General features: G+C 33.0%; 4 protein-coding genes, 1 long non-coding RNA gene and 1 pseudogene across 12 annotated transcripts; 3 read left to right on the forward strand and 3 right to left on the reverse strand.

Annotated features, from left to right (window-relative positions):
* Positions 1 to 13,346: 13,346 nt before the first annotated feature.
* LOC122583938 (dehydration-responsive element-binding protein 2B-like) lies at positions 13,347 to 14,545 on the forward strand. The gene has a single exon (XM_043756311.1). The coding sequence runs from the start codon at positions 13,380 to 13,382 to the stop codon at positions 14,361 to 14,363; it is 984 nt and encodes a 327-aa protein (XP_043612246.1). The 5' UTR covers positions 13,347 to 13,379; the 3' UTR covers positions 14,364 to 14,545.
* A 315-nt stretch (positions 14,546 to 14,860) lies between these two features.
* LOC122582605 (probable boron transporter 6) lies at positions 14,861 to 19,943 on the reverse strand. Its single transcript, XM_043755019.1, has 13 exons — positions 19,840 to 19,943; positions 19,579 to 19,661; positions 19,206 to 19,398; positions 18,930 to 19,068; positions 18,659 to 18,824; positions 18,343 to 18,509; positions 17,903 to 18,076; positions 17,685 to 17,780; positions 17,485 to 17,601; positions 17,050 to 17,366; positions 16,684 to 16,963; positions 15,816 to 15,959; positions 14,861 to 15,033 (listed from the first exon to the last, which is right to left on the reverse strand). The coding sequence occupies exons 1-13, from the start codon at positions 19,941 to 19,943 to the stop codon at positions 15,001 to 15,003; spliced, it is 2,013 nt and encodes a 670-aa protein (XP_043610954.1). The 3' UTR covers positions 14,861 to 15,000.
* Positions 19,944 to 24,528: 4,585 nt separating this feature from the next.
* Positions 24,529 to 26,078, forward strand: LOC122583782 (annotated as a pseudogene).
* Positions 26,079 to 30,524: 4,446 nt separating this feature from the next.
* Positions 30,525 to 44,383, forward strand: LOC122584003 (endoribonuclease Dicer homolog 1). The gene is made up of 20 exons (XM_043756371.1): positions 30,525 to 31,427; positions 31,530 to 31,643; positions 36,486 to 36,696; positions 36,817 to 37,211; positions 37,437 to 37,659; positions 37,833 to 38,005; positions 38,088 to 38,210; positions 38,617 to 38,777; positions 38,858 to 39,091; positions 39,184 to 39,334; positions 39,704 to 39,886; positions 40,591 to 40,752; positions 40,834 to 40,929; positions 41,005 to 41,636; positions 41,893 to 41,993; positions 42,068 to 42,267; positions 42,364 to 43,269; positions 43,367 to 43,531; positions 43,628 to 44,004; positions 44,095 to 44,383. Exons 1-20 carry the CDS (start codon positions 30,573 to 30,575, stop codon positions 44,270 to 44,272), a joined length of 5,640 nt encoding a protein of 1,879 aa, XP_043612306.1. The 5' UTR covers positions 30,525 to 30,572; the 3' UTR covers positions 44,273 to 44,383.
* Positions 44,384 to 61,514: 17,131 nt separating this feature from the next.
* LOC122581411 lies at positions 61,515 to 64,439 on the reverse strand. 7 transcript variants are annotated; one of them, XR_006321014.1, is made up of 8 exons: positions 64,328 to 64,432; positions 64,024 to 64,175; positions 63,859 to 63,911; positions 63,741 to 63,783; positions 62,953 to 63,038; positions 62,493 to 62,589; positions 62,159 to 62,315; positions 61,515 to 61,789 (listed from the first exon to the last, which is right to left on the reverse strand). It is a non-coding gene; the product is annotated as an uncharacterized LOC122581411 (long non-coding RNA). The 7 variants fall into 7 exon arrangements; XR_006321012.1 differs by having other exon boundaries at positions 63,859 to 64,175; positions 64,328 to 64,439; XR_006321013.1 differs by lacking the exon at positions 63,741 to 63,783 and having other exon boundaries at positions 61,607 to 61,789; positions 64,328 to 64,430.
* Positions 64,440 to 66,868: 2,429 nt separating this feature from the next.
* Positions 66,869 to 71,798, reverse strand: LOC122581117 (carbon catabolite repressor protein 4 homolog 6). Of its 2 annotated transcripts, none has more exons than XM_043753268.1 (15): positions 71,677 to 71,795; positions 71,318 to 71,588; positions 71,059 to 71,225; positions 70,903 to 70,968; positions 70,727 to 70,779; positions 70,190 to 70,271; positions 70,046 to 70,089; positions 69,567 to 69,648; positions 68,935 to 69,027; positions 68,765 to 68,797; positions 68,587 to 68,675; positions 67,980 to 68,448; positions 67,797 to 67,882; positions 67,629 to 67,713; positions 66,869 to 67,241 (listed from the first exon to the last, which is right to left on the reverse strand). In XM_043753268.1, the coding sequence occupies exons 1-15, from the start codon at positions 71,737 to 71,739 to the stop codon at positions 67,158 to 67,160; spliced, it is 1,767 nt and encodes a 588-aa protein (XP_043609203.1). In that variant the 5' UTR covers positions 71,740 to 71,795; the 3' UTR covers positions 66,869 to 67,157. The 2 variants fall into 2 exon arrangements, with proteins under 2 accessions (XP_043609203.1, XP_043609204.1); XM_043753269.1 differs by having other exon boundaries at positions 67,151 to 67,241; positions 67,608 to 67,713; positions 71,677 to 71,798.
* Positions 71,799 to 72,089: the final 291 nt, after the last annotated feature.

Below are 72,089 nucleotides of genomic sequence, written 5' to 3' on the forward strand. Positions count from 1 at the left end.
TAGAGACCATAACATGTCAGGTATGAGTTGTGATCACATATCCAGACTTGATAAAAATCCTCACCATTCACCACGAGACATGATAAAAAGGTTACTTATATGCAGTCCTAGGACAGATCTTCGCCACCAAAAGAGTATATGAACTCCATGATTTGGGGGGTACTTTTTATGCGTAGGATCTCTCGTTTTTCCAAATTAAATCTATTGTGAAAACGAAAATATAAAAGGACTATATTTTTTTATTTTTTATTTTTTTGGGGGGGGGGGGGGGGGGTTACTCTCTCACAAAGAATAAATAGATAGGTTATGAGTCATGCTTTTGGTGACTTTAACGAAGTTAAACATAAAAGTGAAAGGCAGAATACTGAGTTTTGTGCGCCAATTAAGTTTTAATGAGTTTAATTAATTCATAGTTAATAATGGAGGAGATATGGATCGAAGAAAGAAAGTTTAATTGCATCACACACCTGGTGGGAGAAAGAGAAACAGAATTGATAGTATCTGATGTGTAAAATTGAGTTTAAAAATGTATAAACAAGAAATACCCTAGAACTGACTACTACACACTCTTGTACAGTAGACCCGTTCGTATGCAATAAAGTTTAAAGGTAAGTCCATGTCGAACCACAAAGACTGATTAAGAGCAAGCGAGTTTAATGTAGTTTAGAAAAGAGCATACGAATTCAATTGAAAAAAATATTGTTGTAATTAAAATTAATTAAAAGGTCATCTATCTAGAATCCGTTCCACAACTAGTTTCGGTTGCACATAAATTAAGCTCAAATTAATATATGTTGAAAACAATAATCGGGACTCAAATAAATTACTAGACTTGGTCACGTGAGTACCACCCTATCCGCTAACAAATATGTATTCTTTACTTAAATCCCCTAATTAACTAGTTCCGTTGCAAGTGTTAATATCACCCTATCCACTTTACAATTTTCCTAGTCAACTAGTTTGTTTGATTATTTAAGTAACAATTATGTCTACCAAATTACCAATTCGTTAACACGTTTAATCCTATTACTATTGAATTATTCTTTACCAGTCCATGACATAAAGCCAACTATCTAAACCTTAGACAATCAAAATTATGTAGACATATAAATAATACCATTAAAAGCATGCATACATAACCAACAATTCAATAAAAATAGCAAGGATTAAATAAATCACTAGACTTGGTCACGTGAGACAAAAGAGGCGGTTGCCTTTTTTATTATTATTTTCCATCAAGCCCATAATAATTAATTAAATTTGAAACTCACTTGCATACTAAAATTTATTTGGGCGGTTGTCCATTCTTTTGGGCTTAATCCACGAGAACACCTCGACAAGTCCATGTGATTCAAGCTCATTTAAATATATTCTTCTAGCCGAGCACGGTAAAAAGTCTATCAAATATTCATGTCGCATAGGCTAGTATATGGCACCTTTTATGTCTTTTCAACTCCCATCTTTATATCTTCATAAAAACATCATTATTTAGCTCACTTTCAACATAATCCATCTCATAGACCTTCAAATAAATAAAAACACACATTAAGTGTAAAAGTCTATAAAATTGACAATAACACAAACATAAAATAAAAAAAAGAAATGATATTGCGTAAAATAAATATATATATATAAAATATGCGATATCAAAAACTCCACACTTGAGCTTTGCTTGTCCTCAAGCAAATTCAGATTTCAAAAACAATCAATCCTTTGGTTTATGATCGCAAGAACATGACAATTATCAAATAGAAGCCAAACCATGAAAGTTAGAAAACAAATGAGAATGGTTAAGCAGTTTTAATCTTAAAGAAAATTAAAATATTTGACAATATACGAATGATCTATAAGCCTCGAAAACACGACTAAGCACTTTAATCAAATGAGTATTAATATCTCAACTAACCTACTCCAACTAACAAACTATTGGGGTTGAAATATTGTATCAATCACTCAAAGCTTAGTCGTTATGCATATTATTTTACCATAGGCTTGTTCTAAAATCAAATCTCCACCGTCAATGCGTAAGCACCAAGCACAACTATCAAAAGAGGCCTTTTATTCGGTTGTAATGTACAATTCTGAAGGCTTACAAGGGTAATTAACAATTGTGTATGGAATTTTGGAATATAATTGGTGTTAAAAAAAATAACACAACAATTAACAAAGTTTTACATTATAGTCTAGTCCAACACAACCCATATCATTAGTTGCCATCTATCCAAAACTCAAAAGACGTTATCCCGACAATGAAGATTATAAACAATCAAAGAACCTTTTAGTTGGTTTTAACAAACATACCAACTTAGGCATAAGAGAATCATTTAACAATTAAGCTTTTGTTGGCTTAAACTAACTACCAACTTACTTTGGTTTGACAAAAATATGAGAAATACCAACTGACAGTCCAAGCTCGTTTTTTTTCATTTTTTTTTTACTTTTTTTTTGTATTTTTCTGTTTATATATATATATTATATATATATATATATTTGTGAGCTACTTTTACTCTGACTAATTGACATTCTCTTAATGACATCAAAACAGTGACAAATCATGTAATAAAAAGGCTAAGATGAATAATCCAGAATCGACCCAAAATCATGACAAAATCAAACTACCCTCATTAAATGAGAATATCCCAACCCGACATAACAAGATAAAACCCCAAACCATCCAACTAGCATAGGTAGCTAATGACTAACCATGGATTTCGACTATCGGTATGGTGACGAAAGGTTACATATTTGGGTGGATTTTACAAAAACGAAACAAGGCGAGGCGCAACAAGTTGTCTAAAAGTATCGTGCACTAAAAATAAGTGCAACAAAGGTTAAACAAAGGATATTCACTAACCAATGTGATTAGCTACTAAACACATGCACACAAACATAGTTAACAATAATGAACATGAACAAAGGGTGAAATAAACAAAAACAAAAAAAAAAAACGGTTATAACCTAAGTTTGCCTCTTTATCATCTAGTTACACCTATATCATCGAAGTGATCTCACTACGATCTCGAAATGATCAACTAGGACAAGTTCTAGAATCAATGTTATCACCGGCACACTCATATCAAAGAAGAAATGTGGAAATGAAATAAATTAATCTCAAACTGGCACATCATAGTTCAAAGTTCAAAATAGAACCTTTACTCTTGAATAAACCCAAAAGCTTATGAGATGGGCAAATTTACAAGGCCAACCAAACCAAACCGTAAACAACTAGCATATCTATAAATGAATCAAGAATCTCACAAATTTGGTGTTTTGGGATATAAGTGTATTAGTCATGTTATCAATCCAAAAGACATTTGCCTAATCAATCATTCAAAACACATTTCACAGATTAAAATTTTAGACCAAAGGATTTATAGTTCAATTACTTACTAAGTATGATCAAATCTTAAGTGGCAAAATAATTAAATAATAAGGACAAACAAGCAAAAGTTTTAAATTTACCCAAATTCACCAGGCTTTTTCCTAGTGACCTCTCCCCCTACACTTGAGTTGTACAATGTCCCCATTGTACAATGAACTAATTAAAACTCTGGAAAATAGAAAAAGGTAAATAAAAGAATAAAGAACATGAAACTTCCTAGGTTTAATACGCGTGCTCCAAATACTCGGTTGATCCAAAAATAGTATAAACTAGTTGTATCTCAACCGCATTTAACACCTCTTTTCTTTTCAAGCTAACACAAACTCATCAAACACATCAAAAATACCAAAATAAAAAGAAAAGTTAATAATAAAATAAAATAAAAATAAGACTAAAATCCTAAATACGAAAAACAAACAAACTAAAAATCAAAATCTTTTTGTACTTTATTTGTTTTTCAGTTTTTTAGATTTTTTTGAATTTTTGAATTTTTTTTGGATTTTTCAATTTTTATTTTTTTTTTTGTGAATTTTTCGGTTTTAAAGCTAAGAAAAAAAATGACAATTATACTAGACAAAATGAAAAATAAAAACCTCGGGTTGCCTCCTGGAAGCGCTAATATTTGTTCGAATCGTTAGCTTGACTCCAACGTTATTTAATTATGGTGTCTCCCCCCACACTTAAGTTTAAGTGGGGGTAATAGTAGTAGTACTTACCTCCAAACATAAAAATTCCTAACCAAGGATGAGAAATGATATCAGTTTGAACAGCTGGAGGCACGTCTTGATGGATCACACCTATAGGCTTCAGATAATGATGAAAATCCATAGAATCATCATCTTTTGATTTTTGAATCAACTTTCATCATATACAATGAAAATAATTCAGCCTCTTGAGCCTTTTGCGCTATTATCTTACTCAAAATATCACCCGGCTCCTTAAATTCTTTCAAAAATTCTTCCATGGTCATGTCACCAAAATCTGACTGTGAATGAGACAAAGGCGGTTCTTCCAGCTTCCTCTTCTTGCTCCATAAACCATCTTGTACTTATGTCGGGTGATACTTTCTTTATAGTAGACATAAGCTTGGTTCCCATAGTTGAAGTGGTTACTACCTCTTCATCCCATACGATTTCAAGTGTGTCCTCGAATCCATCTTCATCGCATATGGTTTCCATAGGTAATACTAAGCCCGTAAAACAAACACTAGTTATACCTATAAAAAGCAAGGATGGTAAACAAAATTAACTAAATAAAAATAAAAACAAAAACAAAAATAAAACTAATCTAAGAAAGTAATTAACTCTCTTGTATGTGAATACAAGACAGGATCAAACTACAAAATCTCAAACTAAACTCTTAAAAACAGTCCCGATAGCGGCGCCAAAAACTTGATGTGTAAAATCGAGTTTAAAAATTAATAAACTAGAAATACCTAATTATCGACTACTACACACTTATGGGCAGTGGACTCAACTGTATATAGTATAGAATAAAGGTAAGACCAGGTCGAACACAAGGACCGATTAAGAGCAAGCGAGCTTAATGTAATTTAAGAAAAGCTTTGGATTTTAAGGACTCCCGTCACCTTGGATTTTGAAAAGAAGTTAGCAAAGATTAAAGTTAGCAATTCGGAAGAATCCAATTGAAAAGAAGATTTTGTTGTAATCAAAATTGATTAAATGATCATCTACCTAGAATCCGTTCCACAACTAGTTCCGGTTGCACATAAACTAAGCTCAAATTCATATATATTGAAAACAATAATCGGGAATCAAATAAATCACTAGACTTGGTCACGTGAGACAAAAGAGGCGGTTGCCTCTTTTTTTTTTTCCACCAAGCCCATAATAATTAATTAGATTTGAAACTCACTTGCATACTAAATTTTATTTGGGTGGTTGTCCATTCTTTTGGGCTTAATCCACGAGAACACCTCCACAAGTCCATTATTCTTCTAGCCGAGCACAGTAAAAAATCTATCAAATATTCATGTCGCATAGGCTAGTATTTGGCACCTTTTCTGTCTTTTCAACTCCCGTCTTTATATCTTCATAAATACATCATTATTTAGCTCACTTTCAACATAATCCATCTCATAGACCTTCAAATAAATAAAAACACACATTAAGTATAAAAGTCTATAAAATTGACAATAATACAAACATAAAATAAATAAAAGAAATGATATCGCGTAAAATAAATATATATAAAATTGACGATATGAGTATCTTAACATTTGACAACTTTATCACACCTCGGTCTCAAGCTAAGGTTTTCATTTTGCCTCCATATATTTGAGATCACTACCTGATGGCCAGTGGCGGAACTTGAACCTTTTAATTGGGAGGGCCAAAATTGTAGTAGTAGCAGGACTATACTAGTAATTTTGTCAAACGACTTTAAAATTAAACTATTAATGGGTATATATAAAGTAAATGGATTCAATACTAGAATTATAATAATAATTATATAGTAGTTATATGGAGGCTATATTATATTTAACCATTTTTTTCTAATCGTTTCGGTTGCATACTTGCATACCCTCAACATAGGGTGCATTATCCCTGTTGAGCAAGGTTTCAAAACATTCATGCAGTTATATACAAAAGAAAATTACTATATAAATGTTAAAATATATATAACTCTGGACTTAATAAATATGAACTACAAACCTACGCTAAAAAGATACAAACATTGTATAATTATGAGACTAATAACTATTTAAATTTAAATTTTTAATAAGAAAGAAATTAAAAAAAAAAACTAGATTATTATATTGAGAATATCTATATATTTAATAATATGAAATTATAGGTGAGTACATTAAAATTCTTACTATAAACTTCACATAAATCCTTTCGAATTGTGGATGGAATCAGATAATTAATGGAAGTGCATGCTAGAATTTTAAAAAGGTGTTAAAATCATGGCATGGAATGGTTGCTTGTTTTTTTTGGAGGGGTCAATATATAAGTTACTAACAAATATTTCATTTCAGTCGTCATACTACAAAATTATATGCTAGTTATACCTTCAACTTTTGGAGGGGCCAGGACCCCATGTCCCTCTTAAGTTCCGCCTTTGCCGATGGCTATGGTATGTGCAAAAGTTGACTATGGTCTTATCCATTTAAGTTGTTCAATTTGTGCCTTAATTTCAAAGGCTTCAATGATGCCATTAAAAACGTGGATGATGAAGTCACATTATAAAATATTCACCAAGATCGACGACTTATGGAATGGCTAAGAAATGTGAAAAATGAACTCAAGAATTGGAGAAAGGTGAACAACGTGAGTGATGGAGAAACCAAATTGATAATTGAAGACATGTTGGGTCACTTCGATGTTATCGGGGATATGAGGGACCTAAATGTCGATGAAAGACAACCCGTGTTTGATTTAAAGATAGAGTTGGCAGTAATTAAGGAAATAATGGGGAAAAAAAGTGCAATAAAATGCTAGAATCAAGTAAGCGGTGGAAGGGGATGAAAACATGGTGTTTTTCCATCGTATTGCGAAGCATCATGTTACCATCAATAGTATAACAGTATAACCGTATGAATAGTATAACCGTATGAATGAGCGTAGAATTGATGGGGCATATGTTATAGATCCCGGTAGTGTAAAAGGAACACTCTTTGATTATTTTTCGAAGAAATATTCATAAGGGGTGGTTCGTGATATGTGGGAAAAGTTTTGTAAGTCCCCTTGAATCGGATCGTTAATAGTTTGCTCCAGTTATCCAGAGGTGCGGAATTCCTCTCTATAACTTGGTGATTCACAACGAAGCCCCTAGATCATCTGCTGCCTCGCAGATCTTCTTCAGGCTAGCGGAACAATCCTTTGACCTATTAACCTGCTATATTAACTTGATAACTCGAAAAATGTTCAACCTTAATCTCTGTTAGGGTTTGATATATATAGGGAACATCACGACTGGGCTTCAGCGCAGCAGCCTCGCAAATCCATGCCCATCTCGACATACTTACGAGGTCGTAATCTTGTCCTAGCCTCGTATTTGACCCTGCAATTACGAGGTCATATATCTTACTTAGCAGAATAATTACACATTTAATACTTAAACTTAATCTAGTATTCTTTGCATAATCCAAAGTTCATTAATGACAATCACATTACAAAGACATATTACAAATAAGCCCAAACAATTTAGAATGCTATTGACATAGATGTGCACTTACAAGTTTTAATAGTTTTCAAGCAAGTTTTTAATTTATAAGGAAAACTTTAATATTATATTCACTTATGGGTAGTGAAGTTTGTTTGTTCATAGTAATGTAAATCGGTAAGACAAAGATCGTTTGTTGGGACTATGTTTAAGAATAAAGTTAAGTGTAATTCTAATATTGATTTGGGGGTATGTCAATATCTAAAATAGCTAAAATTAGATTAAGAAAACAATGTAGAAGGTGTCTCAATCGTTGGTCTTTGAGGGAGGCACAAAAAGATTTAGAAGAAAAGATTTAGAAGAGAGACAAAAACGATAATATTAAAAGATGCTTGTTTTGAATTGAGGTCACATGCATAACAAACAACTCATTTGCTACTATTCTTATATCAAATAAAGATTTGCTGGATGACTTCTTTCACAGTTAGATCCTGGTTACATTCACTAGACCAATATTAGTACATATTCTAGTAATAGTCACTCTACCCTTTAATAAGATCCTCGTTAAATTCTCCAATTAAGCATTACCTGCGACCAAGCCTGTGTTTATGATTTATCTGGACGTATACGCAGATTTTAAGCCAATCGTTTTGTGTTAATTATCCTAGCAGATCTAGATTCGGTTTATGTTCACTAGACCCGCTAAAACAATACTGAATATCATTTTCATCTAGTTTTAATTATATTAATTATGGTTTTGCTTGTTAGAAGAGAATCATTTTTTACTATTAAATCATAGACTAACTAATTGTTTTCTATCAACAGGTTACTAAATCCTACTCATGACAAATTATAAAAAGATCAATCACAAATAAACCAACAATTGATATTTAACTAATGATAATATGAAAAACTAAATAATCATGGATTCACAGTAAACATAAATACTACTCCGAATCTAACAGATATGATATAAAAAAGCTAACAAATAGTATTACATGATCACATCATTCAAACAAGCATAAGTGTTTATCTACTTATGTACTTCAAATCCTAACAAGAAATATAAAAGTAATTCATGTCCAATGTATGTAAATGAATCACAAGGATGATTGGCTAACGTTAGAAGCTCTAATATCGATTTAGAAGTGATAATATGCGGTTGGCATGAGCTATAGACCAAGTATTTATGGTTTATACAAAGGCCCGTGTTGATCGACCTTTACGAGCGGCGCTCGTGGGAGGATACAAGCGTCGCTCGTTCGCTCCTAAAGCTTCTGTTCCAAAGGAATGGTGCTCGTGAAAAATTTGAGCGGCATTCGTCTTCGGCTTTAACACGAAAGTTGTAGATATTTCTCTCGCGTTCCTATCTCTAGCTCACTCGTCATAAACAAAATCCGGATGAAGAAGTTATTCTCAAAATAAAAAGATAACATCATATGCTTCACATTGGCCTTTAATTCTACATGTCTCACTTTCTAGTCTTCGTCCTTGATCTTTTTAATTCTCGTGGCTTCATGTTAATTTGATTTAAGGCATTTACCCCCGCTTGCATGCTTTGTGAACCTACAAGAATATTTCATTTTATTATGCATCAAAAGATCACTAATCCAACTCATATTTACATTAAAATTGACCAAAAGACATGTGGGGAAAACCTTAAATAATTCACTCATCGGTTCGACACATGTATTTAAAACGATGGTTGAATGTGACGGTACCTTCTCATTGCATAGATATACGACCAAACTCATGAGTTGTATATATCTATATAGCCATCAGAATACATTTTTATTAATCCATATGATATGATATTTACTTTGCATTAAGTCAAAGTTGAAATGTATTTTTGGACCTATTAATATAACTTTGTACGTGACTTAAAATTGGGTAACTAAAATTGAATAGTCAAACTGTATGGTTGATTGGTTATTAAACATAGCTAGCAATATACTCTTATTGAAACTTAATAAACATAGCTTGCAAGATATTTTTGTTGAAACTTAATTTCAACCATAACTATGTACCTTAAACTAAAAATAGGGTAGCTTTCGTTAAAGCTTATACAAAATGTAACTTAAACAAAGCTCCTGATGCACAATTTTCACCAAGCAAGTCACTTATTATTATATAATACGTAGTAGAAATAGATATAGATGAACCTTAAAAGTGTGGTTTAAACTAATTAAATATAGAAAAAATACTTAATTAAAAAGGAAATTTGGGACAGGTGACAACAACATATGGTTTAGTGTTGGTTATTTACACATCATTGTCAATCATAATCATGACATCATATATCATCTTTAATTTTATTGGTTATTGTCAATTTGTAATACTTCTTTTTTGTATGCAATAAGAATTAGATATATTTGAGAACTATTTAAATTGTCAAAAATATGATACTTTCAAGTTATAACTTGATGGCATGAATGTATATGTGAACATATTCGTCACATATGAACAAATCAAGTTTATACAGAATATTACATGTGTTCATATATGAACAATCTTCACATGAACCTTATTGACAAATGCCTATAGATATACTATTACAACTAACTTTTTCAATTCAAATTGTTGTCACATGAATCTTTTCCTATATATGAATATAAAGCTCATTTTATGATCATATATATGCTAATGTGCACTAAGGCTTAGGGTGCATCAAAGGCAGGTAAAACAAAACGTTTGGTAATATGATAATGTCGACGTTGTTAAAAATATATATACTCAACATATTTATATCTATATTAAACATCAGTCTTTTCCCTTTTCTCAAGTTACATGCCCGATATACCTAAAATGTCTTTCACCATTCAATACAGACCACCTAACATAGATGGTCCAGTAAAATTCTCTCAATGAAATAAGTTACAACATGTATCTCTAGACTGCTAAACTAAACTACTCTCTTTTACATCAATTACCTTTACATAAAAATCCTACAATATTAATCGCCACCACAAACAACACCAGTAGTCGTACTCGTCATTAATCGTCGTTATCATCATTGTCATTGTATCACGCCTACAATAACCTAGTATATATATAAGCATGATATGATTATATTATATGTTAAAAAAACTTTGCAGTTGCAAAACATAAACATTTATAACTGTCTTGCTTTTCATTAGGTTCTGGATTTTGGCTTTCAAAGGACCTACAATATATTTTCTTGTCTTTAAAACAGATAATTGTTATAATATGTTTAATGATGGACATAATAACAAGTTTTTTATATTGTTTTTTTTTTTTAAAAAGAATTACTCCTGAGAATACTACTTGTAATTTTAAAAATAGAAGATTAACTATTGAAAATGACACATTGTATGTTTCCTTTTTCTACCCAATCACTCTTGTTTTTGGTATAAATCCAAACAAACTCAGCCAAGGTGGATTACTCATCAACATCCATATATTTAACCTTTTGTTTTCTGCAAGAATTTTCAATAAATGTTTCATTTTATCTATCATAATATATATCGACTCTCTAAGCTGTTTTTTTTTATAAATAATGAACCATTTGATCAGTTTTTATCTTACATTCTTCTATTGAACTTTTCTTATAACTTATGTTTAATTAATCATTTGACGTGACAATTTGTATACATTGTTACTTTAGTTTTAAATCTTAATTTTTAATATTATATTAGTGTAAATTAAAATGACAATTGAATTAAGCTAATTAACCAATAAAAGCTCTAAGTTCCTCCAAATTAAAGTATTAACACATATGACTAAATATTGAGTATAAATAAATTATAAGATATATGTCCACAAAAAACTTTAAAAATAAATTATTATGTTAATATTACTAATTATACAAAATTTCATTTAATTAAAACTTTTTTTTTGTTTTCATCAATAGTTGATATTATTAGTTATCATAATAGATCTTGGTATATATATCTCTCGATATAACTAAGAGTGAATAGTTTTTGATTAGTTGGCAATTATAAAAAAATGCCATGTAGGATTTTTCATTATGTGTCATACTTACATTAATTTCTCAATTTTAAGCATTCTTTTAAAAATTATTCTTTATCCTACTCATCATTGATTAATAATAAAAAAATTTAAAAAGTATAAAAAAAGAACACGATAACAAGTCGGCTCTCTTAAATCTCTTAATGATCGGATGCAATATATGGTGGATATGTACTATTATTTTGATTTTAATTATTTTAATTAAGTGTTTCATGTATCTCTCTTTAGATTTAATAAATGGATTTCTTTTCCACCAAGTTACAAAGTTACGTTTATTATTATTATTGTTAGTATATAAATTGAGTGATTATACATTATTCTTATTATTATAAATTCTTTTCATCCTTTGACTTTTTGAATATATTGTTTTACCTTTTAGGTATTAAATTAAAATCATTTTCTTACTCAAATTTAATAATTATTCAATGTGTCAATTATATTTAATTATCAAATATATATTTCGTCGAAATTCTGTCAGAATGTTTAAAGTTTCGATGGAAGGTTTAAAAATAATGAAATTTATATATCGACATACTTCTGAGAGACTTTTCTGTCGGTAAAATGTTCCAACAGAAGTTATTCTGTCGGTAAAAAAGTTTCCCACGTAAATATTCCGACGTCAAGATTCTGTCGAAATTCCGTTGGTAAACGCACTTACTGACAGATTTCCGACAGAAAATGGACGTCGGAATTGCCATTTTTGTAGTAGTGTTAAATGGTTGTATGATTTAGACATTATCAAAAATATAAATCCATTGATTAGTATTGAAATATATTCATTTAAAATGTAATTGTCTTTAATAAGTAAGTTTACATTTGAATACATTGTTCCTATAAGGCCCATGCCAACGGGGTGTTCGTGGCTCTTCCTCAGCCCCTTCGTTGAGGACACCATTGGCAGGAGATAGTTCGTGAGGTCCGTCGATGGCTCCTCTTCGATGGAACGAACTTGGACGACGGAGGGGAAAAGGAAAAGAGTGGGGCCATGTCTTTTTTTTGTTTTGTTTTTTTATTCTATTTTGTTTTGTATTTTATTTGAGGAAGAGGTGTGGTTGGTAGTGAGTGAAGAAGAGGTATTTTAGGAGAGTGAAAAGCTGATGTGGCAGTGAGGAAGAGCACGAACTAGTTCAACGGTTGACAGAGGCCTAATATTGTAATTTTATACTTTAACTTCGGAAGATATTATTTATTTTTAACATATTTTTACGACAATAATATCACCATGCAACTTATGGGTATAATCTAGTAATTTAAATATAATCAACACTTTTAGATTTTAATTATTATTAATAACTAAATTATTAAAACAAATTATATGTACAAAGAACTATTACAAAATATGAAATAAAATATACATCGTTCTAGAATTTCATTATTTTATCTTGATTTAGTTGCATTTCTTATTTTTGAATTATGTTTTTGTTTTTGTTTTTGTTTTATATATCTATTTTAAATAGTTTGAATTTATAAGGGTTTTTCATTCGCAATTATTTAATAATTTATTTATTTTTAAAAATGTAATCAACCTTTCGTGTATTCTAACACGAGTTTTTGGTCCATGGAAACGAAAAGGGAAAGTATAATTTATCAAAAGTTACAATATCTAAGTAAAAATGCAAAAATTTTAGAAGACATCACCCTTGTGTGCTATGTTTCTTTTCTTATGTCATTTATGATTGTCTAAAATATATGTTTCGGTATAATCAACAACTATGGCCTGCATCTATATCTATTAATAATTTATTTAACACCAAAAACACACCATGTTTTTGACTTGTTCTAATTTGTCCACTTCTGAAAATCCTAGATTCATGAGGCTCCATTATGCACTATAAATAATCCAACTTCCATGATCATCATAAACTAGCTAGACGAGATCATGGCAAACTTGATGCAGCCGGTAGCAGGAGGCAGCAGTGTTAAGGGAAGAAGAAAGATGCCCAACTCTAGAGGACACCCAAAGTATGTCGGTGTACGGCAAAGGCCATCAGGGCGATGGGTAGCCGAGATCAAAGACTCCTTGCAAAAGGTTCGGTTATGGCTCGGGACTTTTGACACTGCAGAGGATGCTGCCAGGGCATATGACCAAGCTGCCAGAACATTACGTGGGGCTAACGCCCGTACCAACTTTGAACTGCCCAACAGTGAGACCTCTGTTCGGTGTTTGCCAGAGAACGCAGAGCCGTTTTCATTTGAGGAAGCATGTGGTTCAGAGAGTGGTGAGAAAGGGCTTATCGGCGCGCTCAAGGCTAAGTTATATGTAAGGAGTACCGTCTCCAACCATGCCAAAACGACTAACATGACACTGAAGCAATCCATGTGTTTTGCAAATCCAAGAAAGAGAAAAGCACAAGCATTTATCGTGGCAACCTCGCCCCCTCCTGATCATCAGCCAGCGGTCGATCATGTGGACCCCGACCGCCAGATGGTTGATCAGGATCAAGATACTCGTCACCATGAGGCCACTGAACCGGCGGGTCCCAATCAGTGTGATGGGTTGCAGTGGTGCTATGAGCCTCTACCACCTGCAGCAGCAACTACTGCGCCATGGTCTACTGAAATTCCATGGCTAACAGCAACTTCTGCAGACACAAGCAACCAAGTCTCAAATATTTCAAACAGCTTGTTTGACACAGGTCTCTTGGATTCCATGTGGCCCGTTTCCAGTGAGGCTAACCAAGACACGGCAAACCAATTAACTGGAATCACGGGTTGGCCATTGGGTCATCAGCAGGTCGTGCAGTGTGACTACAGTATGGATGGTGGCAGCGGTGGTGGTGCTTCGTCTCAATTTTCTAATAATTTTGCAGCCAATGCTTCCAATTGGGATCCTTTTGTTTATGTAAATTCAGTTCTAGGTTGACATAATATATACCGTAACTTTTTAGGATTTAGAATTCTTTGTACGTTCCTAAGTATGTTATCATTTGTTAACTTTGATTTATGTAACCTCCTTAATTAGTAATATAAATGCAAAAAAAAAAAAGAAACAAGAAACCACGCTACGGTCTGCAAAAACGAGTTTCTATGGTCCAATCGTGTAAATATAGATGTGAAACACTAAAGTGCCTTCTATATATGCAGATCACCAATGCATCACTAAATGGCAGACTACGAGAAGTTTGATATAAACAAAGATTCCAAAATATAATACTGTATTACAAAATGGATGTCATTATTATTCTTGTAAAGATGGTTGTATTCCCTTTCTGTAATGATAAAATATTGGGTGATATATACAAGGTTTATTGAAAGAAATCTTTTGCTGTACGAATTTCATAGCTCCCATACAGAAATCAGTCATCTCAAAAGAAATATAAGGTTGATTTTCACGGAGCCAGACATAACATCCTACTATCTTGTTTTTTCTCAATCTGCTTCATGGATGATGTTCGTTTCATTTCCATAGTCGTCAATTCTATAAGGCTAACTTATCTTTACAAATATTTTGGTTCAAGATTCGCAAATAGTCTTCTAAATGCATAGATGATCATACCACTCTAGACAAGTGCATCACCGTTTTGAGGTTGGACCTGAAACATTTACATAGTCGCATCAATTATTGTTGCAAAAGATTTTGGTTGGCTTATGTTTACAGAGACACAATTTGGTCACATCACTTATGAGTGTGTCGATTTTTAGGTTATATTTCATCTTTAACAGGCCCATCAGAGAAAAAGGTTACCTAACACTAAAACCCTAAAGCCAGAACAAGTCCGAATGGGTCAAATTCCCCCAAAATGTAAGCTAAATGCAAAATGCATAAAATTTATTAAATTATTGAAACTTAAAATTTGCATAATTATTAATATAGCATACAACAATGCCCAATCCAGTCAAAGGCCGGGTATGGAAATTATTAAAATAATATAACTTGTATAATTATTTTTACCACAGTAACTATGGCAACCTGATAGAGTCACCAACACATACCGTGATCACCCATCTAAAACGTTACCCAAATCCAAACCCACTAAATATTCCAATTGTAATTTAACTCTGCTACACCAGTTCAGTAATCATTTATAGAATAAGAAAGAACTTTGGACAATTAAGTCTTTTTCAACAAACTGACCAAATCTATCCGGTACCAGAACCATCCATTCTACAAGACCCGCGAACCGTGTTAGCCAATTTCAAACCACTAACTTTAGTACACTGTTTATTTATAAAACGAAGTAAATTTTTTTACCATAAAGTGTTTTTGGTCATCTTGGCCGGACTGACCTGTATAAGACCACCCATGTAACCCAACCCGGCCTGCCCATTTGCCAAGTTTAGTTGAGATTAAAAAAAAAAGGAAATATATACTAACATTAAACTGCATGTCCTTGACACTTGATCTTCGCTTCAACTCACCCCTGTGAGTGATCATCTCATCTAATATCTCCGTAGAAGACACATCAAAGTAATTATCCATGTCATCTTCATCAGATCCTTCTGCACTATGCTCAAACACCTTCAAACAAATATTTGATACGAACTTTAAAAATGTGGTTATGTACAACTATGATTTGCTTAGATAATTCAGATAATGGCTGTGGTAAGCTTTTTTCTATATATTGTGTGCACACATCTTACACATTTTAAACTGTGTTTGGAATTGACCTGTTTATTTAGAGTTTATTTGAATTTTAAGTGCAAATTACTTTACGCAAATTACATTTGGACTGGACTTGCCAAATGGGTTGAAAGTTGCCTAAGCTGTGTTCAAATGCTTATAATATTCCATATCACTTTCTTCAGATGATTTGATTATTACAAGTACTTTTATAGCATAATTTTTTGTAACTGTTTAGAAAACGTTAAGTTCTTACGGAGTTAGAAGTTGGACAGATAGCTTTTGGCGAATCAAACCATCCTAATTTGGCTTTTAACCCTTAAACAAAAAGTATCTGTTTGAACTGCACTTGATTTACCATTTACCAACCCTGTCTGACCTTCTAATGTATAACTAGAGACACGTTATGCTTAAACTTATTTCCTCGGGATAATTTAAGAATCATATGTCCAGCTTTCCTGAGACGCTAGCCTCAGCTTGCGTCTCACACCTAGGCCCCAAAACAATATTTGTGCCTCATACCTGAGATAACAGATACTAGATACTGTATACCATCAAAAATTGGCTAATAGAACAGGAACTTATTTAGACTTCAATGTGATGTTAAAAGTTGATAGCATACCCGTCGTGAAAGACTCATATTGTGAGCACGGTGCCCGATAAATTCTTCATAAGCAGACGCATCAAGCTCTTGAAGATGTTGAGTGGGGAACACTTTGGGAAGAAGATGCTCTCTTATGGGTATTAGCAAGAAGAATGGTAGGGGAAACAATATACCACCTACTGGTATCCATGTGATTCCATAACAAAGCAAGAAATACGCGAGCTGAAATAATGTGAACAATGCTATGTATCTAAACGGCACTGACTCCAAATATGAAGCATGAGGCCCTTCGAAGACTCTGTAAAAAAATTTATCACAACAATGTTGGCTGAAAGAACATACTAATTAAAAATGACAAACCCATAAGATTGTAGTATTTCTTACTTGAAACGCCGGCCAGAAGGGATGAAAAGGAGCAGAAATCTTTCCCAGAATTGGTTACCAGGAAGACTGTCTATGGACATGTAGGCAAAATATCCCCATAATACAGCGGTAGGGATCTTCCTGATAGCGGGCATAGCAAAGACTGCACAACCCAAGAGGAGAGACTGCAGTAAATTTGTTACCCGTTGCTCATTGACCCGGACTGGTATGTGAGCCTCAATATGCTTATCAGGATCAAATTTTGCCTTGGCGTCTCCCCCATCATCACGATTCATGATAACATGCTTCAAGTCTTCCAGCTCCTTGTCTGCAGAACTCTTTGGATAGATAAAATTTGTTAAGTTATATGAGAAATTTTTTTTAAAATCAATTTATCTTCTTTAAGTTGCCCCTTATGGGATACAAATATACAATCACATACAATACAACACATACTTTTTTATGAGGATCCATATCAACGAAGGCAGCATGCATCCTTCCATAGATTTCTGATTTGCTTGCCTCCAACTTGATGCCTTCCTTTGCACACTTAGCCATCTTCTTCCGCATCAACTGAAAACCATGAAGCATAACATTCAATGAATGACACATAACAAACAATTGCCAAGAAAGATCTTTTAAATTGCACTCCTAACCCGTCTCTCGAGAGTTGCAAGACTCCTAGTGTGCATAGGCGATTGTGGGAGGACACCATTCGATGGCGGGACTCCAACCAGACCGCAAATCATGGTCTAATGTCATACACACAAAGCCCGATATTAATAAGGGAGGCACGATCAGAGAGTCACATGTTCATGAAAAAGGTTACGATGTAAATGAATATATACAAAACACAATATACAGAACGGAATACCATGAATCCAAGCAACAATATATCATAATGGTAAGCAGATGGGTTTTTGAGATTGAATTCTTTCTGTTGTGCCATTTGTGAAGCTACACTATGGTCGAAAAAGTACAGGGCCGCTATCATCAAAGCTGGTATTATGGCAGTGAAAATGTGAATCACTGGCAGCTTCCCCATATCCTGCAAATAGCATTTATATTTAGTATTTTTCTAGTTGTTGCAACTTTACGGGTCCTTTGGTTCAAAGATTCGATGAGAATTTGATGGAAATTAAGGAATTCAAATTTCCTTCCTTGTCATGTTAGGTTAGCATAGGATATTTCAAATTCCTTCCCATCAAATTAAAATTCCTTCCCATTAAAATCTTTGACCCAAACGGCCCCTTAGTGATCACATCTATTTGTTTATTGCAATGACTAATTAATTCTGATGTTTCTCTTTTATACCTTGACGGTTGTCCAATGGGATATCGTTACAGCTTCCCAAGGAAGAGGACAGAAGAGTCGCCTAGGAACATCACGAGGAACTCCCCTGTGCTTTGCAAAAGATAATGCGGTCCATGCCAACACCATAATAGGAACCCCATAGTCGGCTACAAGACTTCGTACCCACCCTGTTCTTGCCAATATCATAGTTTACATATATTAAAACAAAATACGAGTAAAAAAGACACAGACATCAGTAAAATTTAGATACTAGGATGTATATAATTGTCTAAATAGATATGCGACCCATGCATCTTCAATTCATTAACATACATACCAACACCATAAGGCCAGGTTCTGGCACCTCTGGTCTTCATGGAAGTCATGAGGGTACCAAATGCCAGTATAATTGCGAATAAACCATTTGTATATAGCCAATGAAACTGGTACTCCTCTTTCGTATCACTTTCTCCTTTTGGTACGTGGAACTCACTTACTAATCCCTGAAATTAATCAAACCTGAACCGAGTTAATTAAATGGTTGTCGTCACTACTGATATATATGTATGGCTTAATTCATTAATCTAAGAATAAGAGAAATTAGTAACCTTGATAGCCTCTTGCATAAAAAGTACAGATATCAACATGCCAAAAAGCTCTCCAGCAATCCTTGTGAATCTTGTGATGAGCGTGCAAGCATTGAGGATAGCAAGAACACATAGGATTAAGGACGTCCATACGCATACCCTTATAATTATAACAAAATTAAAAAGAATGTAGGTAAGGACATATATGTATAACTCAAGATATATGCTCAATTAATTATATATACTGATGATCCATAATTAAAAACAAGCTAGCTATATAGGGGTGGTTGTACATACCATCCAGCCCAAGCTATAAATCGTTCCTTGCCCAACTCGGGTCGATCTTTGGCAAAATGATACAAAGAATTGTACATGATAACCGTAGGTTCAGCCACACCTAATATCAAAAGAGGCTGTCCACCCAATACTGCGTGGATAATTCCACATATAGCCGTAGAAGTGAGAGTTTCCACTGCACTCAAGATATCATCTGCGCGCACACCAATTCGATCATTATAACACATCACAAACCTAGCTACTACTCTACTAGTTTAAACCAATTAATAAAACAAGTTTACGTATGTACAGCTGTTCAATTATATTAATCACGGAATAGTACTAGCTATTACACACAATCGATATATAGTAGTAGTCATCTAATTAAGAGTACCTGTCTCCTTATTCAGCTGCTCACCAAACGCTATGACTGGAAGGGCAGAGGCAAAAAATATGTATGCTGTTGGAGCCAATATTCTGGAAAATCGATCATGCATCAAACTCATAATAATGACAATATATATACATACATATATATATGTAATAATATTAATTAAGCCGGCCTGTGGTTCTTGAGTAACTACTTGTCAATGCATGTGGATTATAAGTAACGACCCAAAATTAGTAGTACTATACTAGTACTGTACGTACGTACCTTGCACCTGAACCTAAGGCCCCAACCCAATCTTGCTTGTAGCACTGCAATCTTCCTCGAACATCTTTCTTGATACCACTAAAGGGAGTTTTAGGGGTATCCATTTCCTATGATCGTTCAAACAACTCCTCCTCAATCTACTACGTACGTACGTACAATCTGAGAATTAATGAAGAAAATTGCCGAATACTTAGTTAATTAAGCATTAAGTAAAGTAAAAAACAGGAGAGATAGACGGTATTAATCCCTAGCTAGATTTACAAAATCTTGAAAAAGATTACTACTTTCTATCAAGCTATATATATAGGTTAGAAAGCATATATATATATATATACAATATACAATGAGTGTTCCATTTTAGGAAAGAAAATCAGTACTTACTTACGTACGTGGTTTCTATATATATGTACGTACGTACATTAGGATCGATCGATCAGCTGTAACTGGGACTAGCTAACTATATATATATATATATATACATAGGAGTAGTATTTGATTGCTAATCATCATAAGCTAGATCGAATGTGAATTATTGCATGCACTTCAATCATATCTATAAAGACAACGTTAATTTAATAAGAAATCATCATTATCACCCACATATCATCATTATATTATTATTATTATTGTATGGATTAAATACCTGCATGTAGATAGTCTATGTGAAATCTTTACGAATTAATTTACAACGTATGCTTTAATAATTTCCTATCAAAATGAAATAAATAATAATTCGGTAATAATATAATGTTCACCAAAACAAAAAAACGAAATGACACGCCTTCAATTATTAGCGATGACGTTAATTGAAAAGAAAGTTGCTTTAGATTAACGATAAATAAATAAATAAATAAAAATATATAAAAGCTAGCTAGGGATTACACGTACATACATATATACATACGTATATATGTATAACAAGTTGGAGAGGATGATTACATACCGGCCAGAAATAACGACAGGCGTGCATTCAAAATACATAAATCTATTTTTATTTCATTTGTTTTTGCTATTTCACCGGCCACCGATCGAATGAATGAATAAATGAATGATTCTAGCTAGAGAATTATATATTATTATTATTATTATTAAAAGAAATGCTGCCGGAGATATGAAACCGTCGTGTGGGCATCACGTGTCATACAAGCTCAATGGATCATCATCTTTGTAACGTCTAGTCGATCTGCACTTAATTTAGAAATGTATATATATATTTAATGGACTTAAAGTTGAAGTGATACAACATACATACCCCGAGATTACAGAGAATCCCTGGTTTTATCCAAGATCTTGAGTTCGATCTTTAAGGATCACAAGTTTTGAGAGTTTTTCCTCCGAATATTTTTAGCGGCCCATTGTCAACATCTCGTTGTCTAGGGTACGTGCAAGGCTTCACCATTATACGGTGGGGTTTCCCTGATATTGTATACGGACTGAATGTTCGAAAAAATTTCTTATGGGCCCAATTTGGCTGTAAGAAGCCCGGTCCAAGAGATCTTACAAAAAATATTTGTTACTCATTTCATCGCTTTGTTTTCAGTTTTTCATGTATTATAAAAAATCCGGTTTAAACCGACTGAGTTGGTTGAACAGTTCAAGTAGATCAATATTTAAATACGAGAGAAAGTGCCCGTGCATTGCGACGGTGAGATGTTAGGGGTGATAAGTCATAGGAGGTGAAGTCATAGAGTGTGATAGTCAAATGCTTTATCCTTACGAGCTCCGCCCTCGCATTTAAAAATTTGTCGAAAGTATATCGAATGACATCTCTAATGAAATAGCATGAAATTTTAAGAACACTCATACAGTTTTTATAATTTATCGATATACGGTTTTTGAGATAAAAGATTTTGAATGAATTGGATGAATAAAATGATTTATGAAGGAGAGAGAAAAAAAAAAGTGGTTGAGATTTGAGGTAAGAGAAAAAAATGAGTGGTTGAGATTTAAGAGTATTATATGTATATTAGATAATGATATTTAAATTAGTGAATAAAGAAGAGGGGTATTTTAAGTAATTCAAATCATGAATTTAGATTTTTAAAAAGGGCAAATATTTTATAAGATAGTATAGATATAGATATAGATATATAAAAGAGAAATTTTAATTTAAAAATGGAAAAAGTTGGACCTTTAAATAAAATTCAATTTTTAATTATAGTCATTAAATCGATATATCTCTTTTTAACTTTTTAAAATTTAATTTAATTTAAAAGGTAAATGATAATTATTTTCTTATTATTTAAATTGGAATACATTAATAGTTAATATCATTTAATGATATAATTATGAAAACTAATATTTTTAAAATTTTACATCATTTTTCATCTTTAAAATCAATTTTTAACTTTTTTTTAAAATAAATTTTCATTTTAATGTAATACGTTTTTATTAAATTATGATTTTGTATATGATTTTTATCATATAACATAATAAATATTGGTTGTATACATTTAGTTTTACATCGTTATTATCTAATTATAATTAAAATTTCTGATATTATAAAAATTTCATATGTCATTAATTATATATATTTCTCGCATATTATATGGGGTAATTAATAATCTAGTTTTCTAGTTGAACCAACTGAAAGTTAAACTTAATGTTTTTTCTTTACAGCGCAAATCTATCTTGTAAACAAGGTGGTCATTTGACCCACCTTGAAAGTCAAAAAAATTTATATGCTTTACATAAATCTATTTGCAACCCCGTAAAACTTATGATGGAATACCCTTAATAGTTGTATATCTCATGTGTTTTACATAATATGTGAAAGTTATGTTTAACTTATTGTAAATTCCCATGTAGTCGACTCAAATCCATCACCGATTTTTTAGAAAAAACTATACCTTGTTCTTTTTAGGACAGGTTGTATAATCTTAAAGTATATTATGATCTTGTGGATTCTAAAACATATATATTGTATTCATTGTATCTATTTTTAGTTTGGATTTACAAGTATATGTAGTTTTTTGAATTATAACAAATTAGTACAATGTTTATGAAACTATAGGTTGGCTAGTCAAGCAAGTTTAACCGGTCAGGTGAACCGTTGTTGGTACCGACAAATTCGACTAAAATACAAATGTAAAAAAACATCATTATATATTGGAATGAAGTATGTCACTGGTTGTAAATTACTTTTATTGACTTTGGTACATCTATGTATGTCTTTTATTAACTTTAAAACATCATCGTATATTAGATTGATGTATGGTCACTCGATTGTAAAATTACGTTTATTGACTTAGGTTCATCTATGTTTGTCTTTTATTGACTTTGATAGCTCACCTATATATATAATGCGCGTCACAATGGGTTTGTAAGACGCCACGAATGATTGGTGCGCGCCATACAGTAATTTTATCACCAAATAGTTAAATACTGCATACGTACATTAATTTGGTAACTATCAACTTCGATTCTCCTATATGTCGCATGTTATTGACTTTACTAGGTATCCTATATATGGTGTATCATGATGGGTTTCTATAGCGCCACGAATAATTATAGATGCCATAGGATGTCCTTGTTAACATTAGTTTAATGCATTAATTGAGTTGAAATAGACATCAGAAATCATCATCATGAAATTTGATAATAAAAAATAATAAAATATTAAAGTATAATCCACATGTCATTCAATTAGATATTAACCAAACTAATATTTCATATTTATGTGATAAAAATATAAATAATTGTACTATTTCATGAAAAACGAAAACAAGAAAGAAAAGTAATATTCATAACTACATAAGAGCCTTTTTTGATTGGCTGGCTTTCTTATTTTTATGTAAAAAATGTTCATCTCACAATAAGTTTTATAAGAGTTTTATTAAAAAGTAGTATTTTCTGGATATGACATTAAGAATATAGATGATCAACTCTGCATAAATTATTAATTTATATTTCATAAATTCATCACCGAGTGGTACAAGTAAACTAATCAAAACTTGTGATGGGTTTATCATATCGTTAGAGACAGTTTCATCTCCAAATTAAAAATATTACTAACATGGAAAGATCTTTAAAAAATTTTTTATTGAAAGAAAGGTTCAAAAATACCTCAATCCAAATTACTTTACTGTTGTCAAAAATACCAAGAATTTTTGTCTCGCATTTTGTTACCTAAATCCATTAGGACAGACGTCAAGAAATTTATGTACCACCCAATATGACCGAAGTATTGTTAAGAAGCCCAAGATGACATGTATCAATTCTCACTTTGGGTACAAATTAGCGTGCGACACATATGCCCACGGAATAAAACTGAAAGATCACATATCCAAACCTTCATAAAAAACAACTAGAAGAAATATATCTTGTGCTCCATGTGTGAAGGATGGTGTTTTATCGGACATGAGTTTTATATGTTGTGCGCTCTGGGTACCAAGTTGGTACATGATACGGGTTTTCACCTATTAATCATTTTTCCTTTTAATTCTCATTTTAGGTCTTTATTTGCCGAATTAATTAATTTTGCTGATTCAAAAAGAACACACATCATAATCGTCTAGACATACTCCAAAATTCCAATTGGGACATTTCATCACTCATATATATAAATCAAACACAATCTCATACCTTAAAGCATAACACAGCTCAGCATCATATATACCAAATTACCTAATTGCTTGTTTCAATTTAATGGGTAGATACAATACTGTTGAACAAACCAAAATTAGCTTGATGAAGTATCCTCTAGATCCTGAGGAGTTCAGGAAACAAGACCATATGGTGGTTGAGTTTTTGGCCGATTACTACTCGAATATTGGAAAATATCCCGTTTGTAGTCAAGTTAAACCCAGCTTCTTAACCGAAATTATGCCCAAGTCAGCACCATTACACCCTAAACCTATCGAATCCATATTGCAAGATGTCCAGAAGCAGATAATTCCAGGCATAACTCATTGGCATAATTCCAGGCATAACTCATTCGCAAAGTCCTGGCTTTTTGGGTTATTTTCAGTCCAATGGAAGCACCGGAAATTTTCTAGGCGAAATGCTTCTAACAGGGTTTAACTGGCTCGTTTCTCCCACGGCCATCGAGCTTGAGATGGTTGTCATGGAATGGCTTTTGAAGCTTCTTCAACTCCCTAAATCGTACTCGCTTTCTGTTGACAGTGGTGGCGGTGGTGTGATACATGGCAGTACTTGTGAGAGCTTGTTTTGCACATTAATTACTGCCGGACAAAAAAAGTAGTTAGCATAAGTCCTGACAAGGTTCGCGTGATCCAAACGAAAAGGTCGATGAATCTTGAGTTATCCCCAGATGCATTATTGAAAGAGATCGAATATGATGTTAGAGCAGGCTTGATACCTATACGTATGCTTCACAATATGTAGAAACAACACCAACAACATCAGTGGATCCATTGGGGAGGTTGTGTGAGGTGGCTATCCAGTTTGATATATGGGTTCATGTGGATGCTGCTTACGCAGGAAGTGCATGCATATGCCCAGAGTTTCGGCTTGATACCTATACGTATGCTTCACAATATGTAGAAACAACACCAACAACATCAGTGGATCCATTGGGGAGGTTGTGTGAGGTGGCTATCCAGTTCGATATATGGGTTCATGTGGATGTTGCTTACGCAGGAAGTGCATGCATATGCCCAGAGTTTCGTCACTTTCTTGATGGTCTTGAAGGTTCATACTCATTTAGTTTTAACCCACATAAATGGTTCTTGACCTCTTTGGATTGTTGCTGCCTTTGGGTCAAAAATCGTAATGACCTTACATATATAGGCTCTCTCTACCGATCCTGAGCTTTTGAAGAATAAAGCAAGCGAGTCCAAACAAGTAGTAGAGTATAAACAATCGTAGATTGCTCTAAGTTGACGTTTTTGAGCTTTTATGGATGGTGTTCAGAAGCTATGGTGTAACTGACATAAGAGAGTTCATAAGGAAACACATGAATATGGTTATACAATTTGAAACACTTTTGTCTATCGATACCAAATTTGAGATTGTGGTTCCAAGAAACTTTGCTATGGTATGTTTTAGGATTTCACCATCGACCTGATTAGCATATCACATGGCTAATGAAAGTACGGACAAAGATTTCCGTGAACAAACAGTTATTGGAATCGTTAAACGGGACAGGGCGTGTTTAAATGACCCACACGATGATCGAAAGGGTTTACGCGATCCCGGCTGCTATAGGTGCAACTCATACCGATGAGAAACATGTTAGTATGCTATGGGATTTGGTGCAAGAGCATACATTTGTCTAAGTACTTCCATCCCAAAAGCTTTACACCATTGGCTAAATAAGCTTTACACAAATATGGTATATTCATTAATAATAAAATAAAAGTTGTAACCCAACCACTAGTTTGTCTTCACTTATAACCAGATCGAACTGTGCCAAATGTATTTTAAGTTGTTTAGCAAGGACATACTGCTAAATGATTGGAGATGACGATGGCTGGACTCTAATACTTGTTTAAGAGATTGAATTTCTGGTAATATATGGAGTTTATGTTCTAGTCGGTTTAAATTTGTTTTGACTAATTGATTTTGCATTATATGTTAATAAAGTATTTGATGTTGGGATTTCACTAACCGAATAACATAAAATGGGTTGGGTGACAAACCAAGTTTGAGTGACAAATCAAAAATTATAAAAACGGAGTAAGCAGCGGAAGTGTGTTAATGAACCGTTAGCAACTATTAAAAACATATGGTATCATTTTAGGAAACAATTAACAGTTTTAATGTCCGGACTGAATCTCCATGCAATGCAATATAAGTGACTTAAAATAAATACAAGAAAACTAACCATGTTGCGGTAGACGAGTTCCTCCATGATGTAAAAGATTCCGGAAACGAGATTCCAAAGTAGAAACCCTCTGTAAGTGCGTACACGAACAATGTCTTAACCAAGGATCTGCTAGACACCTTTAAGCTTACCACCGCACCGAACGAAACCCTAATTAGTACCCTAAGGTCGAATTCGACCTTCCTTATGATAAGGAAGTCGAAATTCGAATCCCTTCTTAGGGTTCGTGATTTTCGACCCAAACAAACACAAAAAATGAGAAACCTTTTGTTGAAACTAATTTAGGGTTTAACTAAAACCCTAAATAATTAAAGCTACAACAATTTGGGGTTTTGGTTTATTTGGCTCGATGAATTTCAACCCACATAAAGGAGAAAAAAGATTTTCACCTTTATGTGTGTGTTTAGGGATTTTAGAACGAACATATTAATTAGGGATTTTTTAAGGTATTTATAATTAAGTCTTCAAATCAAATTTGGAAACCAAAAACCCCAAAAATCCCTCCCTAATTTCGTCCTCCCCCACCTAGGATTCATCTCGAACTGCCCTAAGGGGCTAGGTGGGTCGGACGGGCTTTCCTTATTTAATTAATTAACTATTAGTTAATTATGGAGTTTTAACTATTAATTATTCAACCCGTTAATTCATTTAATTAATCAAACTACTTTTAATTAATAAGTTATTTATCAATCAATTAAAACTAACTTTAACCGACTACTATAAATAAATTTGTCGGTTTATCCATTTATCCTTAATTAACTCGCGTTAATTTATAAACGTATAATTAAATACTATTTAATAAAATGCGTAAATGATCAAATATCATTCCGTAGCTTTATGGTTAAACATTATAACTGTTCTATTGTGTATGACCCTACAAACTCAAAAAATCCGAAGACATACGATTAGTCAGGTCTACGAAAGTTCTCACAATTTCAACATTAGACACACAAGTACTGTCTATGGAAAATGTCAAATGAAGCTCTTAAAGCTACACTAAACATGCATAAAAAAGTTGTACATTTCATATCAAAAGCGCACTCCTAGATTTTATAGTTAATGTACAACTATTAAATGCACCTTTTTTTTTGAACAACGAATTAGTAGTTGGTAATTAGCGAAACCCTATTTATATACTTAAAAACTCAAATTTTAAGACACCATTGAAATACATACTTTATAATCTATACAACATGGATTTAATCATATTATGATTACGTGTTATATCGCTATCGCTATCGCTATCGCAATATATTATATATTACACTGTACATATAGAGATAACTTTATTTTGACTTGTTCTGAAATTCAATCATAGTGCATGTAGAACGTAGCATATATCTTAATCGTTATAAAGAAAATAATCTAAATATCCAAAACTCATTATAGATATACAACAATTCCTACTTTTTCGAGTTTTCACAAAATACACATAAACATTGTAAACCATGGCTTGCGATTCTGGAAATCGCATACCGTTACTTGCATTTTTTGCGAATTGGCATACTAAGTAACTGCATTGTTGCAAATTACAAACCATGGCTTACAAATCGCAAGCTATGATTTGAGATTTTGATGAGAACTTTGTAAAACAATAACTTTACACATTAGTTAAAGACAATATTTGTAAAAAATAAAATGAACATTCTTACGCATTTAATTTATGTGTAAAATTTCTTAAAGTTATATAGTTTTGATAAAAGGAAAACATTAGCTATAACTATTTTAGAAACCTATAATTTCTTAAAGTTATATAGTTAAAACCAAAGGTTTGTTAAGATTCACGATATTTTTCTTTTTACTAAAAGATCATCAGGGAGGTTATTTTTTGTTGACTGATGCATACAAAATACATCGGGAATGACATTGCTAGTGATCCTTTTTAAATTAAAGGTTTGTTAAGATTCAAGATATTTTTTTTGCTGAAAGATCATGAAAGAACCTTATACATTTGTTTTTCATTAACTTATGCATACGGATGGTCATTTTGTTTAGTTTTGATCCTTTTATGGTGAGAAATTAAAGTAAAAAAAAGCACAAAAGGAAAGTGCCACATGTCCACTTTCTTTCTATTAAGAGCGTGCAAATTCAATCATCCAAACCTTTGTTAGAGCTAAAACTTATTTTCTTAGATATAAATGTTTTAGGTAAATGGTCATCATGTTTCAATTCTTTTGATAGTAACAACAAAAAGAACAATACATCATAAGTAATGTGGCTGAGTATCATATTAGTTCCAATTATGTGATAGGTCACATAATGGTGATCATGCTAGCTGAGAAGCACTACAAGTGACATACCAACTTGCTTATTTTCATAGTAAATGGGAGGGATTTTGCACCAAACTCCGATCATATACCATAACCTGGTAGCTACCGAGCATAAAATCAAAAGGTGGCCAAGAGATTGAAGGATCATTACAGAATGGACACAAGAAACAAGAAACCCCTACATATCGTTTTACAAGATTATTTCTTATTGGGAAAATCTCACCTTCCAACTAAAGACATCAATTGTAATAACCAATCAATTCATAGATTTTAAACAGAGAAAACACGATCACTACCACATGCAACCTATACCATCCTTCGAGGCCTCCATTACCCGCTCCAAATTGTTTCAACAAGATTAAAAAAAGCTAGTTTTCTCTATACTATATAAAAGAAGATTGTTATGACATCATTATCATTTCATTATTCTATATAAATGACTTATTTGGCACCTTCAAATTCATTCTTAAAAGTTTTTTTCTTTCTTATTTTATTTATTTATGATGTCATAAAAATTTTCCTTTTTAAAATTTATTGCATTTTTATTTTTGTTATTTTATGATGTTATTTTTTTGTAAGAAATTTTTTTTTAAAAAAAGTTCTCTAATAATTTATACATAGTTTTTTAGTCCAATCATCTAAATAATTTTATCATAATAGATTTTTAAATTATCTGAATATTATGCGGGTTAATAAGCTAATTTTAGGGTATACTATTTCGAGGTTATGAGTACTGTTGGACTGCCGCAACTTCAATGACAAAGATACATTTTTAAAAATTTTTTATTAATATGTTTGGGTTGAACCCGGGTTGATTAACTAGTTAAATATATAAACTACGTTGTCTAATTTTAGTTTATTATTATGTCTTTTTTTTATGAACAACAACTTGTCCACAACACACATTAAATTAAAGGAAAATGATTTAATCTTTTAACGATTTGCCCTAAAAATCTATCTAATATTCCATTAATTATTTTACCTAATTTTGTTTACTGATTTTTACTAAGGAATTTTAAGATATTTTTAGGAAGGCTAAATTAAATTTAAATAAAATAACAAAGTGAGTGGAAAGTCAAAAATAAACTTTTGTCGGAAGAAACAGAGATATAGAAAAACCCTAAATCGGAGAAACCACAACACACACATATATATATATATATCGACGGCGATGATGATGATGAGGAGGAGGATACTTAAGCAGAATCGCGTAAGATAGACCAGACCGTATTACTACACTTTTGTGTGTGTATGTGTATGTGTTTGTAACAGCGACATAGAATCTCACACACACGACACACACAATAATTGTGCGTAATTTGTACGGTCTATCCCACGCCACTCTGCTTTTAATTTATATTCCTTTTCTACTTTATCAATAATTAAATTAGATAAATATCTCAATTTTATCAGAATATATATATATATATATATATCTTAAACATAAAAGTAAGTAAGTTAGTAAAGCTTCCTTTTTAATTTTATAGTTTTATCTTTTATATATATATATATTATTGGTATGATGATAATTTAATCAGGTTTGTTGATTTTTTTTTTGTTTATTTGGGGTATATGCAGCAGTTGTGTTCTGATTAGGTTAAAGCTGAACATTTTTTTATTAAAATTATAAATTGTTGAAATTTAAAGTGATTTATTTTTTATCAAAAAAAAAAAAAATGGATGATGAGACTAGAACTAGCAACAAGGAGGAGTTAAAGCCTTCTTATTGGCTGGATGCGTGTGAGGATATAGATGATTTGATCATTCCTGCTGGGGATTTTGGTTCGGTTGAAGGTGGTGGTGGTGGTAGTTCGGATGTGGGTTTGGATCCTAGTTTTTTTGATGGTGTTCTTGATAGTATACCTACGGTTGCAAATGTTGTTGATGCGGGTGATGCTTTCAAGGTTACAATGTCCAAGGTAGGTAAAGATGATAGTTATAATGGTAGTGGAAAGAGACGAGGTAGTGGGAGCGATCGTGATAATCGAGATAACGGTTACGATACTCAAGTTGGGAAAAGGCCTCGTCTTGAGAGTGGTAGTGATTATAAGGAAAGATTTAGTAGGAAGAGGAGCCGTGATTACGATTGGAGGGATAAGGGTTCGGTTAGGAAAAAGGAGCAACATTTTAATGGTGGTGGAATGAGGGGTAGTAGGGATGTAGATTGGAGGGAGGGAAGAGGTTATTGGGAGAGGGATCGGTTGGGGACGAACGATATGGTTTTTCATCCGGGCCCGTGGACTGGTGCTTGTAAAACAGATGTCAAGGCTTCTGTTGAGAAAAATGTTGACGGGGAGTTAAAAAAGGACAATGAGGCCAAGAAAAAAGTGCCGCAGGAGCATGCACGAAAGTATCAGCTCGATGTTCTTGAACAAGCTAAAACCAAAAATACAATAGCTTTTTTAGAAACGGGGGCAGGAAAGACCCTCATTGCTGTTCTTCTTATTAAAAGCGTGTCTCTTGATTTGCATAGACAAGGCAAAAAGATGCTGGCTGTGTTTTTGGTTCCAAAGGTGCCTCTTGTTTATCAGGTAGTTTTTGCTATACAAAATGGTATATGCATCTACTTTTTGCTTTTTAACTTGGAGTAGCCCATATTCTTACGTTTTCTGTTATCCCAATCACGTGTTCAGCAAGCAGATGTTATTCGTGAGCAGACTGGCTTCCAAGTAGGACATTATTGTGGTGAGATGGGTCAAGACTTTTGGGATGCTAGGAGATGGCAACGGGAATTCGAGAAGAAACAGGTGACATATTATATGGAAAATCCTATAGTTATTAACATTTAAAGTTATCATGTTATGAATATGAAATTCTGTTTGCTATGGGTTCATCTTTCTTTTTAACTGTGTCATTAAGAACAGCGCTATACGGTTATAGCGGTCCTTGGGAAAAATAGCGGTTAAAAATAGTGGTCCTACTATTCTCGGCACGATTTTACCGATATCGGTGCTATAGCGGTAAAATTGTTTTGATATAGCGTTTTTTTATATTTTTATTTTTTGCCCGAACTAAAGGAAACACTCATTTTTGCAAGTATTACTAATGTTTTAAATATTGACACTTTTAAGCTTGATTTTAGATATCACTATTGAGTATTTAAGTATTTTAAGTAATATATATGGATATTGCATAACATAAAAATTAGCGCTATCTCATAGCTATCCTACCGCGATAACCAATATCTCAAATATCAGTCCTTGACCAATATTTGATTTTGAACTGCTATAACTACATAGCTTCTTAGTTGACATGTAAAATAATGTTACATATTCACATTATATTGAGGTATAGAGTTTGATGTGATGCTTACAAATTTCAGTGGTAGAATATCCTCGGTGAAAATCTACTTGTAGTCATTAGAATAAAGAATAATAATAAAACTGCCAAACACATTTTCTTATATGCATTTAGGGCGGTATGTAGCAATTTTATGTATGCCAATGATACGGGGAAATTAAATCTGTGCTGATGTGTGATGTGTCATATCGTTGCTTTTCTCCCTTGTACTCGTGCTTAAAAATTAAAATGCCTTGACTCCCTTTCTTCTATTGGAGCTTACCATTTTATCTTAACTACCTTATAAAGCATTTGATCCCACCATTTTCTCAAAAAAGAACTTAATCTACTCAAACTACCCATCTCTTTTATTAAATACTATCGGGGAACCCGCGCGTTGCAGCGGTGACGATTTATAGCACGCGAGATGTCTTAATAATAATACAAGCTGTCTAGATTATTTTCGTGAGATCCGGCAATGAAGCATCTAACCGTATCTATCATTTTAAATACAAGTCTCGGATTAGATGAAAAAAACGGGGTGCAAAAATTAACCATGAAAATTAACCATAATAGTCGTCGATGATCACAATAAACTTGAAATATATGATACAATCAAAACCTTAAATATAGACAATACTAAACAATTTAAAGCTCATGATCACAAGTCACAACACACTTGAAAATATGTGTAGTAAAATTCGTCTTATTGTGAAGTAAAATTCTTCTTATAACTTATGATACAACAATACATTACTCTGGATTGAGGTATACACTTGGTTCATCTATCATCTAAATACGAAACAAAATTGTGTATGCCAAAATTCTAAGGGATGTGGACTTCCTAATTGCCCTTCAAGAGTTACGAAGCCACCTCTTGTAGTGGCATGGCCCGAGTGCATTCTACATCCCTGAAAAATCAAGTACGAAACCATTGAAAAATTTAAAATCAAATGTATATATAGTATGTAGCTTTAATTAAACAGCATAGGTGCTTAAGTCAGAGCAATCACTTTTTAAGTGATAAATAGATTCTACTTATTTTTATTATATGATGATGATGACTATTGATATTTCGAGAATACACATTATCAATATTTCAAAAATACAGTTTTTGAATGTCATTGCTAGATGCTTAAAAGGTAAACTTTTAGGTGACTTTTGACGCATTTGATCCTACAAACATGACATACACAACGTTATCATTAGAAATTGCAATTTCAAGCCATTAACTGATGAATGGGTCGACTTTTGGTTAAAAGCTTATTGCAAATGGGCCAAATGTTGTATTGTAATTAGTTAACACAAATTTAAAACTAACATAAATTTTAGGCCTGAAATCCTAAGTCAATTTAATCAGATTTGACCGAAATCAGTCTGGCTAGTTAACCAATCCACGAGCTTTGCACCTCTTATATTAAGGTTCAAATGTTTAATAATCCTTCAAATAGTTAGGTTTGTATAAAAAAATGTGTTGTTTACATTAAATTGTAGAAAGGAGCCAAACACTCAAGAAAGCTTACATTCATAATTCGCCCATCGAATCCGTTAATTAAGTGTTTGTCAATACTCTTCATCACAGTACAAAATATATTTCACTGAAACTAATCATAATAGATGGTATATACAATCATTGATTCAGCTATTTGATCAATATGTGTGCTGGTGGGTTAATACAGAAGAGGAACTTACCATAAAATCAAAATGTTTAGGGGGCGTTTGGTTATAGAAAACACCCCTTGTTTTCCATTTTTGTTTTCCAATAAAACATGGAAAACAGAAAACGCGTTCTAATCATAGATTTCTAAGAATGTTTTCTAAGAAAACAAAAAACAAGGTTTTCTATTTTTCCATAGAAAACTTGAAAACACCTTTTTCTTGTTTTCTATTTTCCATTTTCATTTTTCAATTCATTCCACCCCCTCCCCTCACAACACTAACATGTTTTCTAGTTTTCTAATTAGAACGCGTTTTCAAAATTTTTATTTGTTTTCTAGAAAACAAAAACCCCATTTATTTTCTTGAAAATTAAAAATGAAAAACTAGAAAACATTTTCTACAACCAAACGTGCCCTTAGCATTGTGGGAATTCTGTATACCCTTAATCTTAAAAATAATTTCACGAAGCTCCTCATATGCTGTAAAATGAATGGCACCAAGAGTAACCTATAGGCTGAATATAAGGATTAGAAAGCTTCATTAATGTAATATAGGAAGCAAGCATTTCATCCATAGGAAATCCATAGTGAAATTAGATTAAATTCCTAAAAAACAACGGTATTGTGATGCTAAACTAAACGATATTGAACTATCACGATATCGTACAAATGAACATAACATATATCCTACCAGTAAAAGTGTGGGTAAAAGCCCTTTGTATAATGCCCTCCATCCTTCCCTCAATATGGTTTTCAAAGCATCTGTGATTGTGCAATAAAATAAATTGTATCAAAGTTAGTTTCTATTTGGGTACATATTGACCATTGAGCTAAAAAGGAGCATACCAAAAAGCACATTATTCCCTGTCTAGCATAAGAGATTTAGCATACCACTAAAACCAGTATATGGCGGAGACCGTATATGGCGGAGACTGTGCTGCTAAAGTTGTAATCTTGTTTTGACGACCCAAATAGGATTGGTAAAAATACATACCTCATAAGTAACAACTTTGAGAGAATAAGAATACCAAATCAATCTTAATAAAAAATCACAACTAATCATATATATGTAAGAAAGGAAGAATAAATTAAAAAAGGCACACCACCAAATGAATGGCGGTGATGAATCGATATATCGTATTTCAGTTTTTGGTACACGATAATTATAACACAACTATCAATATTAATATAGAAACTATTATACATTAACAAAGAAACAACTACCATCTATAACCCCTTAGATATATTTTGGTCTGGATTTTGATAGTTCATATATAGTGCTTACGAATTATCCAACGAAAGGAATTTTATTTGTAGTAATGGCCATAAGACAATCCTCGCACCATGCTAATTACGAAATATAATAATGAAAACATATTTAATTTACCTTTAATTAAATTAAATCCGACGATGTTATGAAGAATCCGGCGGTATGTTATGAAGAATCCGGTGGTGGTGGCTGGAATTCACATATTGAATCAGGCGGCGGTGGGTAGGTGATATGGCACCGGTAGTTGAAGGGATTTGTGAGATTCCGGCGGCGGTGGTTGGTGATTCAGGCGTTTGATGAAACTGACGGTGGTGGTTGGCGGCGATGAATCCGGCGAGACAGAGAGAGGGGTTGTGATTTAAAGAGTGTGTGTTTGTGGATTTGATTAACATATTGGTGGGATTGGTGGCGATAAATCTAGCGGTGGTGGTGGATCGCGGTGGTGATGGGGGAAGTTGGCGGTGGTGCTGGAGTAGAGAAGAGAGAAACGGGGGAGGGGTGTGGAGTTGGTTTAGGTTAGTGTTTGGTTTTTTGTTAACCGAAAAACGTATGAGGGTAGTTTGGTCTAAGGATAGGGGTATAAGGGGTATTATGAGAATACTGAAAAAGATGCTTAATTTCCAAAAATAAAAATTCAATATGTTTTATAGAGGAGTATAGATAGATGTTGACCATTTTCATCTAATATACCTATTATACCTTTAATGAAATTATTTACAATATACATCTCTCAACCCCTAAAATAACTAAACTACATTCTTTTATATCAATTTATTTTACATTAATAACCACCTCCGCGGCCAACACCACCGCCGCTACCATAACCATCACCCGTCGCTGTCACCTCCGCCACCGTTACCACCATCACACCGCCGCATCGCGCGGGCATATGACTAGTAATTTATAATGTACCAAGTCATAATTGCCAATACTTTTTGTTCTATTTCTCTTTTAAAGTCTGCTTAGTTTGTTATGCCTGCATCTAATAATCAAAGTTATAAGCCTATCTCAGAGATATTACCTACTTTTGAGGAATCACTATCGATCAACATAGTATTTAGAAAGTGAGTTGCTAAGCCAGTTGTAGAAACTTATGATTGTCTTGTTGCTACAAAACTAATTACCCATTTACCCCCTCAGTCCAAAGAATAAGAATCCATGTTTCACATTTGGTATCTGGATGTCAATTGAAGTGCTAAATAATGCTAAAGCAATAGGAGATTAAATTCTGTCAATTAGTCATTCAGGCCTATCTGTATGTTATTCAAGCTGGAAGCAGATCAATGCCTTTTATTGGCAGGTTGCAATGAATCAGCTGCAATTGTTTTAAATGACTTGGCTTATCTATCACCCTTTTAAATTTTACATCTTTTTCCGTGTAGGTTCTAGTGATGACTGCTCAAATTCTTTTAAATATTCTTAGACACAGCATAATTAAAATGGAAGCAATTAATCTGCTTATTCTTGATGAGTGCCATCATGCTGTAAAAAAACATCCATACTCTTTGGTGATGTCGGAGTTCTATCACACAACAACGAAGGAGAAAAGGCCATCAGTTTTTGGAATGACCGCCTCTCCTGTTAATTTAAAGGGTAATATGCATGCTTTATGTTATTGTTATCAATTTCTGTTTTTGTCATTTGATGCTAATCTAGTGATGGAGCTGGATTAATACTTATTTGTTCGAGTAAGCCATGTGGTTTTTGGTGTAGGTGTCTCTAGCCAAGTGGATTGTGCCATCAAGATTCGCAATCTTGAAACAAAACTAGACTCTGTTGTTTGTACTATTAAAGATCGCAAGGAGCTGGAAAAACATGTTCCAATGCCAATAGAAACTGTAGTAGAATATGATAAAGCAGCTAGTCTATGGTCACTACATGAGCAGATTAAGCAAATGGAAGTGGAAGTTGAGCAAGCTGCACAATCGAGTTCCAGGAAAAGCAAGTGGCAATTCATGGGAGCCAGAGATGCTGGCGCTAAGGAGGAGCTTCGTCAAGTTTATGGTGTCTCTGAAAGAACAGAAGGGGACGGGGCTGCCAATTTAATTCAAAAACTAAGAGCTATTAACTATGCACTTGGTGAACTAGGGCAATGGTGTGCTTACAAGGTACTGAAGTGCTAACAATTGTTTGTTTTTAGTCAGCCAAGTTCTGTTCTTATTAGTGGTAATTTTTATCTAATTTGTATGTTGGTGATGAATTTTGTACACACATAAAAAAGTTTCCCCAATCCAGTTCGACACCTCTAGTTCTAATATTCTGTCTCGTAGAGGACCCTTGGCTCTTTGATCGGGACCAGTCTTACTGTGATTTGTCAACCTTCTGTTTTGCAGGTCGCACAGTCATTTTTGACAGCCTTGCAAAGTGATGAAAGGGCAAATTTCCAGCTTGATATAAAGTTTCAAGAGTCCTACTTGAGCAAAGTTGTTGCTCTATTACAGTGTCAACTATCTGAGGGAGCAGTTCTACAAAATAGCATGGGTGAAATTGATGAGAAGGGGTGTGAGGCAACCTGCCTTGATGAGATTGAGGAAGGAGAGCTTCCTGACAGCCATGGTGAGTATATCTCAATGAGTCATCCTCATCTGATACATATAGTGTTCTGGATCAAGTTGGTTAAAAATAGAGTGAGAAGTTCTATTAAAAACATGTGATTACAATTTTTTTCGTGAGTCTCCTATTTACCACACCATACATTCGTGCATCTTTTTTGTTTTGTTTTTTCATAGCTGTATCTGGGGGAGAGCATGTGGATGTGGTTATAGGAGCTGCTGTGGCTGACGGAAAAGTGACCCCGAAGGTCCAGTCACTGATTCAGATACTTCTCAAGTATCAGTACATGGAGGATTTTCGTGCCATCATATTTGTTGAGCGAGTTGTGGCTGCCCTTGTTCTTCCCAAGGTTTAGTGTTGGTACTCGAAATTTGTTTTATTGCCTACCTCTTAATATAACAATCAACATGACACGATGGACAAACATGCAGGTTTTTGCAGAGCTTCCTTCTCTAAGGTTTATTAATTCAGCAAGTCTAATAGGGCACAATAATAGTCAAGAAATGCGGACTTCTCAAATGCAGGATGCTATTTCCAAATTCCGAGATGGTCGTGTATGTATTGTAGTAAACCTTGTTAACTATCTCACTTAGGGGTGGCAATATTGACCCAATTTTATAGAGAATGGGCCTCTTATGGATAAATAAGTTAATTCTAAATGGAGATGGTCAAATGGATTGAGTGGGTCAGACAAGTTGAATATCTTTCTAAAATGTGTTCAATTTCATAAAACCTTTCATTTGTTTTTAATTTATATTTTTAGGTTCAGATATATTATTGTAATAATATTGTTATGAAATCATGTTCAAAGCTGAAATTATATATATATTACTTATAAAAAGAACAGAAAGTTGTTTGCAGTTAGGCAAACCTGTTTTGACCTGTTACAATGTTGCCCCCAGAATGTTAGTGTTTGCATTGTGACTATATGATTGGTGATCGTTTGTCTCCAACCTATAGGTGACACTTTTAGTTGCCACTAGTGTTGCTGAGGAAGGTCTTGATATTCGACAATGTAATGTTGTTATCAGATTTGACCTTGCTAAAACTGTATTGGCATATATCCAATCTCGGGGCCGGGCCAGAAAGCCAGGTTCAGATTACATCTTGATGATTGAGAGGTACTGGCCATTATATTATAAATCTTGATTATCGCTCTATACTAGACAAGAAATGATGAATATGTCATCTTTTCCTTCAGAGGAAATTTGTCACATGAGGCATTTCTGAGAAATGCTAGAAATAGTGAAGAAACTTTGCGGAAAGAAGCGATTGAAAGAACTGACCTTAGTTATCTTATGGGGACCTCAAAGTTGATTTCCATAGAGCCAACTCATGGTACGGTCTACCAGGTGGAGTCAACCGGGGCTGTTGTGAGCTTAAATTCTGCTGTTGGGCTTATTCATTTTTACTGCTCTCAACTACCTAGTGACAGGTAGCACTAATAGTTTTGTTATCTTGTTATCGTACTATGTGGCGAGTGAGGGGTGGTATCTTATGTATAGTTTTGTGCATGCATTTTGTTAGATATTCAATACTTCGTCCGGAGTTCATTATGGAGCGTCATGAGAAGCCAGAAGGCCCTACTGAATATTCATGCAGACTTCAACTTCCTTGTAATGCACCATTTGAAAGACTTGAGGGTCCTGTTTGCAGTTCAATGCGCCTCGCACAACAGGCATGCGATATTATCTTTTAGAAGTGGAATGCTGTGTGGGTTGGGTGATGGGTCACTAGAATGGGTATATTTTGGTACCGGATGGGTTAGATTGACCTGAAATACCGCCCATTTTCTCATAAATATAGCGTCGTATATGAAGTTAAAAGTGATACTGTTATTATTTAATATAATCATTGAATGCAATTATTTAGGAGGTTTTATTCCTTAAAGTTTACACATTGGTCTACTTTCAACCTCTTGTTGCTTTGTTATTTTTCCCATAAATGAATAGATGGATCCTAATGGCGATTTCTATCTTCTGTAAGGTTGCCCTTATTGAATAGATCCAAGGTATGTTATAAATTTATATCCGTTGTTATCATGCAGGCAGTTTGTTTAGCTGCTTGTAAGAAGCTTCATGAAATGGGAGCATTTACTGACATGCTCTTGCCCGACAAGGGAAGTGGAGGAGAAGGTGAGAAAGCTGATGAAAATGATGAAGGAGATCCACTTCCAGGAACTGCCAGACATAGGGAGTTCTATCCTGAAGGTGTAGCTAAAATACTTCAGGTGAGTTTTATCTACTGATTTGCTTCATACTTAAAATGACCGGTGGTGGTTTTTTTTATGTGCTTGCTTCTAAGTTTTAACTTATCGGCCATACAAATTTTGTGTACTTTTGTTTGATCAGATGCATATTTTTCAGCTAGTTGGGTTTTTTTGTCTGGTGTAAACTTGTAGGAACTGACAATATATATATATCTAGAGATTTAGGATATTATCTATGTTTATGTTGACTCTGTGGTGTTCTGTTTTGACCAAATGACTTGTTTTGAATCCCTTTTGGTTCAAACACAATTATATTTGTAACATTTGTTAAACACCTTTCTGTGTTAGAGCCTCAATGCAAACCTGCCTTCACCACATGACATGGCCTTCATCGGCCAATGGTTTTATAATCTATCACCCTCTGTCCTAGACCTTGAGATAATCATCAAAGATGACATAGCTTGTCTTATAGTAAGCATATACATCAGTCATCTATACTTTTTCGCTTATCTAGGTTGTATTTGAACCAGTTTCTGGTTTATATAAAATGTGAGCAAATTTTTTGTACAACATACATTTAATAAATAATAGTACATGTGAGCTAATTAAGTGTCAGATGTCACTAGCAATCATGCAAACTCCAATTATTCCGTTTTTGCCTCACTTGATTATGTTTCACATTGAATGTTGTGTGTGATATGTTACACTAAACGTCTTCTTTACAGGGTGATTGGATTGTCTCTGGCAGAGATGATTGTGATAACTCTGAAGTGTTTCATCTGTATATGTATTCTGTGAGATGTGTTAATGTTGGGTCTTCAAAAGATCCATTCTTGACTCAAGTTTCAGAGTTTGCAGTGCTTTTGGGAAATGAACTGGATGCAGAGGTACACTGTTGCACGTTTAACTCTATTTATTTTCTTTGTATAATATAATTAAATGATCATTTCACCAAAAACATTTTAAAGGTGTTATCGATGTCAACGGAGCTTTTTATCGCCCGAGCAATGACAACAAAGGCATCTCTTATCTTCCGAGGGTGTATTGAAGTTAATAAGAGCCAGGTTGATTTCTTATTTAGTTGTTTGTTGCTGTTTATAGGTTTCAGTGGTTTACATCTGACTTTTTTTTTTATGCAGTTAAACTCATTGAAGAGTTTTCATGTAAGATTAATGAGCATCGTACTAGATGTGGATGTCGAGCCATCTACCACTCCCTGGGATCCTGCCAAAGCATATTTGTTTGTGCCTATCGGTGAGAAGCAGACAGATCCTATAAAAGAAATTGATTGGGATATTGTAGATAATATTATAAAAACACCTGCTTGGAATAACCCACTTCAGAGAGCTCGGCCTGATGTTTACCTTGGAACAAATGAACGGAGCCTTGGCGGGGACCGCAGAGAATATGGATACGGGAAGTTACGTCATGGCATGGGGGCATTGGGACAAAAGTCACATCCTACTTATGGTGTTAGAGGAGCTGTAGCACAATTTGATGTTGTTAAAGCATCTGGATTGGTCCCTGATCGAGAGGCTAATGGAATGTCATGTATCATGGACATGAAGATATCTGGCAAACTGATGATGGCTGATTCTTGTACCAGTGCACAGAATCTGGTTGGAAGGATTGTTACTGCAGCTCATTCTGGGAAGAGGTTTTATGTTGATTCTATACGATATGAAATGACAGCTGAGAACTCATTTCCAAGGAAAGAAGGTTACCTTGGTCCACTTGAGTACACTTCATATGCAGATTACTACAAGCAAAAGTTAGCACTCCTTGTCATAATTTGCATATAAATCCTTGATGTTATATTTTTCTCTTTTCAGTTTGATAACCTATGTTCTTTCTCAATGCGAGGACTGGATAGCTGTATGCACCTACTGATGTGCTTAAAGATGAGAAATGAGTAAGGAGGCGCTTCATGATTTTTTTGATAGTTACCGATACCTTTCTCGATTTCTGCTTCTTCATGCACATCAGTGGTGCACGCATTTGGCTATTTAGTCCTTTCGCAGCTACAGGTATGGAGTTGAACTGATGTATAAGCAACAACCCTTGATAAGAGGCCGCGGGGTGTCTTATTGCAAAAATCTGCTGTCACCTCGATTTGAACATTCAGAAGGTAATGTTAGTTGCACATCTGCTATTGTTTGCAACTTTATTTATTAGTGGATTGGCTAAAATTTGAATTTTCAGGTCATGAAGGCGAATCTGAAGAGACTACTGATAAAACATATTATGTATTCCTTCCTCCAGAGCTGTGTTTTGTACATCCTCTTAGTGGATCATTAGTTCGTGGAGCACAGAGATTACCATCCATAATGCGGAGGGTTGAAAGTATGCTGCTTGCTGTTCAGCTTAAAAATGTTATTAGCTATACTGTTCCTGCTCTTAAGGTATTGTTGTCCAAATGTTCAATCGAGCTTCTTTTTTTTTGTTGTTGGCTGTTACTGCTGTTATATATGCTGGTGGTTGCCTTCTCATTGTCACAGATCTTGGAAGCTTTAACTGCGGCTTCATGCCAGGAGACTTTTTGCTATGAAAGAGCAGAGCTGTTAGGAGATGCATACTTGAAATGGGTTGTTAGTCGTTATCTATTTCTTAGATATCCACAAAAGCATGAAGGTCAGCTCACCAGGATGAGGCAGCAGATGGTTAGCAACATGGTATTGTACCAGTATGCACTTACCAAGGGACTTCAGTCATATATCCAAGCGGATCGATTTGCTCCGTGTAGATGGGCTGCTCCTGGAGTACCACCTGTTTTTGATGAGGACATTAAGGATACTGACTTTTTATCTGATCAAGACAATAGAGATCTAAATGGGACTGTAATAGAAGATGGAGATGATGATCTCGAGGATGGTGAGCTTGATGAGGGTGATTCAAGTTCTTACCGAGTCCTCTCCAGTAAGACACTGGCTGATGTTGTTGAAGCATTAATTGGGGTTTATTATGTTGAAGGTGGGAAACAAGCTGCTAATCATTTCATGAAATGGGTCGGGATCGAGGTGGATTTTGATTTCACGGAGATGGAAGGGTGTGCAACATTGCCTAGCAATGTTCCAGATAGCATACTAAGGAGTGTGAACTTTGATTCTATAGAGGGCGCTTTAAATCTCAAATTTCGTGATAAGGGTCTACTGATTGAAGCAATTACTCATGCTTCGAGACCATCTTCTGGAGTTTCTTGTTACCAACGATTAGAGTTTGTTGGGGATGCGGTACTGGATCATCTTATTACAAAGCATTTGTTTTTTATGTACACAGATCTTCCACCGGGGCGATTAACTGATTTGCGAGCTGCTGCTGTAAATAATGAAAATTTCGCACGTGTTGCTGTTAAACATAACCTTCATGTGCACCTCAGGCATGGTTCTAGTGCCCTTGAAAAGCAGGTGTGTACTTTGTGGTAGAGTACATTTCTAACGGTTGTTCACTTACCTATTATTATTAGTATTAACATACAATATTTCATTAACCTGTTATGAGCAGATCCGTGATTTTGTGAAGGAGGTGGAAACTGAACTGTCAAAACCAGGGTTTAATTCATTTGGTCTGGGAGATTGCAAAGCTCCAAAAGTCCTTGGTGACATAATTGAATCTATCGCTGGTGCTATTTTCTTAGATAGCGGAAGGGACACATCAGTTGTATGGAAGGTTGGTTAGTTTCTAACCTAGATATGATTTAATTAGATTAATGGGGAGTTTTACTATTTCATATACCTATTTCACCCTCCCTTGGTGGTCATCCAGGTTTTCCAACCTCTGTTGCATCCAATGGTGACTCCAGAAACACTTCCAATGCATCCAGTGCGGGAGCTACAAGAACGTTGCCAGCAACAGGCTGAAGGACTGGAGTACAAGGCAACACGAGCTGGTAACTTGGCTACAGTAGAAGTGCTCATTGATGGCATCCAGGTTGGTGTTGCTCAAAATCCCCAAAAGAAAATGGCTCAAAAGTTAGCTGCTCGGAATGCCCTTGCTGCTTTAAAAGTGAAAGAAACTGAAGCCAAGGAGAAGGAGGAGAAAGAAAATGAGGAAGGAAAGAAGAAGAATGGCAGCCAAACATTCACCAGGCAGACTTTGAATGACATTTGTTTGCGTAGAAATTGGCCAATGCCATTGTACAGGTATAGAAATCTTCCCTATCTTATACTGCATGGATTTTTCACCATCAAACAAAGTTTCAGTAGACAAGTCAACTCTTGTGGCATTTTCAGGTGTGTCAGTGAAGGTGGTCCCGCACATGCAAAACGGTTTATATTTGCTGTACGGGTAAATACTTCTGATAAAGGATGGACAGACGAATGTGTTGGGGAACCTATGCCAAGTGTAAAGAAAGCAAAGGATTCTGCTGCAGTTCTGCTGTTGGAGCTTCTAAATAGGTGGTATGCATAATTATTTTTGTAAGATTGGTTTTGATCCAGAACTGTTCCATTTGGAACATCTGCTGATTGGCGCTTCAGTAATTTTAACTGTCTATGTATTCGAATATGACTTGTATGTCAACATCTAATCAGCTTAATCCTGGGCAGATTATAGTTCAAGTATAGCTTCTGCTTAAAAACTTAAACCTATCTTTAGTTTATTATGCATCAGTTATTCAAAACGATATCACTGATGGCATAAGTAAACAGTAGATGTAACCATATAATTTCATTTAGAAATTGTATTTGTTATTTAGATTAGAAGTGTTCCAAATTTTGATTTTGGTAATTTTGAAGTCTATAGTATTATTTAAGCTACAGTAATACAAATTTTATTTCAGACCTTGAAATTTAGGTTTACATTGAATGAAGACCAGATCTTGTAACAGTTGTGTATGCAAAGCATAACTAAACAAATTTTAGGCTAACTTGTAATACGATAGTATTATTTTTTAAGTTTTTTTTTATATCAAATTTATCATCACGAGAAATGTATTGCAAATTGAACGTATTTGCAAATTCTTTGTCAACAAGTGTTAGTAGTCGACGGGGATGTAGAGATCATGAAGTTACTTCAAAAGTTCAAATCATGAGATTAAATTGCACTTAAAAGTCAAAATACGATTATCCATGTATATTCGGATTTCACCATATTCTATATATGTATGGAATAATATTTCATTTACGAAAATGACAAATGTTCAAACAAGAAAATAATAAATGTGGCTAATTTGGTATAATAATTCATTAACGAAAAGGACAAATGTTCAAACAAAAAAAATGATAAATGTGGCTAATTTTGTAATTTTATGAACATACTAAAAAATCTAATGCTGATAAATGACAAATCAATATCAAAAGTGTGTATATAAAAAAGAAAAGAATGAGTGGAAGTGATGCATCACCCGTTTTTGGGTATGAATCTTCTGGTACTATAGACCGTCTATTCAGAGTGTAAATTACATAGAACTATATTTGGTAACTCACGATCCTCATACATAGATTACAAAATATAGTTTCTTTATTTGTAAGTTACGAATATATATTATGTACTTTTCAACGGTGGACCCATGTAGTCATATACTCTAGCCTTATGCGTATATCAATTATTACTCATTCAAGTATTTGACTAACATGCATAACGACCCATTAACAATATATTTGTATCTTTGGATTTTCAATTTGGGCATGAATTCTTACAGATATTCCAGATAGAATAGATTGACGTTAAAAATATAATAAATTAAAATGAAGTCAGAAACTTATATTGTAACTTAATATATATATATATATATATTGAAAAGTTAAATTATAGACTTCTTATTTTAGGGACATTTTTCAATCATTCATTTTTCACCATCTTCGACCACCACCATGATCATCCGGTGACCGCGATCACTGCCACCACGACTTACACATGTGTAAGTACAACTTACACATGTGTAAGTTATATATTCAACCACCATCTCCTACCACCACCAATGATCCTCCGGCAACGACGACCACCGCCACTAGGACTTACACATGTGTTAGTTACAACTTACACATGTGTAAGTTACATGTCCCTAATGGTCCCTACTTTAAGGAGTCCTTAATCTAACTCACCCATATATATATATATATATATATATGAGAAAAGTGAGTATGAAGCTGTTATGCACTCATCTTGGGTGAAAAACCCCTCACATACCAATATTTTAATATTTTGAATAAATGTTTGCCCCCCATGCTTTTTATGGTTTAAAAAAAGGTATGACATGGATTTTTCACCCAACTTAGATGCCTAACAGCCTCATATTCCCTTCCTTATATATATGTATATAGGTATTTTACCCCGCGCGATGCGCGACTAGTTAAAAAGGTTATTTTATGCATTAGTAAATAGCTATTCTATAGATTTATCATGTAGAAATTGATTATGTTATAGTTCATGCTTAATTCGTGGATCACTTTGGTCACCTTTTGTTTTTTCCAACATGTTGATATCACAGTCACTTAACCTACTATAGTAATTACACACCCCTTATGAGAACATTTAATCTAAGATATTTTGATATCATCAACACCACTATTTGTGTAGCCATAAATTACGTAAAAATGAATTCACCTGATAGATTAACACTACTATGAATCAAACGTAAATCGATAATGTAGCATGCTGCTAGTTTTTGCTTCTAGTTATGCTTAAAAGATGAAGAAAATACCTTATGTTAGTGATGACAAAAAATAATCCTAAATACAATTAAGAAATAGAGTATTTTATCTCCGTCAATCAAAAAACTCATTTGTAAAACTCGGTAACTATTATCATTATTATATAGTAGATTTTGTTTTGTGGCTAGAATAGTAACAACCAATTTTGGTTACTTTATTTTGTGATTCGGCCAAGAGAACGAAAGAGATGAAGAACAAAATTGTTTTGTCATATATAACTGAATGATATTTTAAAATAGTTTTTAAAATTTCATATAGTATTCAAAGTTGTATATATTGTATTAAATAATATTATTTTTGTCAAATATCCTTACCAAATTAGTGGAGATATTGAACGACTTTTTATTCTTCATAATATGGGTTTTGATTTTTTTTTTATATCTTGTGTATATAAATTTGAATTAATATTTTATATTATCTTTAATAAAATAAATTAGATTGAGAAGAAATAGAAGATACAAAATAAATATTGTAGAAAAAGTATGGAGATGACACGTAGGATAAAAGCTTATGTGGTAATGTTTAAAGGTAACTTTAGATATAGAAGGCTTTAGAAATGGATTATCAATACCATGGTGGTTTTAATTTTTGTTTAATCTAATTGACTAATTCAGAAGAGGTAGAATGTGCCGTTCCAAAAGAGAAAGAAAAAGAAAATTAGGATGTAGAATTTGATTTAAGTGTGGTGTAGGTCTCGGACTCCGGGTGATTTACAATTACTTGAATTTATATGACTCAATTTTTTTTTGGGTTTTGCTAAACGAAACCCTAAGGGTTTTTGTTAAAGTATATTAATTAGTTGTACCTTTTTACAATAAAACTCATCTTATTTGTACTTACCGGCTATTGGCAAAGAAGAAGGTATACACCAAGGTAGTTTTTATACTTAAAAGAGGATATTGTTTATTAAAACAAAAAGTTTAAATTTGGAACATATAATGTTAAGATTTATTAGTTTCGATGTTATCTTTTAACTAATTAAATCTATTTTTTACACTTAATTTGTTTTATTTATTTGTTTTATTTTTGTATATTCATATAGTTTTGAAATTTCCATATAATCATCATAAGAAAAAATGGAAAAGAACTTTATGTAATGTTGAATAAAAAAGATAATGAAATATCATTAGGTATAGACGTGATTTTTTAGTTAAAGAGAATATATCATTTTATCTAATGAGAAGATCTTAGATTTCTACAATATATTTATTTATTTATCAATTAATTAATATTAATATATATATATATATAAGTTCATTTTCTTTCTAAATATATAGTTTATTTTTGAAAAAAATATGGAGTTGACACATAGGATAAAATCCTATGTGGCATTTTTTCAATATAGTTTTAAATTGTAAGAGGGCTTTAAAAAACTTGATTAACTAATTTTTTATAAGAGTTATATATATATATATAGGATAAAGATCCAGAGATTGTATCTTAAGAAGAAAATGTTTGTTTTTGTTTTCGTTTATGGACTTTTTATTTTACTTTTGTCATTCTCTTTTTAATAAACTAATTTCGAAAAAAAATGAAAAGTTAAAAATATGTTTTTTTTTTCAAAATGCGTAACCCGTAATAGGCGAGTTACCTCATCACCGATCACCGCCTATAACCTAAACTCCCACCAGCTACCCCTTATTAATATCCTAAAGGGAGAAACTCTTACCGTACACTTATTTGTATAGCTTAATTACTAACTTAGATTATATTATTTTTTTAATTATATTTTGTAATTTTTTTTTGGAATGAGTTAACTGAAAACAGAATGAAAAATAAAATATCAAGAAAACAACCTAAAAAAAAATAAAAAAATCGAATTTTCTTGCTTATCTGCTTAAAGACCTTGTTTCATAATCTTTACCATATATATATGGAGCATGAAAACTAAAAGAGAAAATGTCACAAATGGTTCCTGTGGTCGGTCATATTCGCATTTCAAGCCCTGTGTTTTTTTTTTCGTTGCAAACAATCCTTGAATTTTTTATTCTCATTGGCAACAGTCCCTGACACTAACATTCGTTAGTTTTAACCGTTTAAACCCCTCACGTGATCTATATCCTCTTCGTATAATAACTTTTAATCACATTCCTATATATATATATATATATATATTAAACACCGGGGGAAAGATAATTTGAGACCAACTAAAAAAAGTCCAAAAAAGGACCATTGATTTTCGTAAGTTACACACCACCATCATGATCTACTATGATATACAAGACTTTTTTGTAAAAACACTAAGACTTTCAAGCGACGGGCTCACAGAAAAATCATGTGTAAGTTAACTTACACACTTACACATGTGTAAGTTACACATGTGTAAGTAACTTACACATGATTTTTCTATGGATCCATCGCCGGAAAGTCTTAGTGTTTTTACAAAAAAGTCTTGTATATCGTAGTAGATCATGATGGTGTACAAAAATCAATGGTCCTAGTTGGTCCTAAAATAAAAGGTGGTCATCAAATTTAGCACCATCTCACAAGTTTCTTTTTTTTAATATTTTTGGTAGGGCCCACATTTACTTTAAGTTTTATTTTTAAACAACTCTGGTGGGGCTCACATTTATTTTAAGGTTTTTTGAGGCCACCTTTCTTTAATTCCTTCGGGTTTTTTTGTTTATTACTTTTGGTGGAGCCCACAATCATTTTAAGTTTTCTTTTATTGAGCATTAGTCCCTACCGTTAAATATATGTGCAAAGATCGTCCTTATCGCAACAATATATTATAAAAACTGTAACGGGAGCTAACTGACGTTAACTTCTTTTGCGCAGAAGTCTAAGTAATGGATGCAAATCAGGTCCTTCGGTCAAACGCTTCTTATATGTCTGACGACAGTTATAAAAGCTATTACAAATCATGTTGATTTCTTTAACGAATAAAAGTATAAGAGTATATAGTCTGTTTTTTTTCTTCAGTTTTGTCACATTTTCTTTTTATAAAATTAATAGAACATAATGTAGTTGTTACATACTTAACATTCGTTTATTATTACTTGAACTATTCAGATAATTGAATATGTAAATGATTGTTATATTTAATGTTTGTAAATGGCTATACATTTTCAAACACACGTTAAATAAGAAATAAACACATGTGTCTCCCGTTTGTATAAAATTTCTAAAAGCAACGCGGTGTCTCCCGAGGCAACGCCCGGGGTAATGTAACTAGTTCATTTTAAACCACAAATCCAACCACACCTGATCCCTTTCACCATCAGCCATCTTGCACCAAAATCAAAGTAAAAAAATTGCCATGGTTGAAATGGAGCTAAATAATAATATTTATAGATTCTTATATGTTTGTATGTATATGGCAACTTGGAAAAGTAACATAAACATGAAACATACGGAGTATTTGATGACATATTCACTTCCTCATCATGTTAAATGTCATATTCATCAGCAACAGTAGCATAAATGAAAGGTTAGTATAAAGATTATCAATGGAGGAAAATTACAGAAATGTCGAACAAGCTCGACGGGTGTGCGAGGCTTTCATTTTAAAAGCCAGTTGGGATGGCTGGAGATGGTGGCGGTGAAGAAACACCACCCTTGAGATCGACTTGAGATGGTGATATTTACTTTATCCTTTTTTTTCCCCAATCCACTACACTTTTTCGAATTTTTCTTTTTCTTTCAAATGAGACATATTTGCCTTGCAAATGATACTTAGTGTGAAAAAATTATAATAGTAGAAATAGAAGAAGAAGAAAGAAAGATAGCTACCTTTGGAAAAGATGAAATAAATAATTACAAAAATGTGAGTGGATATGAGTTTTATTGCAGATTCGTAAGTTTTGAGTTTAAAAAAAACAAAACAAAATTCCCAGTTAACTTTGAATATGGTTTTCCAATAAAGATGGTCTCATCGGTTTTTGTTTTTATGTTGCGTAATAATTACATATATGTATGTATATATGAGAGGTGTGTATCGATTTATTTTAATGATTGATTATTGGGGAAGACAATGGATTGAACTTGTGTACAACTGAAAAATATGACAAAAAACAAAACATGTGTTGGCCGGATTTTGGTGATGGTGGCCGGAAAAAAGAAGAAGAAAAAGGAGAAGGAAGAAGTGTATGTATTGTTGTTGTGACACTTAAATGGACAATTATACCCTTACTAATGGCCTAAACTTACGAATGTTAGTGCTAGGGAATGCTGGCAACAAGAATGAAAAAACCAAGGACAATTTGCAACGAAAAAAAAAGAACAGAGCGCGAAATGCGAATATGACCAATTACAGGGACCATTTGTAACATTTTCTCAAACTTAAATAACTAGAGGTTTAAGTTACTTGGACAGTAGAGCATTTGCATGTTGTTGAACAATATCACACAACATAGCAACATGATTTTCATCGGTAAGAGTTGCGCCTATAGCGGCCCGAATACGTAAACGCCTTGGATCAGCATGTGGGTCATGTAGACACGCCCTGTCCCGTTTACGGATTCGAGTAACTGTTGGTTGAGATCTTGGTGTCATCATCGGCAAACTAATGATGCGGCCGCTGGGGAGATCCTAAACGGCACCATGGCAAAGTTTGTTGGAACCACAACTTCAAAGGTGGTGCTTGTGGATAAAAGTGCTTCAAAATGCTTAGCCATTTTGACATGTTTCCTGATGAACTCCCTTATCCCGGTCACTCCATATGTTTTCATAACCATCCACAGCTTGAGTGTTCGAAAACGCCTGCTGAGAGCTATCTGCCAGTAGTCCTTGTAGTCCACCACCTGTTTAGACTCGCTTGCTTTGTTTTTCAAAAGCTAGCTCAGGATTATTGGTGGAGAGAGCCTCTGTGAGGTCGTTACGGTTTTTGACCCAGAGGCAACAACAATCCAAAGTGGTGAGGAAATAAAGCGTGACAAAATAACTATAGTAGGTTAAGTGACTGTGAGGTGTGACTAAAAAAGTTACCGTGAACAAATGAGGTGTGACAAAATAACTATGAAAATTCACACTTAAGAGTGTGAACTTTTATTTCTACACACTTTTTAGTGTGGAGAAATTTCCATACACTTTTAATTCAATATATTTCTACACACTAAAAAGCGTGACAAAATTTTTAATTTGTTCACGCTCACCTAAAAGTGTGAACAAATGCAATATTATTTGTAGTGGTACTACGAGTACTTTTTATAAATCAATTGGATTAAGCCACAAACTTTTTAGCCACGACTATTTTTCTGTGGCCAAATATCAGAAAACGACAAAAAAAGTTAACAACTTTGACTAGAAAGTAAAAAAAAAATCGGCCACGACTTTATCGTTGCTAAATATTTTTCTAATTTATTTTTGAATTAAATAAATAAGCGAAATTGGAAAATATATAGCCACGACTTTGTCGTTGCCAAATGTATTTTAATTTAAATTTTTGCCATGACTTTTTTCAGAATTGGCCACGACTTTTGCCACGACACTGTCGTGGCCAAATGTATTTTAATTTAAATTTTCAGAATATTTAGCCACGAAAATGTTGTGACAAACGTCGTGACCAAATAATTTCTGAATTTTTCTTTTTCTTAATAAATAAAAATTTTTTAGCCACGACAATGTTTGTGACAAAAGTCGTGGCCAAATATTTTTGAATTTATTTTTTTTGTATAAAAAGGAAAATATTTAGCCACGACAGGGTCGCGACAAAAGTCGTGGCCAAATATTTTTTGATTTGCTTTTCCATTTATTTCTTACGAGCGTGGGGCCATTTTTTGTCGTGGCTAATTTCGTGACCAAAAGAATAGGATTCGCTGATGTGGCGAAGACTTTTTGTCGTGGCTATTTTCGTGACCAAAACTTTTGGCCGCGACAAATGCGGCATTTGGCCACATGCGACAATCGTCGTGGCTAAATCCAATTTTTCTTTGTAGTGAGAGTTAAAAAACGGGGCGGGCAACATTAATTATGACTCTTGATGCATGCGCGTACAATCGAATTCATTTTAATTAATTAGCAGCCTTTCAAAAAACATATGGAAACGAATGGACCAAGGTGGCTCATTCAGTGCCAGTAGTAAGAAACAAATTCATCCAATTAAGTGTTCCAATAATTCCATTCAATGGAAGAGGTTCATTTTGGTTATATTACATGAATTAGCTAGTGTTCCGAAATGTATCTAATGGCCTGGTGTACGAATGTACGTACATGTATATATGGCGCGCGTGTATGCAAGCTTCAATCGTGTTTATACTTAACCGATTGAATTTGGTTATATGATACATATATACATATATACATACATAATCCCAGAAAATAATCAAGGGAATCATTTTTTATATATATGCAAACATAAAGTATGTACTATGTATTATGAATAATAAGTTTGAACAAAACAAAGTATAAGGACAAAATATCTAATGGCATTTGTTTAGTTATTTTTCCTTCTATAATAATTTTGTTCAATATATGTAAAACATGTAAGGATCTTATATTATTTGAACAAAACTAGCATCGTGTTCGTGCAATGCGACAACGGTAACGTCAATGCGGTGACGCGAATGATGGTGGTGATGACGAATAATGTAGGCTATTGTTATAAATGTAGTTAATATAACAATTAGTATAGTTATTTTAAAAGTTGAGGGGACTGATGGTATATTTATTTCATTTAGGGTGAGTGTGTATTGTATTTATGGTGTGTTGTTTAAATGAATGGTATCTCTGACATTTCACCCCCTATAACTTTCTATTCTTTTTAATAAAGACTAGATATAGATCCAATTCAAGTATATATCTCGCAACCCTTCACCATCCAACATCTTCAATTCAACTAATGCTGTCTTGAATTCTATTGTAAGCTCGACGAAGTTGATCTCTAAAAAGTCCTAGATCTTTGAGTAGTCTAGCCATAATGCTCACATGAAGGCTAGTCTATAACATTGTTTTCTCAAGATTAAAGACCAAGTTATAGCCTATTTCACTCAATCTTCATCAGCGTTCCTCGTTTACTTTGATCTTAGAGCTAATACACTCCTTACCAGTAAGTGTTTTTATAAAAACTCACTATACTTTGCTTCATGATTATATGACTATATGTTATGCATTGAAATGTTTGTCAACTTATTTTTATACTTAAAAAATGCTTACTTGTGTATAAATACGTTAAATATTCCTTATACACGGAAAATGAATTGTTGGCATTTTTGTAGAAGTACATAGTTTATGTATTTATAATAAACATTTTTATTGGCGGATTGATTTATAAACAAATGTTGATATAAATTATATTCCATATTTTACAAAAATATCGACATACGTTTATTCTGACATTTTGTAGAAAAAAGTTTTTTTTTTTCAAATCTTTCAAAATAGCTTTTTGTGAATGAATTTGTTCCCGTTTCTGTTCACATGTGAAAAAATGACTATATAAAGTTTTGCAAAAGAAAATTTTCTGCAACATATATTTTTATAACGTCTCACACATAAATAAACTTTAAAAACATGTAATCCAATATATACTTTAAGAGTTCTCATGCAATATAGACACATATATACTTCAAAAGATTTTAGAAATATCAGATGGATATTGCGTATATCATACAAACTCTTTTTCACCAGAATTATCTTAGTTGTCATATACAGTCCTTATAGTTTGACGTTGTCAAATTTAATCCCTCAAATTTCAATAGTTACAATTTGGTCATTCTAGTTTCAAGAATGACAATTTAGTCCCTCAAGTTTGTATAACATAAGTGAGTTTTAATTTATAAATATTTAAAAGGGTTATAAGTATAAAATCTAAGATTTATGAAATATCACAAAAGCAATTGCGTTAATAAGCGTTTCTATTAGTAATTACATCGATTGTAAACAAATACATTAAGTGTTAGTCAAAAATATAAGCAAAACCTGATTGTGTTTAGAATATCCCAATTTGGCTAATTAACTTGCTCATCATCTCGTTATATTATCATCACTTCATTTAATTGTTGTTACGGTAAGACCCATAACCCCTTTTTAACTGTTCGTTTTGGGGTGGAAATATATACATCGTCTAAAATTGTTTTATACTGAGACATACTTGATTTTGAGTGAATAATTTATATTATCGTAATACACATAATGCATTATTTTTATAAATAAAACCTTGGAGATGATAATAGTGTTTCAGAGGGGTTCACACGACATTTAGAAACATAGAAAATCATCATAGTGCTTTAGAGAGGTCCGTTATATTTTACCACAATCTTTCGGAGGGGTTCACACCATTTGGGAAAAATCCTTATGTCGTTATGAATACACGAGTTAATTCTCAAGGATAATATTATAAATTGATATGATTGGATTCGAGGACATAGCATGATCTGTTATAATTAAATATACTTGGATTCAAGAAACATATTAATTACTTTATGATGTGAAGTATAAAGTCTGTGATGACAGTAAAAAAATGTATGCTAAATCTTTCATCATTCACGAATAATTTACTCCCTTAAAAGAAACACTAAAAGTAATCATCAGTTCCAATAATTAGTAAATGTAGATTTGAATGAAATTTAAAATCGTCTTTTAGAAACTTGATATTATTACTATTATTATTATTATTATTATTATTATTAACTATTTTTCTAATATGGACTGTTCTTATAAATTGATATGAATATATTTTAGTTAGGTGGAAGTTGAGTCGAAAGATATTATAAAAATATATATTATTTTTTTGTTATAATTTAATGAGAAAATAACCTCAATATCTAATTTTTCTTAAAAATATATCAATTTATCCAAGTTTTTTTGGATTTTCACAAAGTACCCAACAAAATTGCAATAAATTTTAAAAATCGCAATGAGATTTATAAAATCGCAATAAGATTTCCAAAATCGCAACGAGATTATACAAAATCGCAATGAGATTTTCAAAATCGTGTAAAGATTTTACAAAATCTTATAAAGATTTAACATAATCGCATAATGATTTTATAAATCTCGTTCAGATTTTGTAAAATCTGAAGTTCTTTATATGATTGTAAGTTCTTTATGCGATTATCAAGTTCTTTATGAGATTTTGAAAATCTTTATGCGATTTTTAATCTTCTTTATGCGATTTTCAATCTTCTTTATACGATTTTCAATTTTCTTTATGAGATTTTCATCATCTTTATGCGATTTTAACAATCTCACTGCAATTTTCCCAAATTATTGCGATTTTTGTGGGTATTTTGTAAAAATTCAAAATTTTTTGGATAAATTGATATATTTTTTCTAAAATGTGGGTATTGAGGTTATTTTCACTTTATTAATACAAGTGATGTTAACACAGTTTAATGGTTCTCAATAATCAATTTTGTTACTGCTACTATCTCTTAACTATTTCTTCAAATTTTGGTGTGAAGACATCACCTAAAGACACCAATCTTAAACGGGTTCGACTCCACAATCCTCCAAATATCTCGCTAATAGTCTTGAATATCTTATCAGTAGCAGAATGAATGGGAACCCTGACCGTACTAATTAATCCACGCGATCCTCTCGAATGGATGTGACCATCCCTTCCACGTCTCCAATCTTCAGAACCATTTTTCCAAGTCTCTTTCCCATACACGAACTCCTTGTTTCCTTTTATTAAGATGTAAGCCGGCCCTTGCAATCCCTCTAGATGTCTTCAAACAATATGCAAGATCCCATGGTCAACACCCGTCTCAAAGATTAGACACGAAATACTTTTATCCTCTCGCCTAAATTTGTGTTAACCTTTTGGTTCTCTGGTAATTTTCTTGCCACCAACCTTTTCCACTCTTGGTCTTCTTTTGCTCTCATCATTTTTTTTTTTTTCATCAAAACCTATCTATAATTATTATAGAATATAAGGCTTTCACAAAATTAAAACTAGTTACAATATCTTTCTATGGAATCTCATTTTAGGCAAACCATCAAATGAAATAACACATAAGAGAAATAAAAGTTTATTTTGGGAAGAAGATGAGTTAACAAAAGTTGTAGAGCTAACACTATATATAATTATATATATATATATATACTAGGTGTTTTACCCGCACGATGTGCGGTTATTAAATTTATTTTTTGAAAATAATTTTGACACGGATAATACAAAGAATTGGTTTAATGATAAAAAATTTATTTATAAATTACCGAGTATAATTTATATGTGTGAGTAACAAACAAACTTACATGTTAATAATTTTAGTGAACCTGATTAAGTTGACTATATATGTAAAAATCTAAATAAATTTTTTTTTTGTGGTCAAAATCAAACGATGACCATAACAAATTCCATAAACCCCAAAATAGTTTATTAATATTTATATTTGATGAGAATTTATTAAAATATCTTTGCCATATGTAGAATTTTTGGAATTCATTAAATATGTTTAAATAAAATAATTATTATAAAAATTTATAAAAATGACACATGGGATAAAAGCTTATGTGTCAATTTTTAAAAATAGCTTTATATTGAAAGAGGTTTTAAAATATTAGGATAACTAGTCTTTTAATATTAAGATAGACACATGGGATAAAAGCTTATTTAAAAATGTTGTTTTAGTTATATGAATATTTATAATAACTTTTAACAACCATACATTATTTAGACATGTACATATAAATCTATATTATCATTAAATGGAAATTTTTACATTTATTGAAATAAATAAATTCAATATTATTTATGAAAATCTTTGCATTTATATAAAAAGATACGTTATCAAATATTCATATTAACTATCACATATTATACTTCATGCAATACTAATGAACATAAAATGAAGTTAAAATGTAAATATAATATAAAATCATAACGATCTTTTATTTTTTGCAAAGTGATATGTGACTTATTAGAATTTCATCACACTCTTTCAAAGAAAATAGTTTCATAAAACTTACTTCATCAAATAATAAAATTCGTAAAAGTTGAAAAGCTTTAATTAGATATAGTTAGAAACCAAATTCAAATTATAATTAGATTACAAAAAACAAACCTATGATTCAAATTACGTTGAATTCACCTAGTAATTGATAATAGTTTTTATAAAACGTAAAATCACCACCACGAAAAGGATAAAAAACTATATTACAATGTGATATATAATATTGGTTATATTGGATAGTAAAATTAAGAAATAAATAATTTGAAAATCAAATATTTTTCAATTTTAAAATAGATTTTAAATTCATACGGTTTCTATTATGATATAGAATGTGATTTTTTACTTTTATTTTTGTAAGATTTTGTTTATATATAGATTTTATTTTTATTTAATTTAATAGTTTTAGATAATATAATTTTTTAGATTTATATATTGTAAAAAATATAAAGATGTCACATAGGATAAAGACCTATGTGGCAATTTTTAAAAATAACTTTAAAATGCTAGGATAACTATTGTTTTAATATTTATATAGATATATTACTACCGGATATTGTTAATTAAATTAAATTATAACCATAGGATCATTACAACTTTTAATCTTATACGTATAAATTAAGCCTTTTAGGTAGGAGTTTGTTGAAAGTTTGTTAATATCTAATACATTATAAACCATTTGTTCCCTGATGTGTATCTTCTAGTCTTAAATTTCTAAACACGAAATACCTAGCTACTTACTACTACACACTTGCGGGCAGTGGACCCGTTCGTATGCAGTATAGTTGACTTGGTAAACCAAGGTCGAACTCAAGGACTTATTAAGCAATTGTTACAATAAAGTGATTCAGATTAAAAAAGGGGTTTTGTGACCGAATTGTCACGTTGCAAAAGTTAGTGAGAAAAGTCAGTAATCCCGTAGGATTAATCGCAAGAGAATATTTGGTTGTTGAATCTTAACAAAGATTTAAAAGGAACACCTACTTGGATCAGCTCACATGCCAATCATCAGGTCTAAATATTACTTGCATTTGTTGAACGACTCAAAATGTAGACAAGATGAACTCTCGTTATACTTGAAACTTTAGCTGCTCAAAACATAATTATTGCTCCCGCACTTAATTTCTACTCTAAACAGTTAAGCATTAAATACCTGAGTTGATTTTATGATTTAATCTTTTGAAAGCTTTTTCCCGAACTGCTTATTCACCTAATCAGATCCCTCTATCATAAGCGTTTACACATTCAAAATGAATTTAATTGTTTTTAATCTTTATCGTTGAATTCTCCCGAACTCCAACGATTTCAGGTTAATTATAGACCGATTAACCATTTCATAAATCAATTGACAATGACATAGATTTCTCCCGAACTTCTAATTACAATCATCAATCAATTAATATAAAAGTTAAAAACTATATTTAAATCCAAATAAATGTGGATCTTCGATTAAACATATAAACCTTGTTCAACACTCACAAGCAACATTAATTCGACCCTATGACATGCTTACTATCCAAGCGGGTGCAAAAGATTTAGCTATTCATATTAGAAACGCAAGAACAAACAAATAGAGAGGAAATCATATTATACCAAATGAATGATGATAATCCGGTAGCAATGATGATTACAATCCAAAGTTGAAAATAGGCGAAACCCTAATCACTTGTTTGCTCCAAAAATATTCCTAAGTATCAAAAACTAATGAAATTTTGTTCTCCCCATCGTCCAAAAGTGCAGAACCCTAACTGATCCCATGTACAAAACACGCGTGTAACGGCCATTACTGGACTAACTGGCCGTTACACTTTAACTTGACAACTAACGGGCGTTACAACACTAACGGCCGTTACACTCCAGTTAATTTCTAACGGCCGTTAGTTCTCTAATTGCCAGTTACAGGAGAATCCACAAACCACCTCTGTAACGGCCGTTACCCATGTAACAACAGTTACAACTTCCAGAATTCGTTTTCTTCATCTTTCGCTTGATTTCACCCGAATCTTTTTCCCGTTTCTTCCTTAACTCATCAAAATCGACCAATTCATTCGTCTAATCAATTTCCAACCTGAAAACACTCAACACACCTTCAAAGCATCGAAAGTTGGATATAAAACTATCAAAATGACGAATAATTGGTTCTAAAGTCACGTGGGAAATGGTATAAAATATGACACATCATTCCCTCTAAATTCTTCAACTTTCAACCACTCATTTTCATCTCCCTCCTCAAATCTTAACCACTCATTTTTTTTGTCTCCTCCATAAATTATTCTATTCCTCTAATTCATTCAAAATCTTTTATTTCAAAAATCGTACATCGATAAATTATAAAAATTATATGGATATTCTTAAAATTTCATGCTCTTTCATTAGAGAGGTCATTCGATATACTTCGATGAATTTTTAAATCCGCTGGCGGAGCCCGTACGGCTAAGGCATTTGGCTAGCACACTCTATAATCTATCACCTCCTATGAGTTATCACACTCTATATCACCTAACCATCTTACCGCCGCAGCACGCGGGTATTTTCTCTCTTTTATTTATAAGCATGTGCTTTACAAACTTTATAATAAGGAGATTTCTAAAAGTTTGTTAACATCTTTATAACCATGTGTTGTTATCTCCATATTAAACTAGATCAATACCCGGTCGTTGACCAGGTTAAAAACAATACTCACAATATATATATATATATATATATATATATAGGGGAAAGATAATTTGAGACCAACTAAAAAAAGTCCAAAAAAGGACCATTGATTTTCGTAACTTACACACCACCATCATCATCTACTACGATATACAAGACTTTTTTGTAAAAACACTAAGACTTTCCAGCGACGGGCCCACAGAAAAATCATGTGTAAGTTAACTTACACATGTGTAAGTAACTTATACATGTGTAAGTTAACTTACACATGATTTTCTGGTGGGCCCGTCGCCGAAAAGTCTTAGTGTTTTTACAAAAAAGTCTTGTATATCTGTTAGGTCGAAAATCGACTAAGTATGATTTGTTCAAAATAGTTGAGGTTCAGTGAAGAAAGCCTGCTCAGGATTCTGAAGTCATTCAGAATAAAGCTCACTGAAGCTTCACTTCAGATTCAGAATCAATCTACACTGAAGACGTTCAGACTGAAGTCAAAGACTGAAGACTGAAGAAGAAGATCATCTCAGAAACAGAGCTCAGAGAAGATCTTACCTGAAGTTGAATCTGAAGAGGCTCAGTGAAAAAGTACTTACAACACTTTTTCACTGATTACGAGGAAAGTCTTTTTGCAGCTTTAACTACCTTTACCCGGTTAATTACTCTATACCTGGGGTTGGGAAAGTTTTAGCAAAAGGTTGGGAATAAAGTATGTCAAGTCACATCAAAGAAACTTACATACTTTACCTTAAACAAGTATGTTATGGATTTGTCCTACAAATCCATAAATGCATCCAACCATATTTGTACGACATATTGCCATGTCATCAAGACATGTTTGCCTATAAATATAAGACTTCTCACACTTGCAAAATGGCTTGGAACTTTGGCAATTGCAACGTGTGATATTACTCTAAGTATTCTTACGAGTAATTCCTTGTCGCATAGATCATTTGTATTTCTAGGGTTGTTTAGATATTTTCACAAGTGTGATTATCTTTGTTCCGCAACAACTCTTGTATTTTGTTTATAGCAATAAATAAAATACATTGAAAAATACATCTCGACTCATTGCCATAAGACTTGATTATATTTAGTAATTTATACAGTTTCAAGCAATCGTTCTTTATTATTCTTATCCATTATCTGGATCGTAATTCTAACTAGTCTTTATCTAGTTTCGATTTACTTGCCAGTCGGGTTTCTTGATATAACTTGTGATTATTATTGTCTAATCTCATATCTTGTTATATCTTGATCTCTTGTACATCTTGTTTAGGTGGACTCACAATATCGTAGTAGATGATGATGGTGTACAAAAATCAATGGTCCTAGTTGGTCCTAAAATAAGATGTGGTCTCAAAATATCTCACCCTTATATATATATATATATATAGTTAAAAGAATACAAAACATGTTTTTATATAAAGATAAAACAAATTAACGAAAAGTATAAATATCTAAAGTTTATTTATAAGATGTAACAAAAACAATGCAAACCCAAGTTCCACCGGGATAATCTTTTTACAAAAACCAAACTTCCATTGCAGTTATTTTCATAGCTCAAAAATCCTGTATATCAAGCATTACCATTGGCATAACTATAAAGGGACTTCAGTAAATTTCATTTTGACATACATTTTATAAGCAGCCAGCTTTACAATTTTCTTATTGACATACAATGTCTACAATGCATTCTTAATTTACTAATCCTAAGGTGTGATCTCCTCAGCATCTCATTGGCCATCAACTTAATCACCTCTTTCAAACACTGCTGCAGCCCCCAAAGCAATACCCTGCAAATATTGGTACTGTCAGTTTAGTTCACATCTCACGAGGTTTATAGACAATGTGTGCGAGAAATACGGATAGTATTACAAACCAAAACCCATTTTTCTCATAAATATTTTGAGCTATTCGAACCAGTATACTTTGTAGTAACAAAATAACACTTCTGCTTGTAGATATCACCCTCAAAAAATCAAAAGGATATACCCTCAACTCATTGCAAACAATATCTTGGCCAAAGAAGATTGTATCCTTCGAGCTGTTTATATGTGTGTAATACTCGTATAAAAAATAACAAAATATCATCTGGCCCGAGCCACCGTTTTGAGACATTTAATGAATCATAATAATATATAAACTGAAAAGAGACCGGATACCTTTCTTTCGCTGAATTTGTATCGACTGACACGCGAGCAGCCAAAGAAAGGACACGGCCATCTATGGAATAAGCAGCACTTGAATTTCCACAAATTGCAATGACATAAAAGCCTCCAAACCTAGGTTTTTTTTCTCTTTATCGCCTCGTTGTATGCCCTTTCATTGCAATGACATAAATCTTTGTGAGTACAATAGGATCCTTTCACACACACACATACATGTATAGTCCTTTCACCAAATCTATGGTCACTCTTAATCCATGATAGTTTTGAGTAAATGGATTTCACAAGAATTACCGAAGGAAAGGCAAATAGATATAGAGAAAAATAAAACCTTGGAGTTTGACTTCGTTTTGCTGCTGCTGTGGTTTGACACAAATGACTTTTCCTTCACTTGCTTCTCAGCCATTTATCATGTTTAACATGGTTTCCTGCATCCCAATTGAAACTTTCAACCCAAGTAGCAGAAAGATGGTCAGATTATAGCATCAAGCCATCAAACATCTTAAAAGATGCAAGCCAACAGGATGTAAAAAAGTTGCATTTCATTAAAAGTTATATTTGATCAAGCGACAAAATATAATCCATGCTATCTCACACCGAGTAACTCAAAAACAATATACAGTAACTCGTTGGAGTAATCCAGAGATCCTTTAGTCCTTCCTATTCTATAATACTAATACATTGTTTAGTAAATTCCTTTGCTTCACTAAAAACAGCTGATTTCCAAACAATTATAGTCACCTTAATAACCAAAATTTCAAAGCAAAATAAAGAATAGTAGTGTTCTTAACTAGATCCAGAGCTTGTTCAACATCTTCTGAAACAGGTGGAGGCGGTGGCAAAGCGTCCTTAGCTACTCCATTGCCATAGACTGAATCTGTGATAAAGGTTATATGTATAGTTAAATGATGTTACTCGTATTTGGTCATTCAATAGACTTTAAAAAACTGTGAACACAAGTAGCAGCTTGCGACCAAATCTAACAATATCGCTATGGTGTCTGGGGAGCAAAAAAGAAAACGTCCATTCATTTTAATCAAAAGTAGATATTTAATGAAATTGTATAACCCTTGTAAATCATTTACTGCAATAATGCATTCTATAATTTTGGACAAAAAAGTGTTTTGGTTCTACCTAGCCCCGTTCAAAATCTCAAAAATACACCGTTTTTGTTCTAATTTTATGACTTGAAACATTTAGAGTACCTAAAATCTAACTAAACTCCTTTTTTATGTTCTCAAAGACAGTAAGCACACTATACAAACTGCACATTGAACATATCTAACAAAATTATATTATCACAAAAGTACCTTAGTCATGCGTCACATCTATTAGAAGTCCACAGAGGAAGACATTTGGAAAGAGTATGATATCAAACGACGAAAACGTAACAAATGTTAATTTGCAAAAAAACAACTGAATCAATGTAACAGATAATAGGCACCCACTTTGTCCCTACTAAAGCCATGGACATTAATTTGACCGAATTGGAGAAGCCATCCATTTTTTTTTTTAAAAAAAAATTAAAAGAAAAAAAAGTCTTTTGCTATCTAGTCATAAAATTAAATTATTAGCTTACTTGTTACACCCATTCTGCTCTCCATGGTGTCACATTTAAATACCTAAATGTATCATGTTTAGACACAATGTAATGTTTATATGGCATCTGCAATACAACTTAGGAAAATAGGAATTACCTTTCAGGAAACTGAATGATAGCAACTATTTCTGAAGATAACACGACAGGAGTCTGATTCGGGTTTCCATCATCATCATATATGTGGACGTAAGTATAATACAAACAGACCATCTGATCAAGTATACATGGCAAACATAAGTATAATACAGTCTTGGAAGCGAACCTGCAAAGGTGTAGTCTCACGACTTCCACTCCGCCCGAATATCAAGCCAAACTACAAACCCTAATCAATAACTGTCTCCATATACATCGAGCCATATAAAGGAGGAAACTCATTTTTTTTAATAATCAAATGCATCTCGAAATCTAAGATAACTGTATAAGAAGTTAAGAGTGAAAGACTTTAAACAGGCTAGATGAAAATCAATACTTTCAATAAAATTCAAAAAACATGAGAATCAACAAAATCAATAAAAAAAAAAAAAATTCGAAGTGAAAAATAAAATAGGGAGAAAAAAATAAATAACCTGAATTTTCTTGTAAACCAAGTTAGAGTGAGATGACAATTTGAGAGAATCGGAGGGGATTGGGGAATGAAGTTTTAGATTAGGGTTGGCCGTGAGATAGTTGTTTTTAAAATAGAGAGATGCGTTTTTAAAAGCCTGATTTTTAGTCTAAGTGGCTGTGATCACTTTTTAGAGTGAATTTTAAAAGTTAAGATAAAATATAATTTAATTTTTTTTTCGGTAGTCATTAATATATATAACTTAAAATATATTATCATTTAAATTATTAGTATCGTTTTTTATTTTTCTCACAGAAAGAAAATCTAAATAGATTTTTAGCACCACTTTTTGGGTAACAAATCACTATATAAGCACATATATGTGACATCTATTTCTACCATTTAATATCATACATTATAAGCTTCACCAAGTATTAATGAAAAGAGATGTTCCGTCCACCAACAAATCAAATGCGGTAATCATAAAGGGTATGTCATCAATTATAGTTTGTTTCAAATCATTCTGACGATAATGTGACTAATGATCTACTACATTTTCAGGATGTTGTACAAACCAAAATACAATGAGAAGAAAATCTCAAATTGGAAATAGGATGATGTAATTATTATGTAAGTAAGCTAAAACTGTAATTTATGACCAAGTATATTTTATTTGCTCTTTCTTCTGCAATTTAGTGAAATTTCTTACACGGCTGCATCTGGTTAAAACGTTATATATATTCAGTGTGATAGTCTTGATAATGTGATTTAATTATGTTATAAAGTCTTCATTTTGTAGTTGACTTATGCATATTTATGAGATATACACATACATACAACACAACAAACAACGCATAGTTTCTTTGTACATTGATTTGTTCACGTTTATTTAATGTACCGCTCAAGAGTGCAGAAAATGAAGTTTTTAAAGGTGGGAATATAGAGAAGCAGTGGAGCATTTCTAATGTTATAACGAGGAGTGTTGAATCATAATATTATTATTATAGAATGTTATTCGAATTAAGTCCTAATAAAATGTTGGGAAATGAATCCTTACGACCATCATGGGAAGGTAGGGGTGTGTAAGTTTTATGATATTACTTGAAACTTTTAACAGGTAATTAATTGGGTAAGGGTCGAAAGTTTTGTACCCTCCAATCCGACGCGGGTTGATCCGATTGACAACCCTAAATTAAGTAGAACCATTTACCTTAAGTTATTATATTGGATTCATAACATCTTCAATGATCTTAGCTTGTGATATATATTTAGTTTGACTTTGAACATTTTATAGGCCTAAAATGATAATATTAAAATAAAATTCTACCAAAAGAACTTTTATTATAAAATTCTACTGAAATATAAAGTTATAAACGTTGTTAGGCTTAGAGCGATATGCCATAAAATAATTGAAACACATCATCATAATGTATATCAAGATTTTATCGTACGTGCTAGACAAGTTTGGTTAATTGACCCAATTATAATGATAAAGGTGGTATGTCTTCACCAGTATTTCGTATTAGTTCTAAAACTTCGCATTTCTTATTAGATCTAAAAAACGGGTTTGTATCAATCATCCATGTTGAAAATCAAGATACAAATAAAACTTTGACATGCACATAAAAACAATATATATATTTGATAGAGCCATGGAGGGTCAAATAAGAAATGGATGTTAATTTAACAATGAAGGTGTTGGAGAAAGTAAATGAAGCAACAATAAAAACTCACTCGATGAAAACGTAATGTGTTATCATTGTATTCGGATTGTTAGTTAACAAATCATATCGTAAATGTACATATATATTGGAAAGTGGAAGATAGATGGATGGATGGATGCGTGGTCAAACTGAAAAAAAGGTCCAGGAAAGTAGGATTAGGGAATATTGTATTAGATAAAGGCTATGCTCAATTCTCAAAAGGGAAAATAACACTTGTCTCTGGAATTGACAATATTTGTAAATTTTTTTTTTAAAGTGAAAAAATAATGAAAAAAGTCTTGAACTTAATTGACACTTTTTTCTCTTTTTGTCACCACATCTAACTGCGTGTTTGCGTTAATATTTTTCCGTTAAAATTACCCACATTCATTAGTTATTTTTCACTTTTCTTCATTCTCCATTTTTATTTTATTTTATCTTTATTGTTCTAGTTTGATTGGTTGTTTATGTTTCTTACCAAAGATGTTAAGTGTTAAGAATTGTTTGACTAAATAGACAATTTTTTATAGTTGTCTAAAAAAGATATACACCATAAGAAATGACCAAGTAATTTTCCCTATCTTAATTGTTAGTTTATGTATGCCTAAAAATTGAAAGTGTCACACTCTCACATGAGGTACAAATACAAGTTGGCATAACATTAATGTTATAAATTTGATAGATTTAATTACTAAACTTAAACAAAATCTTTCCTTTAGCTCAAAAAATCACAAACTCAACAAGTACATATACACATTATCTTGGTGTAGCAGGGTGAATATTACATTCGAAACAAGCTCCTCTTCAGCCAACAAGAAACACTTGATGATAAATGATACGAAGAGAAAAAAAAAAAAAAAAAAAAAAAAAGAGGGTAGGATTCCATAAACTTTAATAACATATGATCTTAGTCATCTTACCAAACATGGTCAAAACTCACAGTCTCACTGTAAACACATTGTTCAACAGAGCACTATCTTCACATGGCCGAACAAGACCATGCCTCCAGCTCCCAAGAAGTAAGCCTCAAAACGTACTGTATGAGGTCTTCAGTTCTGGTAACGTACTTTTTCACCATGATATAAGATAAATATAGTATATCAAACAGCTGCACAGCTAACAGACCTGAAAGCATATGCAAACTGTGTACTACCGAACTTGTGTTTTTTCTTCAACCACATCTTTACAGAAAGCCAATTCAGTAACCAACGCAATATGATCACTTCCCCATCTCTGGTAAGAAGAAACAAACAACCTAATCATTATTTCAACAAAACATATATCAATTAAGTAGAAGTGCAAATTCTCAGTTCTCAATTTTATTTTTTTGAACATTTTATTCTCATTTAGTGTGAAAAATATATAAAAAAGATTATTTTCGTTTTCTTATAATCTAGAGAAATGACGATCACAGTATGATCAACCTCTTCACTTCTTCAGTAAATCAAAATTCACAACATGTGGCATGAAAAGTTGAGCCAAAACTGTCATTTGAGTATGCAAGTTGTAAACTTGTAATAAACCAATAATTGCACTTCCTTATGCTGCGTGTTTTGGTTTGAAGATGGAAGTACTTTATTCTCAAAAAATGATATTTACTGGAAAAGTTCATTCTAACACCTTCGTAGGAAATCCAGGAGTCCACTGCATTGCTTGTTTAGGTATAGGAGCAAGAACCCTGACAGTTTGGAGACCTTCCGATCGCCTAAGTGACATACGCATAATTCATCATAAATGTTCACCTCTTTGGCGATTGTACGAAAACTAGACCAAAAGATGATGACTCACCAGATGTAATCAACTGTCCCTTGGAAACCCCTGTGGTAGCTAGTCACTTGGGGTTCCCCGTTTGTGTCTCTTGTTCCCGAGTAATCCTGCAAACAAAAAGGCAAATGCCACTTATACTCTAATAAATTTGATATCATTACAGAAACAAGACAAAAGACTATGATGTCATGATACATTAATCACCTCAATTTCAGAATATGTGCTTCTTAGCGTTAATAGGTGTTCTATAGTTGTGCATCCCGAGCTGCCTGTTGCAGCCTCTATTTCCTTAGGGGTCCAACCCGATGGGTCATAAACGGTCCCCTCTACAAAAGCTTCACCATTGGTGCTCAAAGAACCATCCAAAACCTGAGGCTCTGAGGTATCATTACTGTCCGCCAAAACAGCTCCATCAGGACCATGTAACTCCGACAAGAAGGAAGTAGAGTCCTCGCCTACTAATAATTCTTCCATGGCTTCATGTAGTTCATTTGGAGATGAAGACACGATAACATTTCTCTCACTTCCTATCTTTGTCTCAAGTTGCGAATCCGCCTTTTCATCTTCATTTGCCATATTGGTAAACACATTAGCAGATAAATCTGGACTGGCACTTGTAGGTTCAACGTGGGTGCTAATGTAAGATCGAGTGGCATTAGCAGTGGACTGAGTTCTACAAAACAAAATGCAAGCTAATAATTAATCAGCTTGTGTGTCCAAAGAAAGAAACTGCTCACTGCCGCCTTCCGCGGGTTTTAAGCCCCAACTAGAACTATATTTGAAAAGAAATATTTGATACGATAATACATGCCTGGCAATAGAAGTAAACTGTCTTTTTGGGTGAATTTCACCAGAATATTGCCCCGATATCTTATCTCTAGGCAGCTCAGATACAATTAACTGCACTGAGAGGTACATTTAGCAAACAATAACACCCTTAAGCAACTTCTAGTAATGTGCGCGCAATGAAAAACAGAATGTTGTTTAACCTTTTGTCCTGCTATGAAGTTGTACAATGAACTCTGAAGCAAAATAAATAAAGGGGAAGAGTTATTGCGGTGCTAAATACAATCATACTTTTAAACGAAGAAAATATGGACCTGAAGTTATTGATATGTGCAATGGTAACCATCAAATACAGAAAGTAATGACCCCATACCTTCGGGGTAGAGTTAAAGTCTCCGCAGAGAACAACAGGAGCATCATCCCAAAGCTTTGATGTAGCATACGCCCTATCTAGAAGCAACCTAACCTGTTGTTCAAAGATAAATATATGGCTTTATAAGTCCAATATATCTGGTCATGAAAGGCTGTTTAAAGGTGACGAAAGTGAATGAAATTCATAATATGCCAGACCAATATGAATATAAAGTTTACACAAGTAGGTGGGCATTACCATGTCCATAAAAGCAAGAAGAAATAAGCTAAAAGGTTGCACAAAATTTTAAAATATTGCAAGCCTGAAAGTAGGCAAATAGATTCTTTCAAGGATAAGAGGAATGAATGGCATTGGTGAATAACAAATAAGAGAAGACTCCCAAAGCTAAATATACGATGAGAATATTTTAACTTTTAAGATTAGCAAAGGATTAAGGCATTGGCAAGAACAGAGAAGACAAAAACAAAAAACATAGTATAAGGTAAGGTAGTTATGCAACAGCCATAACATAATTCCTGCTATTAGTAATTTCAACTTATGAAAAGAAAATCATGTAAATCTCCGTCAAAATTAATCATTTGAGAGCGAATTGTAAGAAAAAATGTATACAACAGATAGATTTATTCATATACCTGACCAAGCTTAATCTCTCCTCTTTTGGGATTGTAAAGCACATGAATATTGCAAACGACCACTTTATTACGCCTGTCAGAGCTGCAACCACACAAACAATTTTTCATTCTCTATTACAAGACTAACGAAGAGAGGATCAACTCATCAGCCCATAAAACTAAGGGTTGTCAAAGTAGTATCATCACATAATCAGAGAAAAACTGTTTGCACTTTAATTGGCCTGTGGACTAAGAAAGCCAATGAAACATAATCCAATAACTAATGAATTAAAGTCAAGAATCTGAGATCCTATTTATGCTGTAGGTATCACTTGGATTTCTATTTATTATATGTATAAATCACATAGTAAATATGTTCTAGGGACGGTGTAAGAATTCTGAGATCAGAGACTGAATAACTTACATTCTAAATTAAGAAAATCAAATCATCTAGTAAGATGCAGTCAGATATGAAATAATATGCAGCAATAATTACTTACCATGCTGGTGGAAATGATCCCATTGAACTTTTCTCATTTAGTGACTGTTGAATGCAAGACCAGAGAATAACAATTAGTAAAATACTAAAAACAGACCTGCAATTCGTTAGGAGTTTTTTACAGGTCTTTTGAAGACCAACACACCTCTAGAACACATATCTGGGCAACATTATCCCGCAGTCCAAACTTATTGAACTCAATGGCTTCTTCATGCAAAAGCTTGAATCTGATAAACAAATTATGAAATCCATATCAGACAGATGCAGCTGCATTAAAATTGCTGGGTGAAATTAACATATGTGCATGTGCATATACAAGCCTATAATCATATAAAAGATCGTGTCATTTAGAGAAATGCTATTTAAAAATACTGCAATGATGAGCCACAAAGTAATGGTTCATATATCACTTATGACCAGTAAGATGTAGCACTGGGTTTAAAGAAACACTAACTTACACCAGCAAGTAGATCAGATATGATAATTTTACGAGAACAATGGTCTGTTACTAGATTTGATGTATTCTTTTAAAAAAGATGTGTATTGCATATGGGGTGTTTTAGTGCAAAATAATATCCTGGAATCATGGAATTTCAGATGACATATGACACAAGTATATACACGTAAATCTCATAGCCGATCTTATAGTTAAACGCATATGAAAAAAAAAATAGAGCAATACCTTGATGAACGCCAAAATATTGCACAGCCATCAACTGGCTCACCGGTTCTCATCTGACAGACGAGAAAATAAAGAATATCAAGTTTCCAAACTAACAGAGTTGGATTAGGGTTGGCAAGTAAGTTAAGAAGGTATAAATTCCACATTTTCATGACATATGTATATATAGTATATACCTTCCAAAGACCAGTGTATCCCCGGATGTTTAATTCTTGTTCAAAATCGCGAAATCTATCAACTTCCTGCAGCCATAAACGAATAGAAAAACCAAAAGAGAAGACAAAGCTAGCCTAGCCTGATAAAGGTGTTGTAAAGCGGGAAAGAGTTGGAACCTGAAAACATAAAACATCTGGGGACCATAATCCCAACTCAAACAGAATATTTCTCTTGCGAAACTCCCAATCCAAGATATAGGGAGGGATGTGGGAGTAAAGTTTGGTTCGATGTTTGATGGCCAAGTAGTCCGCCAGTATATTGTATGACACCACTCTAAATTTCTCTGCACCATTCATTCATTATCCTTACTACTACTCGTATTAATTCATTCATTATAAAGAAGCAACTTAACAATATAGATATTGAAATACGTACCACAGGCAGGAGGCGGCCCCGGCTTGGCATGTTCCCAATTCCGGTAATCCGAAACGGTAGCTGGTTTCCTCGGACGCAAGTGTTGTTGTTGTTGGTAGTACGGATTTGATGATGAGTAGCTTTGTCCACGTGGATGATGATACAATTGGGGATAATAGTGTGTATGTGGTGGATTTGAATGATAACGATGATGGTTGCTGTTGTTGTCATCATACGGAGGGTGGTTTGAAAAGCTTCGGCTGCGCCATTGATTCCGGTTGCTGCCTCTGTACTAATAAAATTATATGCATACAGAAATATAAAAACAATCAATCATCAATTGCTATCAAAAATGAAGTAAAAAATAAAAGAGATATTACAGGGCGGAGGGACATAGCAGCGGCGGTGAGTAAAGGGTGGGAGGATGATCGATTTTTCCACATCGATCGAGTACAACTTACTACACGTGTTTAAACAACATCGTAACCGGCCCGGTTGAACACGCTAAAACTAAACTTTTTTTTTTTAACACTCTGTTTCAGTTTTAGAGTCCAGGGATGAGCAAAAACCGAATCCGAAAACTAAAAATTGAAAACCGAATAAAATCCATTGGTTTGGTTTCGTTTTCTAATAACTAAAACGATTGGTTCGGGTTTCGGTTTCATATGCCAAAAAACTGATAAAAACCGAACCGAATGAAATATATTGTTATTTATTTTATATTTATATCATGTTACATTTATATTTATTACTTATAATTTGTAAATATGTTAATATTTTTCAACTTTTTGTA

This window comes from Erigeron canadensis, chromosome 9, assembly GCF_010389155.1.
Source record: "Erigeron canadensis isolate Cc75 chromosome 9, C_canadensis_v1, whole genome shotgun sequence".
Classification (NCBI taxonomy): Eukaryota; Viridiplantae; Streptophyta; class Magnoliopsida; order Asterales; family Asteraceae; genus Erigeron; species Erigeron canadensis.

Coding starts and splice junctions, on each gene's coding strand:
- LOC122583938 (XM_043756311.1), top strand. CDS start 13,380: ATGGCAAACTTGATGCAGCCGGTAGCAGGAGGCAGCAGTGTTAAGGGA.
- LOC122582605 (XM_043755019.1), bottom strand. CDS start 19,943: ATGGATACCCCTAAAACTCCCTTTAGTGGTATCAAGAAAGATGTTCGA. Junction 16,964..17,049: donor CCTTCTGGCCGGCGTTTCAA/GTAAGAAATACT, acceptor ATTTTTTTACAG/AGTCTTCGAAGGGCCTCATG. Junction 15,034..15,815: donor TCAAGGACATGCAGTTTAAT/GTTAGTATATAT, acceptor TAAATGTTTCAG/GTCCAACCTCAAAACGGTGA.
- LOC122584003 (XM_043756371.1), top strand. CDS start 30,573: ATGGATGATGAGACTAGAACTAGCAACAAGGAGGAGTTAAAGCCTTCT. Junction 37,212..37,436: donor GGCAATGGTGTGCTTACAAG/GTACTGAAGTGC, acceptor TCTGTTTTGCAG/GTCGCACAGTCATTTTTGAC. Junction 39,335..39,703: donor CAATGCGCCTCGCACAACAG/GCATGCGATATT, acceptor GTTATCATGCAG/GCAGTTTGTTTAGCTGCTTG.
- LOC122581117 (XM_043753268.1), bottom strand. CDS start 71,739: ATGTGGAAAAATCGATCATCCTCCCACCCTTTACTCACCGCCGCTGCT. Junction 70,272..70,726: donor ATATTTTGGCGTTCATCAAG/GTATTGCTCTAT, acceptor TTTGTTTATCAG/ATTCAAGCTTTTGCATGAAG. Junction 67,242..67,628: donor CTCCTGGATTTCCTACGAAG/GTGTTAGAATGA, acceptor TCTTCTTACCAG/AGATGGGGAAGTGATCATAT.